The 72089-nt window shown below is 31.8% G+C and overlaps 2 long non-coding RNA genes across 2 annotated transcripts; one reads left to right on the top strand and one right to left on the bottom strand.

Annotated features, from left to right (window-relative positions):
• Window positions 1-7619: 7619 nt before the first annotated feature.
• Window positions 7620-11985, bottom strand: LOC143044510 (uncharacterized). The gene is made up of 3 exons (XR_012968697.1): window positions 11942-11985; window positions 9361-9453; window positions 7620-8313 (listed from the first exon to the last, which is right to left on the bottom strand). It is a non-coding gene; the product is annotated as an uncharacterized LOC143044510 (long non-coding RNA).
• A 6261-nt stretch (window positions 11986-18246) lies between these two features.
• Window positions 18247-23021, top strand: LOC143044503 (uncharacterized). Its single transcript, XR_012968695.1, has 3 exons — window positions 18247-18769; window positions 21457-21544; window positions 22244-23021. It is a non-coding gene; the product is annotated as an uncharacterized LOC143044503 (long non-coding RNA).
• The last annotated feature ends 49068 nt before the right edge of the window (window positions 23022-72089 follow it).

Raw genomic sequence — 72089 nt, forward strand, 5'->3', positions numbered from 1 at the left:
TAGATAATCATTTGTTATTTTAAATTTCACACGGTCCTTTCAAAATATTTGAACTTGGAATTATCCCCCATAATTCAGACCCATTTAGCAATACTTGTTTGAATGTTTGCTTGAATAAGTCTCGTAATGAAGAAAGTTTGGGTTTAAACGACTGAAAGATGTCCTTAACTTATAAAATGCGTTTGAGCCTTCATTATGAATATCAAGCTTGGAAATTTTAGGACAATTTTCAATGATTGGAGCAAAAACAACTTGGTTATAAATGGAGGTAAAAAATAAAACCAAAATCCACTCGCACACTGTTTTTGTAAGATGTATATCTATATGTATTCATTTAATGATTTAAGACTTTTTCAACTTATTTTCATATTTCGTTCTTCTGTCGTACTGCTGATAGCATTGTCTTAGGTTAGGAGGATTGTTGGAATCTCGTTAGCATGTTTAACCGCGCCACATTCCGTATATATGTTTCCGTTCCAAGTCAGGAGTCTGTTATTCAGTAGTTGTCATTTTTTTCTATATTTCATAATTGTTTTTCGTACAATCATATGTTTGGCCATAAGTTGTCTCGTTTGAATTGTTTAAAATTTGTCACCTTTTATAGCAGAATGGGCTTTTCTGATTGTTGAAGGTTGTTAGATGACCTATATTTGTTAATTTCTGTGCCATTTGGTCTCTTGTAAAGAGTTTTCTCATTTACAATCACACCACACCTTCGTTTTTGTATATCAGATAGCTAAGGTTCATCAGCGCAGGAAAAATAAGATATGGAATGCAAAAGCAATGGAGCCAGATATGGTAAATGACCTAGTCAGAAAAGCTAGACTAAAGTCGTACGCACATCTGAACTACTGTTGTTGATGGGGAATTATAGTATGACGTGTTTCTTTAGCTTTGTAAAGAAACCATACTTTATTATCCAATAAAATTAGTTTACACACGCGTATATTGACTACGGCAGAAAAATGAATTTTATCAAATTGGTATACGCATTTAATGTATTTCATTAACTTAAGACACTTTCAAACACTAAAATGATACACATTTTGTTACTAATACTTTTACAATGACAACAATGTGTTACAATTCGAAATTGACATATTTGACCTAGATACCGCAACGTTCATGTTGGCTGTTCTAACTTCAAAACCCCTCCCTCTGAAAAACACGTTTCATCTATCCTGTTAAAAGGCATGTATATAATAATTTCATTGAAATATATGATCTGACGATAAAATATAAAATAAAGTATAGGTTAATTATAACTGTTGTACTGAAATGACAAATTGTTTCATATTTATGATTAAATTGATTGACCCTAGCAGGGAATCGAACCCCATTCTATAAAAAATGGGCGTAATTACCACTATACCACCAAGGTTTCCAATCCATTATACAAATGCAACAAGATTGTCACTCAGTATTAATTTTAAACATCATGTAATACAGCATTTGAAATCGTCAGATGCACAAAGGCGTGCTATTTCATCAACTTTACAGGGTGTAGCTGCGGAACCGTAGCTCTTAGGTCCTTATGTTATTTTTTTGATTATTTGCGGACCATAAGGACCTAAGAGCTACGGTTCCGCAGCTATACAAGGTGTAGCTACCGCAAGTATAGTCCAAATAGTTATGACGTCCAGCAAGGCTATTTTTTTTTCTTTCTGGGACGCCGTTGTAGGAAGGCGTCCCAGAAAAAAAAATTAAAATAGCCTTGCCAGACGCCGTAATTAATTGGACTACTGCAAGTATAAATGAATCTCTGTCAAAGGGCCCCTCCTGCCAAGTCTCGAATGTCAGCACAACTTTATCAAGGAATCCTCTATCAGATATGAACATATTTACCAATGCTACAATAACCGGCGAAACATTTACAATTAATTTAGTAAATAAAGATTCTCCTTGTGCGTCCACCGCCATTGACAACTGACTTGAAAATGTGCGTGTCAGAAATTGACCTCAAATAATAACTTTTCTGTTTTAATGTAATACATTTGTTAATTTCTGTTTCAATTTTGAATTTTAGAAATATAACTTTGCGAAATTAAACTGGTTTGAACTAGTTGGATAAAAATCGACAGGGAGGTTGATGAAAGAGCCTACACAAATACTGTACACTTATACACAGCGAACATAGAAATTACTGTAATTGTCCTAATCAGAATCGAAATAATTGATGCCAGCTATACTTTATTTTAGTTTTAACATGGGTAGGCATTATATTCGTGTTATTTTAGCCCTCGCTATCGCTCTGGCAAAAATAATCACGAATAATAATGCCTACCCATGTAAAAACTACAATAAAGTATAGCTGGCATCAATTATTTCTTAATCAAGACTATAATTGCCAGAATAAAATCAATCGTATATATAAACACATTTTTATCAACTTAAATGATTAATTATGTCGTAAAATGCTTTAACTTCCTGGTGGCACAAGGAATAAGTCAACCAGAAAAAAAAATCAGAGCCTGCCAGTATTGACTTAGCATCCATTTGGATACCACAGTGACTGATATACTGATTGGTGTAAATTTATTGAAGAGACTGGACATTAGTATAGATCAATGCCTTATGATAAACCGGTGTCTAATAAGGCACTACAGGCATTATTGAAACAAATTTTCTTAAATTATGCTGAACATTCACATAAACTTGCCTACTTAGATGGTACTCAAGGAAATGAGAGTTTTAACGAAACTGTTGCTTCGAAGGCACCAGCGTCCAAAGATTATGGTGGCCATGGAAGCCTTCGTTACAGAATAGCAGCAAAGGTTAAAAATAGAAATATCAGTATTCATTGTAAAAACTCGGGTCTAAAAAGGTGGCGAAAGAGAGAGTACCGCCTGTCCAACCACTTCTAGGAAGACGTGACAATACATGTATCAGTTTCCTATTGTCACATTAAAGTTCACGTGTTTCTGAACTGCGCTAAATGTTTGTCGACGCAAAAAAAATAGAAATTAAAAAAAATTAGTAAAGATGCTTCAGGAGTAAATCTTGTGTTTTGATTAACATTGAATTCTGAAAATCCGTAACTTGCGCACTAGTTTTTTAATCATTATTTTTGAATCATTGTTACATATATCTATGTTGATTTCAATCAGGCTCGAGGTAAGTTGTTGGAGTTTAGAGTCAAAATACAGGCTACGACTTTTAAAGTCGTTAGATTTTTCCTCAATCTTTTTATTTTTTATTATATGGGAATTTTTTTGGGAGGCACATTAAAAGCAAAAACTACAAAATAAGCAGCAGACTGTAAAACAAATAAATTTTTGTAACAAAAAAAAAAAAGAAGTATGTGAATATTCATTTCCAAGAAATACAAAATTATCCAAACACTATTCCGTCAACATGTATTCAACAGAAAGTTGCTAGTGGAAGAGGTATATGTCAACTTTTAACTCTTTATTTGTAATTGTTGCCAAAGACATAGATATAGTACAAGTATTGAAGAAAACACTAACCCTAGTATTTTGAAAATCAACATTAACAAACAAATCGATACACGTTTTGATTTTAAACCTATATACGAGGGTCTGAAGGTTCCTGCTTTACTTATTCTTTACTTTTATTGCATATTTCTTTACAAATTTAGTTTATTCTGTAAAATTCCTTTGAACACGATTATACTTTTATTAATTTTTTTTATAAAAAGATGCTTACTAAGAAGCTACAGCAGAAGATCAAATATCATCTTAGCTATTGCGAACTGGTACACCAGTATACGTACTTAAGGGCATACGATACAGTTACAGGGGAGGTAATGACGTTGCTAACATAAAATGTTATTTTCGCGACGTCAAACTGTGACATATCGGAAAAAGATGCATTTTTAGACTGATTTTTATCATTCAAACTGATTTAATTTGAAAACGAGTGCATGGACCCCCATTTTTAAAAACGACATTTTGTTTCATTTTGCAGGGAGATTATATGGACCAAATTTTATAAAACTGTAAATAGTGCAATTTTTTTAGTTTTGATAAATATACAGTAAAAAATGACATTTTTGTCTCAATTCATGATCATTTGCTAATATATGAGTTATTTCTGAACAAAAAATGCACAAATTTTTAGAATTCTTATAAAATACAGAAATTACAAATTATTTAACAAAAAACAATTTGTGTTTATCTTTTAAAACAAAAAAAAGTTATGGTTTTCTTTCGAAAGGGAAAATACGGCCACAAATCCGAATTTTAGCTCAAATAGTAGCACATGAAGGTATATTTTTTATTACATATTTGATTAAATCAGGTAAAAAATAGCCTATATGCAAATTGTCATCAACTTGTAAATTCGGGATCAAAACTGTATCGTATGCCCTTAACATACAAATAACATCACAACTTTTAAAATATAAAATATAATCAAGTGATTTTAAAACAAATTCAAAGAAGCTGAATTCGCACAACTAAATAAAAAGAAGGATCCTTTTGATAAAGAGAACTATAGACCTTTCCCCTTAAATTCCGCCGGGATTCAACTCATGCTACTGAGATATCGTGACACCGAATCGCCTGCACTGTATCCGACGCGCTAGACCACTCGACCACCTTGGCTTCACAAAATAAAGCTTTCGGTGGCCGTGTGTTACCTTTTCTCGTCAGTTTTAATCTAGCGTGGTAATACAGTACATGATATATAAAGCATGGAGATGGTATTGTCACAGATCAGCTAAATAATGCAATATGATTTAACAATCTATTTTTCGGGATTAAGAGCCAAGCAGAAACGTGTCTCACAGTTATTTCTAAGACATTTCTAAAACTTAGTCTCTTTATTATAAAACTGCTTATGTTGTTCTTTATTGGTCTAGGTTTTTTTTACATTGATAATGTCAGCGACATAATTTTAAGTCTGTTGTCGAGAATAAGAAATATTTTGAATACACAGGCATCCGCTTTTTTTTTATAAAATATTAGAAAAAATGGTTTCAAACGCATTCAGAAATGGCAAGAGATGAGAACTTGTCCATGGGTGGTAATATGCAGAAATTTATAGTTTTATAGTTATCGTTATAGGGCAATAATATGTAGATTTATTACTGGATATTATTGAGAAAACTGCATGTACCAGGTGACACTATTTCAGATAATATTCCCTATCCAGGTAAAGCCATCTCCTAGCATGAACACAGAGTACATTCAAGTACAATTGTTGCTGCCAGTACATGTACTTAAGATTTATCCAATTCCCTTTTCCCATTTGATATGAGAGTATAAGATACATCAGGCAGTATCAAATACGTTATGTATCCACGTATGAGTGAGAACACTTTCGCAATTAACAGGGAAATTCGTTTTTCTTCTTATCCGGATGAAATTGAATTACCTTATGGCCTTAAAGAGGTGTACTAGGGAAGTCAATGTATTATGTACGTTATACACACGAAATTATGAAAGATAATCATTGAAGATACTAAAATCCATGATAAATTTTTACCAAAAACATCATCATGACAGACCGTAGTTTAACAGAACGCAAAGCTAATCTATTGATTTCTAATGATGAAAATCAAAATACTATATTTCATCATTTAATACAATTATGCTGTACATTCCTTATTTCAATACAGTGGTGTTGTTACCAAACAAATAGTTCAACTGACAAATAATTTTCATATTAAGGTTGACGGAGGTAGCAATATGTTCTCACCATAATTGATATAGAACTAGGTTTCCATTTTTGTTTTTGGTATTTTGGCACTGGAAAACTAGAACTGACAACAACATATATAAAAAAAAGTTTGAATATTAATCGAATACCTATTATGAAATTACGCAGAAATCGATTAAACAATTTCTTCTTCAATGCAGCTGGCATTTATTTTTTACATTAATATTTCACTTTATATTTGAAAACATCAAAATTATCTTTAATTTTTATTAAACATTAATTGTTAATGCATTGTGCAATAAAAAAATATCTTGCACATTGAGAGCTTTTGGTTTAATATGTAAAAAAATTACGGAACCATACCAAAATAAAAGCAGGCGATGAAGTTAAAACAACATTAGGATTGGGTTGAATTTTTATCTTTTTATATTGACGATCCACAACTTAGTATTGAAAATGGCATTACTTTGTTAATTGGACCGTATTTACCAAATGATGGCATGTTTCCTAGATATTAAAATAATCTAAGTCCGATTCTTTTACTACGGACATCATTGTTTAAAATTGCATAGAAACCTAAATAAAATTATCAACAACCCAACCATAGAGCAGACAACATGTATATAATTATATATAGTTGAAACTCTTGCAACGTCTGACATTTTAACAACTCGACTTAGGAAGTTTTGCGAACTTGTCAATCGTCTCCAAGTCATATCATTTCCGCATCATTGCTATTGAGAACAATCTCAACAGATAACACAATTTCTGTGGACTGTAATTACCCATTAAAATAATAAAACTGAACAATAACTTTCAAATTAAACTGAATCTAAATCATCTGTTATATAATGTTTTCAAGTCACAAAGTCAATACTTTAATAAATCTCGAAAGACCGATCTCTTTAACAAGAATCTAAAAAACAATTGGACAAAGTCAAGTCGATGTGTCAAACGGTCAAGCTTAACAGAACGGAGAAGAAAAAAAACTATTTTCATTTTCGCAACTAATGGAATTTGTAATACTCATTATATTGAGTGAAGAATTAGAAACAAGTGATAAAAAGGGACAAACAACATTGTGTAGATCAATATTTCCATTGGATTCCGATCTGAAACATCTCTTACAATTGAGTTGTAAGGGAAAACAATTTGATGTCACTCAATTAAGCCAAAATTTACTCAAATTCACTAAACAAGAATTAAAACTCAACACTATCAGCTCAGCTTAAGAAAAAGCAAAAGAAGAGATAAAGAGTAACAAATTCAACAGTTGGAAAACATTTCAAACATATTTGGACAAAAAATGGAAAAGGATGGCTGGAATGGAACAATTAACAGTCTCCGGGACAAGTTTGCAATTCCGCTGAGTGCAAAAGTTGTCACCTTAATTTTTGGAGTTAAGTCAAAACAAAGTTGATAACTTGGTTGGTATTGGTTCCCTGATATTTGTCCTAAAATTTTTTGGATCTAGCACCACTGTTGAAAAAGTTATGCCCCTTTTTTCAACAATTTCCTCAGAGGAAAAGTACTTTTCCTCAAGGGAAATCAAATTTCCCTGAAGGAAAAAGATTTTTCCTCAAGGGAAAAAGATTTCCCTTAGGGAATTTGCTGCATAATTATTTCCTTTGAGGAAATTCTATTTCCTTTGAGGAAATTCTATTTCCTTAGAGGAAATTCTTTTTCCTTTGAGGAAATTTGCAGCTTCAAATTTTCCTTGGAGGAAATACTTTTTCCTGTGAGGAAATTTGTAGCTTCAAATTTTCCTTGGAGGAAATACTTTTTCCTGTGAGGAAATTTTTGACAAACACTTTTCCTTGGAGGAAAATTCAAGACAACAAATTTCCTCTAAGGAAATCATTGATCTTCAAATTTCCTCTAGGGAAATTTCTGAACATCAAATTTCCCTTAAGGAAATGTTTTTCCTCTATGGAAATTTCATAACAGTACAAACAGTATTAATATATTTTCTCCTAGACTGAATTATTGATACAAAAGATAATTAAAACTTTAATACTGTAATACAAATTTTCATGGTGAGTATTAAACATACAAAAACAAAAGGCTGACTGTTTAGCATGTTTAAGACAATACAATAATAAGCAAAATGCTATGAATATCATACCATTTGTGATGTTATTAATATTGTGCTCATATTTGCATATTAAATAAAATAAACACTTTTCATGTCAAATTAACTTGTCTTCTGTTTCAGCTGCTGTGTATTCGACCCCCTACATAACAGTTCAGTGCATAAATAATTCAATCCACAAGACATCTTCCTTCAATTGGTTGAATAAATTTTGGCAACGTATGTTCTTCAAACATCTTCTTTGTATATTTGATATGATGGAGCCATGTACATGAATTGATAAAGCAGGTGTTTATTTCGACAACAAACATGACAAAGATACTATTTTTTTTCTTAATTTCTCCATAATCCATCAGTTAATATGAATGTAGGTTGTTACATTTTACACAATTGTGTTCTTTGATAGTACTCCATTTTGTTTATAGCAATTTTGTAGGATTTTTTCTATTTCTTTTTTCCAGAAAAACACACAGTTGAGTTCATTTCACATTAATAATCCAATTAGCACATTATGTAGAAAAGTATTAACAATTAAGTTTCCTCTTCAGTATAGACCTGCAGGACCTGTTGATGATCATAAAAACCAAGATATATCTGACCTATAAATACACAAAATAAAAAAAAAATGTTATAAATGGAGAAAAAAACAGCAATATAAATAAGCTTATTTTATCATGTTTTAATGAACATTTTGAGAAACTTTCATTTGATATTCTTACTTGTCATGCTTATGAGTTCTCTTATTTCAGTGCTTTGTGTCCAAGATTTAATATTCGTTGTTTAGTGCCTTGCAGTGATATTTAAAGTTGAGCCACTTGCAATAGTTGTTATAGAATGTTCATATGTTGTGTTAATATTTGAACCACTGTCCTATATTATGGTCAGGTTGAGTGCTCACAGACATGAGGCCTAAATTAATATATTGTTTGTTTCCCTAATCCCTATTCTGACAAGCCAGGTGTGGGTAGGTAGGTAGGTAAATAATTTTATTTTTCCCAAAAGCCTGAATATTATCGGATGATCCGGCAAGCCCGAAAATCAGAAATGAATAAAATAATATTTGGCTTAGTTTTGACAATAAAATTTTATGAGTAGGGCCATTTTTGCAGGGTCGGTCAGGATTGAAGAAACAAACAATATTTTATATTAGGCATGATTTTTTTTTATTAATTGTTATTGACTTTGAACATGTTGAACTAAATTGGATTGTTTAAATCTTTATATGTTGAGATCTTTAATGGATGACCTATAAAGAAAGTGTTTTCTCATTATTGAAGGCAGGCCCATGATTGGCCTTTAATTTCTTGCATCCGCTTCATTGAACTCTGGTGGATAAGTCACTCATTAACCATACCACATTTTCTTATTTTTATATGAGTCATCATTCAAAGGCAATTTCTTTTATTACTGTAATTCAGAAATTATCGAAACTTTTTAGTAATGCGAATAATGTGACTGGGTGAGTATCGCAAAAATAAGAAATCATATTTTGATAACAGAAACATATATATATATATATATATATATATATATATATATATATATCATGTAACTATATAGATCTTTATGCAGATTTTTTTTGTAATCACAATAAGTTGTCCCTTCCCTGAAAAATCTGAATTTACAGTATATAGAAGTGGTCTTACCATTTAGGCCTTGTTGTATTCTGTTTATCTTGTTTTGCGCTCATTTCTATTGTAACTGTTTATATTTTTCATCATTTTTCTATATTTCTTGTCCTATAAAACATAAAAAGGGTAAAAACTATTATAAAACATCAGTTTGTGTTTTTCTTTATATTCAGTTATATTTAAAAAAAAAATGTGCTATTTGTGCTATTTCATTTCACAATATTTTTGCCAGTCATGACTTTCAAAGACTTTCACCCTGGTCAATAGTTTAAAAAACAAACATTCCCATACTTTTTCTTTGTGTTCGTACTAATTTTTCATTTGACAACAAAGACATGATTCAACTATTCTTCTAAAATTTGTTTCGCTTGACTACGTTAAACTCTGAAATATTGTTAACTGTATAATCTGTATGTGTCTCACTTGTCAAAATTTCAAATTAATATATAAATCAGATAAAAATGCTATGCATGGCTCAGCTTGATACAAACGTACAGGTTGAACTCAGAACAGTTGGGGCAAGTATGGACACAACATTTAAGCTCAATACAACTCTGAATTTTTCAAGCTCAATACAACTCTGAATTTTAAATTTGGATTGTGATTCAATAGTTGATGCAGCATAGGTTTCTGACACAGAATGAATGCGGTCCAAGTACTTAAAACTTTTAAATTGACAATTAACCTCTAAAATGGTCCAATATTCAAAATCTCAATACATGGTTAGATGCAGCATATCAACATGATCAAAGAACCCCAATAATTCATTTTTTGGTGAAATCAAATAAAGTTAAATTTTGGACCTTTTAGAACTCAATGTGGACCAATTTGATAATGGGTCAAAATATCAAAAATCTTAATGAATGGTTAGATTCAGCATATCAAAGAGCCCCATATAATCAATTTTTGTTGAAATCAAACAAAGTAAAATTTTGGACCCCGATTTGGATCAACTTGAATTTGGGCCCATAATAAAAAAATCTAATTCAGCATATTAATCTGAACACCAAGGATTTAAATATTGTTAAAATCAAAATAAGTTTAATTTTGGACCCTTTGGACCTTAAGGTAGACCAATTTAAACAGGACCAAAAAACTAGGAATCTAAATACACAGTTAGATTTGGCATATCAAAGAACTCCAATAATTCAATTTTCTATAAAATCAAACAAAGTTTAATATTGGCCCCTATTGGCCCCTAATTCATGTAATTCCTAAACTCTGAACAAAACTCTGGTCACAAACCTTGTGTTTGAATTTCATAGATTTCTATTACTTGTACTAAAGTTATTAAGCGAAAACTAAATGTCCTGGGACAACGACGACTACATGATAAAATTGAGAATGGAAAAAGGGAATGTGTCAAAGAGACAACAACCTGACCATAGATTTGAGGGTTGGAATCCTTTTCTTTTACCGAGCAATGCATTTGAATGGGAGATATAGTTGGAACCCCTCTTTGCTCTTGGTTGGGACCCCCCTTTTAAAATGGCTGGATCCGCCCCTGAGAAGCATTATAGAAAAATCTATAAGCTTTAACTCAAAATAAGGATAATTTTATTTTTAAAGGGCAGGCACAGATCCAGAGGGGGGTTCAAGGGATTGGAACCCCCTTTTTTTGGATAATCAATGCATTTGAATAGGGACATGTAATTGGACCCCCCCCCCCCTTTCCCCTTTTGTCCTGGGTTAGAATCCCACCCCCACCCCTTTTTAAAATGACTGGATCCGCCCCTTAAGGGTCTATAATTAAGTTTGACAACATCAGACGACATACTACTTTATAAAAAAAAAATGCCACATTTCATCCAATTTAATTTCATCCCTTACTTGCTACATGTATTTCATCCATAATATTTAAAGAAATAAATTTGGGAGGAGTATGATTTTAATTCATTTGTAATTTGCAAGTTATTAACTATCCAAACTAGAGACCTAATAGAGTAGATATACTTGACTAATTTAAATAAAACTTGGGGTGACTGGGAACAAAGATTTAAGGGAATAGATGACAGTTTACCTACAATGACCTAGTTTCATAGCAATAGCATACATTAATAAAGACTACATGCATTCTTATGTTTAAACGTGGTTTAAACTTTGGGTGTTCATTTTTTAATGTTTAACATGTTTAAAGCTAATAATTTCAACTACATACATGTATCAAGATTTGATCCTACATTATTTAAATATTGAAAAAAATAGCTTTTTAAATTTGGATCTATATATAATTGTGAATGTCACATGGATGTATTTTAATGTAAAGCATCTGAAAAATCATTAGCCGTCTCATATTTATTTCAGTTCTTCAAAAGGCAAATTTATATGAGCTTATGCTGAACATAGAGATTTCTTATTAAGGAGAAATCCCTGCCCCTCTTTTTGTGTGAAAAATTTTGTTGATTATATAGGGAATCACAGAAACATGACTGAGGCAAGCATCCCCCATCTGACCCCCCCCCCCCCCCCCCCCCATGAATATGTTTTTTAGCTTGTGTAGGTGTAATTCAGTAAGGAGGCAACCATTTGATTTGTAGGCCGGGTGAAAAATGTGATTAATCTTGCTTTGTAAACTTGTGCTATAAATAAAAATTACCAATCCATTAAAAAATCCGTGAGCCCAAGCTCATCCAGTGAAATAGATTATAGTCTGTTTTCGAAGTTATATGGAAGTAAGTTAGTAGTCCAGATAATTATGACGCATTGCAAGGCATTTTTTCTCAGGAGAAGTGTAGAATGGGGGAATGGAACCAATAAATTGATCGGATCCGAAATGTTCTTCCCAGTAAAGGAGCACCTATTATTTTGTAGGTAATTATTATTAGTGTCGGTGGTCTCACAAGTAAATCAGAGTGAATATTGCATGCACATTAAAATTAGCAGAGAAGAGACAATTATCAACTTGTGTATTATTCATTTTCTTGCAGTTATTTACGGTAAATCAGCTATATAGACATAGGAAGATGTGGTGTATGTATATATATATATCCGAAAACAGGTGTTCGGTTCTAGTACTATAGTGGCTATTGTATATGACTTTTAAATAACAATTATCAATTATATCTGTATTCTGTGGCGGGTCGAAGGGGATGGAATCCGGGGTTGGCCTCCCCTAGCATTTTGTGAGAAATCATTGCATAAATGATAATCTCGGGAATCCTCTCAAGTTCCTATATACAAGGTGATAGGACGTTCCGTTGGAATAGGTTACCTGTGCATCAGGAAAAGTTTTAAGGCATAGCGTGAAAAGGTAACCTATTACAACGGAACCGAACGTCCTATCACCTTGTATATAGGAACCTTAAAAATATGTGAATAGGTCGGGGAAAACTCTCTTTTGACACTTAGGTATTGCACTGTTGCATTACACACCAATCAAAACGCAAACAATATGGGAAAAGATAACATTTTAACCTACACAATATATGAATAAGGTATACACTTTTGAAATCTAAATTATATGAAAAGGGTGGGGTAACCGTAGAAAACCAGCGGCAACGACACCCCTTATTTAATGGAGACATGTAGTTGGAACCCCCTTTATCATGGCTGGATCCGCCCATGATTTTACATGTAAATCAAGCCCCGGGTATTTGTTGGCATAACGGTAACCACGAAAGAGGGGGGGGGGGCTAATTAAAAGCACGAGGAATTATAAATATACAATTCAACAGGGGTAGAGTGCATCGAGGAATGGGAATTAAAATTGTCTCTTCACGATGATCGAAAAAAGTATCTTGCACGTTATTTTCATCATCTTGTCTGAAACACTCTGAATAATGAGCTTCAAGGCGAAAACAAGGCATGTGAAATACTAATAACATACACTTCTTTTTTTATACGTTATATGGACAAACCAATAAATCCCTCAACAAAAATTGCTTGATTCATGTCATATCAAATAAATTACAGCGCGGAAAGGTAACTTTAATTTAATATCAAAACTAAATTTTTGTTATATTTTTCAATAAATTTATAAATCTTAATTAGGCATGCGTTGCGTGAGTTCCATTTCATGAGACCTACACAGATTTCTATAAAACAAATAAAAAATTATAAATACAGTTTTTCAATTCTTTCCGGCATAGATAAAAAAAAATATGTATATAATCTATATACGATTTGGTTGAATTATTTCACTTCATTTTAATGATAAATCCTTTAGTTCTTAAATTTTTAATTAAAATGAATTTATCATTTTGATATCTAACGATAAACTTTTTAAATTGAAGTGACATGGTCAGTAACCTAATTAGTTGCATGGCTGATTACCATCTTACAGGTGACCCAGTAATTTTCCATATGACAGTAGCGTGTACCCTCGGGGTTATATCGGGGTGTGTATAACTTATTTTCTGGGGAACATCCTGTCCACGTGTAGTACTTAGCATATATTGCAACAGATGACATTAAACAAATTTTCTTTGTAGCATCGGAGGCAATTTCATGTTCGACCACACAAAATATTTCACAAAAAAGATATGATAAAATCAAAAGAAAAGATAAAGAAATATTAACAAATAAAGGTGGAATTGAGTAAACGGGGATTCGTGTTTTTATGAGCTTATTTTCAGTGGACAACAACAAATGGAAGTTTTTAACGACCTTGTGTGACCTATAGTTGTTAATGTTTGTGTCATTTTGGTCTTTTGTGGATAGTTGTCTCATTGGCAATCATACCACATCTTTTTGACTGGCTATATACATGATATAATATATATAGCACTTACGCGGTCGGTCCAGTGGACATATTTCATACTAGATAACTTATACAGTAATTCTTTTTATATATATGAAAATTATTGTCCGATCTGATACACGTACCTATAATGTACAGAATTTTGAACAGCTTCAAATATATGGGGTCCGTAGAAACACCGCAAAGGACCTCCTTAGTGCACTAAGAACAAAAATGTGCACTAAGGACCTACTCCTTTCATAATTTTAAATTATATTTTTTCTAATGTTTTCTCGACACGTGCCTCAAAAAGTTGATTGTCACCTTTAGTATAATCGATAGCAATTCATGTTCGCTCAACCTTGGCCCGTGAATAATCTACTAGTATACTGATTAAACATGTATATGGTATTTCAAATTGTTCTCTATTTTTTTTTCATTTGTTTGTTTTTGCCGTATTTATTCTGTCTGCTATATTTTTTACTTCTAAATTAATAGCGTATTTTCAACTCTTTTCAGTTTGGGATTTTTCATCCTTTTAATTTTAAAAAGACAAATAATTGTGAACACTTCACGGAAAAGTGAGGATTGATATTTGGTTGCTTAACGTCCAGTTGCCAATACTTCATTCATTTTTCTAATGTTAAGAACTATGCCATTTATCAATATTTCGATTTGAGCGTTACTGATGGGTCTTGTGTAGACGAAACGCGCGTCTGGCGTACTAAATTATAATCCTGGTACTTTTGATAACTATCACAGCAATGTTTTTAAACATGTTTAGGAAAGGAACATATTTCTGATTCGATGTTTATATACAAATGCATTACAAGTATAAATATGTATAGGTTGATGTTTAGTCCCTTCGATGTTTTAGACTGTAAATAAATTATGACCAATTTATTTCTGACATCTTCTTCATTTTTAACTTTTGTGGATAGGTGTTTCATTGACAGCCGTACCACATCTCCATTCGCTTATTTTTGTTGTATATATTTTTTAATTCACTTTCCTTGTCTTTTAAAATATAAAGTAAGTAAGTAAGTAAGTAAATTGTTTATTATAGTGACATGTGTAAATCAGCATAAATTTGTACAAAATATAATTACATATATAATACACCCGGCCCAATGGACCAATAAGTCACCTTTTACTGTTAGTTCAATATAAATGTTCTAATATCACGTGTCAATTGCCAATTTAAATTTAAATACAGATAATTATAGATTAAGAATTAACGATTGTAAAAGTTCATATATTATTCAACTAATGTTTGTGAAAAAGTTTAAGAATGTTAACTAGAGTAAACTGTTTGTTTTCTACGGAAAAGTGACGCTGCTAAGTATTTAGCTATTTGCCTTGGATGGTTCACCATTAGAAATGTTAATTTTCCCTGCTCATCTAGTTGCGTAAAGTCAGGCACCATTAATATCTCGCTAAAAACAGTTTGTCTGATATCATTATAAAATGTGCAGTTTATAAGAAAATGTAGCTCACTTTCAACATTTTGAGAATTACAAAATCGGCATAGTCTGTTTTCTACTGGTTCCCCAATATATCTACCAGTCTCAATTCTGATCGGTAATAATCCGCATCTAAACTGGGCTAGCACAGATCGCTCGTGTTTCGTAAGATTTAGTTTTACATAGTGCTCTAGTTCGAAGTTTGTTTTAAAGTTTAAGTAAGATCGTAGCTTTGGTTTATTTATCAAGGACTCTCTCCATATATCACTGTAATAAGTTCGTACAATTTGTTCAAAAGATTTTAAATCCACCATTGTTCTACTTTCGTAATAATGTAACATATTAAGTTTAGTGAAAATATCTTTAGTGTCACTACACCAATTGTTTGTGCAACGATCATAATCCATATTGAACACCACTTTCGTTAATCGGTCGTCTTCAAACGATAAAAGCCTATTCCAGTATCGAATAATGTTCACCCAATGCCGAAACTGACTTGGTATCCATCCAGTATCCCCATACAGTGCTAGAATTGGTGCAAATCTGTGAACGCCTAAGTAATATCGAATTGCTCTGTTCTGTACGTTGTCTATTGATTGGAACTTCCTATATATTTATTCCATTATTTTTATTTGATGCCGAAAATAAGAATACGAAGTTAAATGCTATAAATAAGCGAAGTAAAACAACCGTTAATAATTATGTATATGAGCATTATATCTATTTATAAAATATTTTAAATACAAGCAGACATACCATTTGTGACACCAATTTCATTTATTTCCAAATCTTAAAATCATACATTTCCGTTCTTTAGCGTTTCTTAATAATGGCAGAACGGGCTTAAGAGTCATATGATCAAGTTAACTAAATAATTTAGTTTTCCCACATCATTAGCGGATTTAGGGGGTTAAAGCGAGCCCCCCCACCCCCACCCCCGGTTGAAAATCTTAAAATATTTTTTGTATTAACCATTTCTTGTTTTAATGTTATCTTTACTATAATTTGAATATCTAGCACTGAATAGGGTGACACGTTGTCGCTACACTTCTTTAAATATACACAAGTCATAATAACATTGGCCAGAGGGTAACTTGATAATTAGAGGACCAAAGGATTTAATTAAGACAATCCAAGGCTGCTATCTCTATATTTTATTATATATATCTTTATTAGCCTCCCTTAGAGTGATACAACAATTGCAAAACGGGTAGATACGATCTGTAATCAAATAATTAACCTTATAAAATTAATACTTAAAATTTTATTTAGAGTAACCATATGCCGGATGAACAAAAAGTGTGCCATTTATTGAAAAACATATGGTTTGGTATAACATGAAAACTTCTCTAGTGTTTTAAACATTTCTCACATAACCCCTCCCCCAAACCCCCACTTCAAGCTCTGGATCCGCGCCTGCCCATAGTGCTTATTACATTATAAAATAAAATGGTATTCATCTTCAATTGTTGAAATAAAGATGAATTGTTAAAAAAAAAGCATTGACACCAGTTTAAAGTTATCGTTCATAGAAGACAGTTATGATTTATTCTATAATTCTCTTTTTAAAACGTAATATAATTTTACCTCTTGGAGTTTTTCTATATGTTACTACTGTAATCGGATTTTGAAGAACCCCATGGACAACACATACTCTCAAATGTCTTTCAAGGAATAATGATAGTATGTAAACTCTTGTGTTGTTAGTAAGGAAATGAAATATCAAAAGCATTTGTTTCTCAATTTTTATCTCAAAATAGGGTTCTTTAAATAAAAAAAAAGCTTGCATAGCAATTTCCTTAAAAACTAAATATATATAACAAAGGCAAAGTTTTAAAACACAAAATTTATTTTTTATTTTTCTTTCATAAACTTGAATTTATACCACGCTAAACCGTTAGGTTAACAACCATTGATTAATCAATAAGTAACGATCAAAAGACAATTGTTTATTGGATTAGGTTGATTGAACATGATGATTCGGGAATCTGCAATAAACCGTTGGTCACGTGGCGAGTGGCAGGCGTTGATTAAAGAGTCATTTAACTTCAAAATTACAAAATCTATAGATACCTAACTTTATAGATTTGAGGTATTTAATCATATCCTCTTATATTCATGTTCGCTGTGATCTTAAAACATCGTTTTAGTGTCCTTAATGCAAAAACTTTCTTCTTAGTGCACTAAGAAGTCTTTTGCGGTATTTCTACACACCGAAATATATGGCCTTATTATTGGTAATATACCATATTAAGTGTCACTAATGGCTTAACGTGTTACCAAATTAAAAAGAAGAAATAGGCTCAAAACCGCATTTTTAACTTTAGATTTTTTTTCAATCCCAAAATAGAGAAGAGGTCCGGTATACAGACTTATTAAAAAGTCCAGATGAGAAGTTTAACTTGCTTTTCTATTCCCGGCACTTTTAACTTAACGCATGCAAAAAAAATTCAGTACCTGGTTACAGTTGCGCATTGACAAATTATAATCTTTCGATTAAATGATCTTAAATCTATATGGTCTTTATTTTAAAAGTTATAAAATCTAAATGTAAAGTGATCTAAAATGTTCAATATAAATGAGTATTTTCGCTGTGAAATGAATCTAAGGTCGCCTAAAAGTGTATACATGTGTATTTGACCCGACTACTGACTACATAGTAAACTATTCATTATCTACCTATAAGGGGGGTCTGAGCGGGACTCGGGATTGTCGAGGCGTATTTGTTGTAAACGTGACACATGAAAGTCAAATTATGAGGGAGGGTAGGAGGGGTACTGATCCCGAAATCCCGAGCTTAAAAACACGAAATCCCGAAATCCCGGGCTTAAAAAACACGAAATCCAGAGGTCCCGAAATTCGAAAAAAAGAATTATCGTATCCCGAAAGGGTCAATCCCGAAATCCAGAGCTTAAAAACACCCGATCCCGCAGTCCCGATAAAGGTCCTATCCTCCCTCAAATTATTGTGCCGTGAAAACGCGAAATGAAGTTTAGCGGGACATGGGAAATTACAAAAATAGCAGAATTGTTCACTTACATAGTGTACGCGGGATGGCATCATGCGAGAATCTAAAAAAATAAGTAGTAACTAAGCGGGATCCGTGAACAGAACCCCCAATGAGACCCCCATTAGTTGTGGCTTATTTTGGTCTTTTTAGTTAGTTTCTTTCCCCTACATTACTTGACCGTTTTTGTAAAACAACAGCACTCGAGGTCTGACAGTATTTTACCAAGAAATGCACAAAATATTCAAAAAGAAGGCCTAGAAAATTTAAATATTGGTATGCACACATACTCCCCTATCAACACAGACAATTATATTTTTGTAAAGGCGCCAAACTCGTTTCTAATATTTATAATAGAACCGAAAAGAAAATGGAAATGGAAATGGGGAATGTATCAAAGAGATAACAACATGACCAAAGAGCAGATAACAGCCATAGGTCACCGATGGGTCTTCATTGCAACGAGAAAATCCCGCAACCTGAGACTGGGGTGGATCTAGTCATATAAAGGAGGGGTTCCTAACCCAGGACAATTTTTTTTTTTTGGGGGGGGGGGGGGGGGGGGGGGTGTCCAACTACATGTCCCCATTCAAATGCATTGATCGTCCAATAAAGAAAGGGGGTTCCAATATGTCCAACCTTCAGCCCCCCCCCCCTGGATCCGTGCCTGTGAGGCATGCTTTAGCATGCCATTAAACAAAAATGTATACTAGTTGAGTGATAATGGACGTCATACTTAACTCTTCAATATAAAAAAAAGAAACTAAAATAAAAATCATACAAAGGTCACAAAGGCCATAACTTCTGGCTCCTGAATTAGGAAAAGTGCAAAATGCAGTGAGGATAAAAGCCTTTACTGTAAATTCCTGAAATTACAATTATATAAATCATCTCACATCTTTGTGCATTTCTTGAAATTGGTCATATTAATAAATGCATGCAATATTTTCAGAAAATTTCAATATATAGGCTTTTAAAAGTCAATCTTGTGCATGATTATCAATGATTATACTCGCACAATTAACACATGTGGTTCTCAAAACTCAGAGGTGTCTATGCTATTTATGACAACATTTTAATCAAGTATAAATTTACAAAATATGTTTAGAACTATATGATTTTTAGGTTTTTAAGCATAGATATAGTAGGTCAAGATCTGCGAACTCTCACTGACTGACTGAGCACATGAATTCAACACTAGTTTTTTGGTGATGTTGGTGTTGCTTAGTGTTTTGTTTTGTTTTTCTTTTCTGCATCTTATGTTTTGCCTTGGCATTGTCAGTTTCTCTTTCATTGCCTTTGGTTTTTTTTTGTTATGTTAAATAACAAGTCACAAGAGAGAAAAAACAAAAAAAATATGTGAAAAAATGGCTAAGTTCAGTATATATTAAGGACAGAGATAACAAATAGCTAAATAAGAAAAAAGAAAAAAGAAAATTCCTTTTCTATGTACAGTCAATTGTCTGATAATCTAGAAGATAGCCTGATTTGGTCTAATTCTCCTGAATTCTAGCAGGTACTTTATTCCAACTTTTTTAATTCAAACAAACCATGTCTTAGATAGTCTTGGAATTAGAATACATTAATCATAAAATTTTCATAATACTTTGGTGAATTATCTATTGATATAATCATGATAATTAAGCTCCTTTTTAATTTTTAGGGATTTTAAATTTTTAATTTAAAGTTAGGGATTTTATTCATAAAAGCGGGGATTTTTCCAGTCCGTATACTATTAATAATGCTTTGAGCAATTTTCATGAAACTTGGTGAATTATTTTTGTATAACATAAACATGATAATTTTCCTTTTAATTTAAAAAAAAATCTGATTTATGTCATTGTACTATCATGACTTGGGATTAGGATAGTCTCAAGAATGCTTTCACAAATTTTTATGAAACTTTGGTGAATTGTTTTTATATCTTGACAAACTCCCTTTTTATTGTTATGACCCAAAGTGGAGGGGGCATAATGTTTAACACTTGTCAGATCGTTTGTCCGTCTGTCCCAAAGTTGTTTTTTGTTCTCTTACAGTACTTTAGTTTGCCTCAACCAAATTCAATTAAACTTTTACAAAAGCTTGTTATCACAATTCTCATATCAAGTTTGAATTTTGGTGATGTCAGTGTTACTGTACTAGAGTATCAGAGTTTAAATGGGGAAAATATGCTGAATTTTTGGTTTCCTGTTCTCTAAAATTTAGTTTGTCTCAACCAAATGTTATGAAATCAATACACAATGCTTATCATCACAAAATACAGATTAAGTTTGAATTTTGGTAGTGTCTCTTTTACTAAATTCTATAGTTATGTTCTTTAAAAATGGAAAAAAATGTTTCGGCCTTCTAACTTAAGTTTCCCTCAACCAAATTTTATTAAACTTTAAAAAAATACTTTTTATCACAATTTTAATCAGATCAATTTCAAATTTTGGTAGTAAAACTTTTACCGTTCTTCAGTTATGTTCCTTTAAAACTTTGAATAATATGCAAGCTGGAGTATCATTCCCTATTTATCATGTATATTTTTTTATAAGATGCAGAGTTAAGGAACTTTAGTTGTTGCAAAGTTATTTTAAAATTGTCCATTTTCAAAAACTTTGAAAGGTTTTAGAAATTTATGGATTTGTTAAAAAAATCACAGCCTTAAACTTATAGTCACTTGAGATATATATCTATAAATGGAGCCAAATTATATACATGTTTTATGTCAATAAATACCACTGTTTGTGCATGTTTTGTTTTTTTTGGAGGGCAGGGGTCTTATTTGCACAGTGCTCATAGTTTTTTAGTCGATCATTAAAATTCATTTAAAGCTTAAAGACCAGCTATAAGGGCAAGAAGCTTATCAAGCACTCATGGTTTAGATTTTTATTAAACACACATTAATATACATAATGTACATTAAACAGAAAAAAATATTGATGCAAGATGTCATTCAACTTTTACTCTTTTATGTATAGGACAAGAACTATAGAAGATACAGAGAAATTATATACAGCAGAAATGATAGGCAATGTAAAATTTGCAGAAGCCAACTAAACCTAAATGGTAAGGCACCTTTTAATTTTAAAAAAGTTATTGAACTTGAAAGATGATTACTAGTATCATGATTACTATAAAAATTAAAAGATGTGGTATATTAAATATGAAAACTATCATGGCTTTGAGAATGCAATTGTAGGCCTGTTACGACCTTCAATAATGAGAAAATCCATACCCTATACTATAGTCAAAGTAGGCAGCTATAAAAGACCTAAAGATGAAACATTGAAACAATCCAAACTGTAAAACTAATCATGGTAATTGCCTTGTTTATAACAAAATGAATTACAAAAAATAAATATGACCGGTATGAAACAACAACAACAACAACCACTAAATTTTAGTGTCAGACTAAACTGACAAAAGCTACAGGCTCTGAACTTTGGACAGGCACAATAGGAATATGGCAAGGTTATATAAAAATAAGATGTGGTATGATTGCCAATAAGACAACTCTCCACCAGACAACCAATGATGTAAATTTCCTGCAAACAGGGACTTGACTTCTGTAAATCAACTAATTTTTCGTGAATACTTTATTTGGCATTTTATACTTTCTAGTCTACATCGCAGTTATTTATTTTTCTCGAGTTCAAGTTTACTTAATTAATGTATTTTAATAAGGAAAGATACACATGAAAAACATTTATTGCTGTTTCTCTCTCCATTTATAACATTTTATTTGTTTATTTTGTGTATTTATAGGTGATCAGACATCTTGGTTTTCATGATCAATAGGTCATTACTGAAGAGGAAACTTATAGTTGAAATTTATTTACATAGTGCATAATTGGATTAATTTGAAATGGAATGTGTGCTTTCCTGCAAAAAAGAAATAGGAAATTTCAACATTATCACATGATAATGACCATAAACAAAATGGAGTTCTATCATAGATACACAAAAACACTATTGCATAAAAGCAACAACATATCTTAATCAAAAGAAAGGAGAATGCTGAACAAATACTATTTTGTTGTTGAAAAAAGGAACACCAGTTTTATCCACTCATTTACATCGCTCCCTCATATCAAATATACAGAAGAAGATCATTGAAGAACAATTTGCAAAAATGATTTCTCTTAGAATTGAAGGGAATTGTTTAGTGAATGGAATAATGTATTCACTGAATTCTTACGTAGTGGATTGAATAACTGTACACAAGCTGAAACAGAAGAAATTCTAATTTAAAATAACACGAAAAGTGTTTATTTTATTATTTAATCTGCAAATATATAAACAAATGCTTTAGAACACCACAAATGGTATGACATTCAAATTGGTTGCTTATTAATGTATCGCATTGAAACAATTACAAAGAAAATAAAAGCATTTGCTCCAAAAAAAATTATAAATCAAAGTTAAATTTATAAAAAAAGTATAAACAATACCTAGATCTAAACAGTCAGACTGTATTATTTTCAATGTCATTAAAATGTTGAGTCAAACATTTATTAAAGTTTTAAATATCATTTGCATCAATTATACAGTCTTGTTATTATTATATTCATACTGTTTGTATACATGGTGTAGTGAAGAAATGTTCAACAAGTAAAAATAAGGGAAAACATTTCCTTAAGGGAAATTTGATCTTCAGAAATTTCCTTAGAGGAAATTTGAAGAACAATGATTTCCCTAGAGGAAATTTGTTGTCTTGAATTTTCCTCCAAGGAAAAGTGTTTGTCAAAAATTTCCTCACAGGAAAAAGTATTTCCTCCAAGGAAAATTTGAAGCTACAAATTTCCTCACAGGAAAAAGTATTTCCTCCAAGGAAAATTTGAAGCTGCAAATTTCCTCAAAGGAAAAAGAATTTCCTCTAAGGAAAAAGAATTTCCTCTAAGGAAATAGAATTTCCTCAAAGGAAATAATTATGCAGCAAATTCCCTAAGGGAAATCTTTTTCCCTTGAGGAAAAAACAATTTCCCTTGAGGAAAAATCTTTTTCCTTCAGGGAAATTTGATTTCCCTTGAGGAAAAGTACTTTTCCTCTGAGGAAATTGTTGAAAAAAGGGGCATAACTTTTTCAACAGTGGTGCTAGATCCAAAAAATTTTAGGACAAATATCAGGGAACCAATACCAACCAAGTTATCAACTTTGTTTTGACTTAACTCCAAAAATTAAGGTGACAACTTTTGCACTCAGCGGAATTGCAAACTTGTCCCGGAGACTGTTAATTCATTTTTTAATTAAGGAAATTCAGAGGTTATATAATTATATAAATAATACTGTTAAAACTGAACATATTTTATTACATTTTTACCGGTAAATTTTTCATTCGAAAACGTTTCTGCCCCAACTCTTACATATTCAACTAAATTAAATGTACCATTTTTTTTTGTCCATATCTAAACACTCAACTATAACTCTGTTAAATGAATTACGAAGTTACACTTTTCACACATTGAACTCAACCTGGGACACATTTCAAGGACTGAGTACTCTTTCTGAAAAAATATAATCTAAACAATCCGTGTTAAAACAAGTTTAACAAAACTGCATGCTAAGTATAAAAAGTCTATTACTGGTCATAATTTGTTAGTTTCCTATATTTTTATGTAGGTCATAAAGAGATTATTAATTTATAAACATGTTTGTATGTGTACTGGAATAACAGGAATTTTATTGATTAAATGAATTTGGTCTTCTTTTTTTTTAAACAAGAATGGAAAGGGGAATATATCAGAGACAACATCCTGATTAAAACCATCGAGAAATCCAAGACAAAAAAAGAGGGGGGACTAGCTTTATCCCTTAACAATAATATATACTTGTTCGGCAAAATATACGTCACTGTATTCTCCGAAACAGAGATGAACCAAAATTAAAATTGACTTATAAAAATTTCAACCTAAAGAAGTCGGAGTGTCAAAAATAAAACCACATGACTATACTATTTATAGATTATCGTTGATCATCTCGACGAGATTGATTTTCTCGCTTGAGCCGGGACGGCGAATAAAATATTACTGTTAGTTTTCAGCATCCTTATATATGTATATGTTGACTAATATGAATATTTTAGAAATACAACTATTTTACATTTCAACAGCATTTTGCTGAAATTATTATTTTTTATTTTGCTGCAGGTACAATATAATAACAAAGACGGCAAACCACAAATACTTGTATGAATTAACAAGAAAAGAATTTCAAACTGATTATAATGCTGTGTTTTTTAAGCTAGATTATTTGATTAAATCGTCAATACAATATAAAATTGCTATTTGATGATTTGGCTTTGATTCAAGGCGTTAAAAGCGACGAATTAGTGTATGTTAGAAAGTTTAGTTTCACATACTTCCTCCATAGTTTTGCTGTTTTTAAACTGCAAACGATTGTGATACTTGGTACCTGCCGTAGTTTATTTTGTTATATTTTATGTATTTGTATACTGTATTTCACAACTCAGAAAATATTATTATTTACAAATAAAATGATAACCTTTCTGTAACGAGTTTTAGTCCGACGGTAATCATTTGCCGTTAAACCTAATCCTTCAGAGACATTTTTACTCTCAACATCTTCTTATATGAATCTAGTAATCCGAACGTAATATTCATTAAATTTTTTTAGTCTATTGCGTACAGTTTCAACTGTACGCAACAGTCGAAAAGTACACAAACGTGAAGGAAAATGTAGTAGAAGTTCCCCTTTTGTTGTTTCGGTAAAAAGCCACAGAAATATACCGCTGTTCAAAGTCCTAATTCTTTAAAAAAAAAAAAAAAAAAAAAAAAATACGGGTAACAAACTAAAACCGAGAAACAAACATCAACTATCAGAGGTAAACAACGGAACAACAAAAATACTGAACTATAACAAAAGCAAACCCTTACATACATACAATATAGAAACAGACTAGATAAAACTGCAATATTCCTGGAACGGTTTAACAAGATATTTTGAGAAAGACAAAAATGGATGGTTGAACCTAGTTCTTTTGCTTATGTCTTAACCATTACACTATTTGTACTCTTTGGATTGCCGAAACAGAAAGTTTGAATGAATTATTGAACTTAAAATGTAAGTGTATTTCTCTATAGCAAACACGTAGAATAGTACGGCAAATAAGCATTTCCTACGGGATATACTAAATTTTAGGACTCAGATTAGAAAAAAGTACAAATTACTTTAAATAGTTGCATTTAGTTGCTTGTCTTTCATTTATTGCTTTGGGCGTTTTTATTTATCTTGGTTTCATATATAACGTAGCTCTGTACTTATACATCCCGTCATTGTATTATTGTACTTTGGCAAATTTATGCATTTGTGCTTCTTTGTTACACATTTGTTTTGTTTTTAGTAATTAAGATTATGAAAAAATGTTGACTGCTGTATATTTGACCATCTAGGAGTGATATGACAAATGAATGTTCCTACTACAATGTTTGGGATTCAGTATTTATTATATTGGAATTATACAAATAATGGAGTGAAAACTGGAATGATTCGTTTGATGTGTTTTAGCTTTTTACTTTGCCATTTGATTAGGGATTGTCGGTTTTGAATTTTTCTCGCAGTTCAGTATTTTAGTGATTTTACCTTTTACGGATTATTGGTATATGTGTTATATTCATTTAATGCAAACTATTATACCTCTTATACGTGAAATAGAAATCAATACCTGCCATTAAACATAATATACATATATGTAGGACTCAAATCTATGGCCGATTCCAAATTTATGGCAGATTTTTAATCTATGGCAAATATGACGTTACAAATGTCAAATCTACGGTAGATTTTTGTTTTCTCCTAATCTATGGCAGATTTATGAATTACGTAATTTTCCAGGGAAAAGAGTAAAATATAACGTCACAATAAAATAACGCCATATGTAAGTTGTCGCCGACTTCAGCAAACTTTTCTGAAGTCCTGTGTTTAAAAATTTCCCTCTAGAACAATTTGCCGATAATTTAAAGAAAGATGTGATCTTTTATCTATAGAACGGATAATAATTATTTGATATACCGTACGAATCCCGCGATGAAGAAAGGCACAGCTGTTTTAGTAGTGGATATTTGGGGAATGGATTTATAGTAAATATTTTAGTGTCTACGCCTAGCAAAGTATTTAATGTGAGAAAATGAAATTACAGGATACCACCAAGTTGACTCAAATCGTCACCAGTTAATAAAGATTGATTAACGCTAAAATAAATATGTGAAAAGTCAAACTGTTTAACTTTTCTTTTATAAAAACTGCTTTCTTGTTTGTTAATGGACTTTTTTCTAGTTGTTTTAATAAATGGATTAATCTGGTACAATGCACAGATTTAGAAATGTTTTATTTTTAGGAAAGATAATTTTATCCTAATTTCAGTATTATGGTACATCATTTTTACACTTTTTTTTTATGTTTGACATCACGATTTGGTTGACCATTATGGAATTTTTATTTCACAAATGATTTAGACATGCTCCTGTTGTTGTACATGTCAACTTATTCAAGGCAAGTTAGTGATCGTAGTATAGATTTGGAAACAACAAAAATCCGCCATAGATTAGGATTGTAAAAATCTGCCATAGATTCGGGTGGCATTACGTCATATTTACCATTGATTATGAATCTGCCATAGATTTGGAACCTACCATAGATTTGAGTCCTACATATAAAAAAAAGACTTGTTATGTATGCTTCATTCATAACTGATAAGGAAATAAACTCATCATAGATACCAGGACTGATTTTTTTATATACGCCAGACGCGCATTTCGTCTACAGAATACTCATCAGTGACGCTTGAATCCAATAAAGTTAAAACATACAAGGAAATTCGTTGCATTCCTTTCACTAAACATGGAAACACTTGCATGGAAATCAATTTAACTTTCAACTGTACACGCTTTCTTCGATTATGATTCAAAGTTTCACAAAAAAGAAGATATAACGGGTAATTGGTAATGTTTCCAAGGTTATATTTTAGAATGATTAAACAAGTTGTTTTCGAAAACTAATTGCAAGGACTTGTGTGTTGCTTTAATTCTGTATAGTCTGTAGGCGTAAATATTGAATTTTTAGTGACGTAAACCGAATTACTTTAGATAATATGGAAATTATTAAATTTTAAAATGCATCTTTTTGATTTCTTATCATGGTTTGACTATACCTTAACGTTCTTTTTTGCCTGATCAGCACTTCGATGTTCGTATCATAATGGATTTTAACAAAAAGTTTGTCTTTCAGCCTCGCTGAAGGCACATAAATTGTCGAAAAGCACAGCTGGTACACTAAAAATTTAGTATCTTTAATGTTATAAGTAAATTCAAGGCAAAGACCTATAAACACGAATGGCGAGAGTAAAATCAATGCTTATGCCAACAATCGTGCTTAACAATATATTAATTAAACTCTATTTTTTTCTTCTTATGGATATATTCTGAATAGGTTAGCTACGGGCTCCTCAAATAACAGTTGGATTCGCTTGCAACATCGCCTCAAATAAATAAAGGCAACAGTAGTATACCGCTGTTCAAAACTCATAAATCCATGGACAAAAATCAAAATCGGGGTAACAAACTAAAACTGATGGAAACGCATGAATATAAGAGAACAACGACACGACATTAAAATGTAACACACACACACACAGAAACGGACTAAGCATTAGACAAAATCCTATGAGAATAACAAATATAACATCAAAACCAAATACATGAATTTGGGATAGATAAGTACCGTGACACGTCTTATAGCAAACAAACTTTAATATAACAATGGCCATATTCGATATAATTGTTGGATGCGCTTGCAACGTGCTTGAAACATTACTTTTTTTAATACACGAGGCATCGGATTTAACGTTCCCAATCGGACCGGATGTGGCTTCAAACTTTTAATTAAACATTGAAAATGCAGGCACGGCCTATACTTCAATCATTGGTATGACTGGAAGATTGTTGGAAAAGCTAACGCAATAGCTTCAATAAATACTATGTTCAAAACATACGTTAAAAAAAACAGAGAGTAGTCAAATATCCATGAAATGGCGTCATAAATGTTGGATTTCAAATCTTGTTCACCAGACAAATTGAACCCCGACCATAGTAAAATACAAACACATATTGTACAATAAATTAAACAACAATATTTAAATGAGTCTCAAAAATTACTTTGTCAACAGTACTATCTTTGGATCATAAATAGAAAACACGGTATGTAAATTGGTGGAAAATTAAATAACTTAAACACCGAACTCCGACGAAAATACACTCAAGTCCTTAATCACTATAATAACAAACTCTGAAGTCAACAAAGAAAAAAGAAAAAGCGCATGTACAAAGAACAAATTAAAAAAACGAAATACAAATATTTACCATAGCCTAATAACGAGATGTACAAGTACCGAGCCTCGTCAAATTGATATAATCAACAATAGACTAAACAGTAAAAGTCATAATTTACAAAGACAAATATGAGAGTATTAACATGTTATAAGGATGATAAAGAAAACTTTAGTACCTACAATATATATGTCGTGTACAAGTTGCAATTTTGTACAGGTTATAACATGCACAAAAATAATGTACACGTTATAATTTGTACAATGTCAAAATACAAGTTATAACATGTACAAAAGTACCTCGTACATGTTATAAGAGCTGCTTACCCTTCCGGAGCACCTGAGATCGCCCCTAGTTTTTTTGGTGGGGTTCGTGTTTATTCTTTAGTTTTCTATGTGTCATGTGTACTGTTGTTTCTTTGTCTTTTTCATTTTTAGCCATGGCGTTGTCAGCTTGTTTTAGATTTATGAGTTTGACTGTCCCTTTGGTATCTTTCGTCCCTCTTTTATAACATGTACAAAATATTGCTTGAAAATGTTTTTAACCTGTACAAAATTAAAAAATAATAATAAAGCAGAATATACATTCACGATTGAAATTTATTAAATAATACAAAACAGTAATCAAATGCAAGAGAAGGGGCATTATTGACAGCATGCATAAAATACTACCTTTATATACTTTTTAGAAACAATTTTTTTTTACTTGTTGCTACAAGACAGAGACGTGATACATTTGAGTTGCACAAAACTTTCATTCTCCCACATTTACACCTACCAGACTTACAACTGCTTTTCTTACACTGACAATACACAAAACTTTGCCCTCCACTTAATGATATCTTAAGTACCATCTCTCCAACACTCATATCACTCATTTGGACTTTATTTAAAATTGCATTTGAAAGAAAATGAACCTGGTTTCTACTCAAGTATCCCTTCATTTGTCCAACTAAGTCTTTTGTTCCAAATTTGTAGCCACCATGTTCATTCACATTCAACACCACGCCCGTTATGTTTTCTCATCGACAGCGCCCATATTAATGGGGGGAATAGGAAAGATAACGTTATCACCTAGGGAGAGAACAGTTTATCTAGTTTTTGAGTTTTTTTGTCAAGGCATCAGCTTGTACCTGCTGGCTCTCTTTCGTGCACGCTTGATGTAAATATTTGAAATTTCAAACAAAACCCACTGGCATTGACAGCAGGAATATCACCACCAGAAAGCACCCTCTTTCGAGGAGGTACACCAATAGATGTCATGCATGTTGATACTTCCTCACCAACCATGTTAGCATCACTTTATTCAATTACCATTGTTTCTGTTTCTAATTAAATGGTTTGTTCATTGTTGTCTGCTGAATCGTGACCATTCAATTCGTAATCAGTTTTAATTTCTGACATTGTTTTGTCAAGTTTCAATTTCAGTGCCTGTTTGTTCTGTCTCTGTAAAAGGTTCATCACTGTCAGGGGGAGGGGGTATCTTTTGATAGATATAGGAAGATGTGGTATGAGTGCCAATGAGACAACTCTCCATCCAAATAACAATTTATAAAAGTAAACCATTATGGGTCAATGTAATTGTACGGCCCTCAACACGGAGCCTTATACATCAAGTTCATCGTGTATTATATGTGAAGTTGACGATGAATATTTTATCAACAACGTCTTGGTTTTCTTCAATTCAAAACAACAATTTAGCCTCTATTACGTATTAACAAGATTAAAACATAAATAAAAGCTTTTCTGCCCTATCCATAGGAATTATGGTAAATCGCCTCGTGTAGAATGATCATCTTAAATGCAGTAAAATAATATATATCCCTGTTTTTCAATCATCCCCTTAAAGGGGTACTAGCTGTCAAATTCATGTTCACCGATTTATTTCAAAATCTCATATTTTATTCATAACAATATAAAACATTTATCTAAACTATTAAAAGTCTAAAATAAATAATAAACAGAACACGAGCAGGAGAATACGTAGCTTCGTTTCGTGTGTAATTTAGTCCAGATGCCATCTATTTAATTATCGAGTTGACCTCTAAAGTCATGCGATGACCATATAAGCGATGTAAACATAAATATAGATATAAATAGATTAAGCAAACTCGTGCTGTTGGATTATTCTCACGAGTTGGAATATTCTATATCTATATTATTTCATTTTATAGATGAAAAATAAATGTTTAACATCGTTTTTACCTGTAAAAGAAAGATTGTTTTGTAGATCGAATCAGTCAAACTTTTCCTTTTAATAACTTTACACATAAAATTCACTTGCAAGTGAATAATTCAAAATCGATGATTTTTCGCTTATTTTGACAAACTTGAACCATACTGGCTTCTCAAAGCTAATTATTATTTCACTATTTGCATTTCGTTATTGATTTAGCAAATACAAGAAGATATTAGTTGTTTTATACATCTCGTAGCTAGTGTCCCTTTAACTAAGAGATATTTCTTATTTCGATATATATCTTAAACTAGTTGTTATATTTCGCAGCAATGATGATATTTCGTTTAATAATATTTTGGGAGGCGTCAATTATTTTGAATCGAGCAACAACATATCTGAAAAAAATTTAACGTCCCCAATCTGACCGGACGTGACTGCGAACTTATACATCCCGCACAGCCAAACGGACGCCCCACTTCAGCAAGCGTTTTACTGCCGGTCGGAAGAAGACCAAGTGACCATATTTCTATTCCCCAGTCACCCTTGGGGGTGTCAGGGATATGATAGTTGTCAATTCGTTTGAGTTTTTGATTTTGCCAATGGATTGAGGATAATTTTTAAAAGAACTTTCCGTTTTGAAACCTTGGTTTTCAGTATTTTTGTGATAATGCATTTTGCTTAAAGTTTCATTTGAATATTAAATATTCGTGTCATGATTGATTTATTGTTGGTGGTAAAATGTAAAGTGAAAAAGAATTTAAACATGTTTAAAACGTACTTTCTTGTTTATTTAACCTGATGATACTATTTGCAATGGTATATGTTATTATATGTTTCCTTATCCCAGGCATAGATAAATTAAGCCGTATTTGCACAACTTTTGGGAATAATTGTTTTAGTATTACTACAAATTTTCACTTCTTCGTACTATGAACATCAAAACTATTTATTTTGTAAAAATAATTCTTTTCTCAGTTTGAAATGTACATGTATACCTAACAACAATTTTTTTTTCATTTACCTTTGTATGATATATTAAAATGCAAATGGCGGATTTTCATGTCAAGCTTACTGCAATTGTTTCACTTTCCACGGGGGTATTATACTTTAACTTCAATTATTCATCCCTTGTTTTAATGATTTTGTATTAACTTTGTATCAAATTGATTCGTTCAGTGTATGTTCAAGTGTGTTTAGATGTCTTTTGATGTGATAAAGACTTTTCAATTGATATCTCCCTCAGGCAAAGTTGGCTTTAGATGAATTAGGAAGAGAACAATTTTAGAACACCTACATAATAATTAGTAAAAACTAGTAGATATGCAAGGGCTTAAAATATTAATTTTTCTGAATTTAAAGAATAGAGTTACCTCCCATAGACCATACACAAGGTAATATCATTTGAACTTTATATTGTGAATATTGAGGTTTTCAGGTTTACAACAAAATAAGAAAAATTTATATGCTCAAATGTCAAATTGTTATAAAAATTTATCTATATCCTCATGGAATGTTCACGGCCTTGTAGAGAAACTTAAAGATGAATTGTTTATTGAGAATTTAAAAGGTGACATAAACATACTTTTAGAAACCTGGAAGGGAGAATCTAAAGAATTTAAATTGGAAGGCCATTGTATTATCTCTAAGTCCCGTAAAAAAAGAAAAAAAGCAAGAAGGTATAGTGGGGGCATTATTGTTACTATTAAAAAGCCATACTTTAAAGGCATTACATATTTAAAAGAAGCAACAACCTCGCCAAATAGACTATGGCTTAAGTTGAATAAGAACGTTTTTGGATTTGTACATGATATTTATCTATGTGCTCTTTATATACCCCCCTTTTCATCATCTCACTATGATAATGACTTAGATTTTTTAGAAAATGAGATATCTACTTTCTCCATGAATGGACAGATTGTATTAAGGGCATACGATACAGTTACAGGGGAGGTTATGACGTTGCTAACGTAAAATGTTATTTTCGCGACGTCAAACTGTGACATATCGGGAAAAGATGCATTTTTCGACTGATTTTTATCATTCAAACTGATTTAATTTGAAAACGAGTTCATGGACCCCTATTTTTCAAAACAGCAATTTGATTCATTTTGCAGGGAGATTATGTGACCCAAATTTTATAAAACTGTAAATAGAGGATTTTTTTTTAATTTTGATAAACATGCAGCAAAAAATGACGTATTTTCCTCAATTCATGAACATTTAATAAATATGAGTTATTTTTGAATAAAAAATGCATAATTTTTTAGGATACTTATAAAATACAGAAATTACCGGTTATTTAACCCCAAACAAAATTGTGTTTATCTTTTATAACAAAAAAGTTATGTCTTTCTTTCGAAAAAGAAATTACGGCCACAAATCTGAATTTTGAGCAAATATACAAAATTTCGACCTCATTTTACTCAAAAAGTAGCACATGAAGGTATATTTTTTATTACATATTTGATTTAATCAGGTAAAAAATAGCCTATATGCAAATTTTCACGAACTTGTAAATACAGGATCAAAACTGTATCGTATGCCCTTAATTGGAGATCTGAATGCTCAAACTGGCCAAAGAGCTGACTTTATTGTAAATGATTCTGATCACATCAATAATTTTGATGGTTTTGATTTACTCCCTGAAAATTATATTACTGATTCAGAAATAAATAGAAACAATCAAGATACTTCTGTCAATACATTTGGTACAAAGTCATTAGACTTGTGTTTGTCTTCAAGGCTGCGCTTACTCAATGGTCGATTTTTAGGTGACTCATTGGGATATTATACATATATGTCAAGCAGTGGATTTAGTACTGTTGATTATGCTGTTGTTAGCGAGAGTCTCCTGTCCTCAGTCAATTATTTTAAAACAAACGATTTTACTTACCTATCAGATCATGTTCCAATTACTTTATATATGAAGTGCTTTATAAATATAGATAAAGAAATGATGAGGCTACAGAAAAATTGACAAAAATTTTAGATAATATTTCAAGCTTTTCTTGTAAAGCAACTCCAAAAACTAAGAGGAGGAAAAAGAAAAGGAAATTTAAACAAGTTTGATCAGACAATGTTATATATGAAACCAAGCGCCAAATAAATAAAATAGGAAACAAAATAAGGAATAATCCAAATAATAATAGTTTAAAGCAAAAGTTTTTTGAGTTAAAAAAAAACTTAAAGAAAATGGTTAAACAGAAAAAGTATGAATATAAACAAAAACTTTATAATTGTTTAAGTGATTACATCAATCAAAATCCAAAGGAATATTGGAAAATTTTAAAATCTCTTGAGAATAAAACAGAAAAAGATGAAATACCAGAGGTATTAAAAGATGAAGAAGTTTTAATAAAACATTTTCAAGATCAAGGTAAACCTTCATCTATAAATAATGCTTTTATGATAGACATTGAATCACAATTAAAGCTATTAGAAAATAATATAGATTTCAAAGCTGAAACAGATGCTCCAATATCTTATTCAGAAGTAAATAAGGTAATCAGAGGACTAAAACTTCAAAAGTCTGCTGGACCAGATAGAATTATAAATGAAATAATTAAAACCTCAAATCAAGTAATAATTAAGTCAATTGTTAAAATATTTAATTTAATTCTAAAAACGGGTATATACCCAAAATCATGGAAGGACTCATAATAGCACTTCATAAGAAGGGAGACAAATCTGATCCCAATAATTACAGAGGTATATCTTTAATCAGTAATCTTCCTAAAATATTCAATGCTGTACTCAATAATAGACTAATCACAGTTGTAGATAAACAGCTGAATAACTGTCAGTTTGGCTTCAGAGAAAACCACAGAACTGCTGACAGTAATTTCATATTAAAATCTTTAATTAATAAATATATACACAAAAATAACAAAAAAATATATGAATGCTTCATTGACTTAAGAAAGGCATTTGACTCTGTATGGAGGACAGCCCTTCTATATAAATTATGCAAAATGGGAGTAGGAAAGTCTTTTTACAGGGTAATAAAACAATAATATTTAAATACAAAATCCTCTTTAAAATATAAAGATCACATTTCTGACTATTTTGACATTACTAGAGGTGTGAAACAAGGGGACTCATTAAGTCCTACTTTGTTCAATATTTTTATAAATGATATCACTAAAGGTTTGGAAGATGACAACTCAAGTCCATTGGAGCTCATAAATAGTAAACTAGGCTCCCTCCTGTTTGCTGATGATCTGCTTTTACTATCAGAATTTAAGGAGGGTCTCTAAAATAGTCTAAATAAAGTTTCCATGTTTTGTGAAAACTGGCAGCTTTCTCTATACATAAATAAAACAAAAAGTATGGTCTTTTCAACAACAAAGCAAAAGTCGAACATCTATACTTGTATATAAAAACAAAAAAATAGAGAATGTTATGGAATATCCTTACTTGGGTCTACTGATTAAATCAAATGGTAATCTCAGTCATAGTACAGCTGAATTAACAAAAAAGGTTTTGTTTTCTATTAAAACATATACTAATTCTCTTGGCAGCCTTCCTATCAAGTTATTTGACACCTTAGTGAGACCTATATTAACTTATAATTCTGAGATAACATATTTGGACTCATATATAACATATTTCAAAGCTAAAAAAATAGCTTTGGTTTCTGGAAAAATTGTGGACCCATTTAATTTTATTGACAAGACTCCAATAGAAAACTTGCATCTTGGTTATTGCAAGTTTACGCTTGGCACTAACAAGAGTGCCTCAAATTTTGGTACAAGGAACGAATTGGGAAGACTATTGAATGTCATATAAAAACCCAAACTATTATGTATTTAGCAAGGCTTTTCACCTCAAATTTGTATCCCTTATTACATGAATCTTTTCAGTTAACTAAAACTTTGGATTCTAGTGGCTCCTATTCATGGTTCACTTTTGCAAAAGATATTCTTTCTGAATCTAACATTGATATAGACTAAAAACCTGTAATAATTTAGAACAATTAAAAAATATTAAAAGCTATATTAAACCCCAAATAAACTCATATTACAACAACCTGCTGATGGATAAGTTGAAATCTATTGATGATAAAAGTAAATTAAATTTTTATAAAGGACTTGAGCCAAATCTATTGATCAAACCTTACCTCTCTAACCCAAACTTTGAATTTAGAAAATTAATTACAAAACTTAGAATCAGTGACCATTCATTATTAATTGAAAAAGGAAGGCATTTTAAAATTCCTCGCGAAGAGAGACTTTGTAAAGTACTAGATGATGAGAAACATTTCTTAATAAATTGTTCTCATAATTCAAATATTAGATTAACATATTTTAATTGCATTAACCGAGAAAGCAATTCATTTGCTAATCTCACTGACAATGACAAAGTTATATATATACTTAACCCATCAACACCAACACAAGTGAATAAACTAGGATCCTTTATAAAAAAGTCAATGGAACTGAGGACAGGCGACCCTTTAATATTTACCTGAATTTGTGAATATATATTGAGTTACTTAGTTATTGTCTTTATTTGTTTTTGTTGTTGTTATATGTCCCAAACTGTATAGTTTATATGGCAATAAAACTTTGAATTGAATTGAATTGATTAAGTATTAGGCACTATAATAGGGATCAACCGAGACGAAGGGCTGGAAATTTGAACTACCACAGGAAAATAGGACAGATATATTAAGTCTTGCTACAGACAAATGAAGGAATTGCTGCAAAGGTCTTAGACGTCTGAGGGCTTGTTTCACATACACTCTACTCTCTGAAATTCTTCTATTAAATTTATTGCATTTTCTTTTTTCGCTTCGCGGCTTTTGTCTTAATTGGTGTTTCCTGTTCTTATAAATTTTATCACCCAAAATAACATGATTAGGAGGGTAATCTTTATTCCAGGTTAGTGCCAATTCTTGGAAGCAGGTTGTATTGCTTTGCATCATTTTTTTGTCCAAGAAACCCACTTTTAAATAGCCGTATATGATATGTATTGTCTTCAACTATCTGGTTATGAATGCATTGTATATAGTGATGTCCGTAATAAAGTTGAACTTGTGGTTCAACCTGTGGTCTGTATATGACATGAGAAGTACCATCTATGAATGCATGAAAGCTTCGGCCAGTTTCCACGTAATTGAACCCATTCTTTGCGACTAGGCCAGATTATATTTGGAGAATACATTTCCCATAAAATCGGTGTAAGGACTATTGGTTAAAACGGTATGGGAAGACACGTCAAATAGAAAACTCAAAAGATAAAACGGGTAACTACGAAGCGACAAAACTACTAACAGCATTTTAACCCCGCCACATTCTATATGTATGTGCATGTCCCAAATTAGGAGCCTGTAATACAGTGGTTGTCGTTTGTTTATGTTTTGCATATTTGTTTTTCGTTCATTTTTTATACATAATTAGGACGTTAATTTTCTCGTTTAAATTGTTTTACATTGTCATTTAAAAAAAATCTGTTTTGCAATTTCAAACACTCCCATTCAGGGCGCTTTGCTGTATGTCCCACTTTAAGTTTTCTATGCATTCTCTGTGCTCATCACTCAGTTTGGCTTGGTCCAGAAGACACTTGCTCCGTCCTTATTAAACTAGTAGGGATTAAGCCCGTAATCGCGGGTTTGTACACATTTTCAAATTTAATGTTCTTCTCTCTAAGCTGCACGGGTTGGTATTGAAAACTAGTCAGTTTTAGGCACCAAGGGCTCTCTTTTTTTAAATTATTGTCTGCTGTTCACTCTGTTGTGTGTCCTCCTCCTCCTCGTCGAATTCATCTTGAACCTCATCAGAAAAAAGAGCACACGTAACATCAAAATCCTCTAAATTATCCTGTATAATCTATCAACTCATGAACTATATCCATACGGATACGAGGTATCGTCACTAAATTTCCAGGTGTTATATAATCTTGTTTTTTGTAATCCCATAAACGGTCTGCGGTTGTCTGACCCACAGACGGTATTGACAAAAAGTCAATTGTACCAACAAAGATTAATGCACAATTTTTCCATATTAACTTGTTCTCTATCTAAATAAGATATTGCGAACTGCATTTATTAGCCCCAAAACACACGAAAAATTCAACACTTGTTTAGTTATGGGATCTTTAATAAAATTCACACAAGTCCTTCACCTGTTCTTGGGTTTTTGAAAATCTTAAGAATTTCACTCGCTGAAATTTTCAAAGTAAACTAATGGGTTTTTTTTTTACTTCAAATTAATAAATTATTTACAATTTACTTGGTTTTTTTTCCCCAAAAAAGTATGCAATTTTTAACTGAATTGTTCTCAGAACACTTGTTTCATTTTTTAAATTATGCCTACATACATGTATCATCAAAATCGTCCAAATTGTCCTCTAAATTGATGGCAAGCTCCAATTATGACATCGTAGGACATCAATGGGATCTTTTCGTTTCGTCCTGGAACATAAAGTGCATTTAGAATGTTGTTGATTGTTGTCACCAACATCTGTTTTATTTTGACCCCTTTTGCCATCTCTCTATTGGCAATGACATCTAAGTATGCATCCATTACCTTATCAGTGACCCAGCTGTTTTTTTAAGGGCGGCAATATCTACATATGTGATATCAGTCCCATATACTTTTGCTATAAAGAAATGGGACCAGGATGCTATTTGGTCTTCCATAATTTTATCAATCTTATTAGTATCTTTTTAACTATCAATGTCATTGATAAATAATGATTTATTTTTTGTTGATGTTGAAACATCTGAATTGAAACCGGATGTGGATTGCTCTGTACACATTTTCTTTGCATTTGGTTCTTCTGGTTCACTCCCTTTATTTGTGTCTGTGAGGTTATTGCGTCTGTAAATATCTTTTCAGTTTTACTGGAACAAATTCCCTTTCAATCTTGTCGTCATTTGGAGACATTAAGGGTACCTCCTCAGGGTACCATTCTGGAGCTAACTTGCTGATACCCTAAACTCCTCTCTGTATACTTATGCGATTAAACACATCTGTATTAACAGTATCTGCCATTCCGATTATTGTGGCCATTGGCATTGTTTATGACTATTGCTGCTTTCTTTTAAAGAAATTTTTTTTGACAAATTATCAATATATTATTTAAATTTTATTATACCCCCAATCCACCTTAAACATACACTTGGTAGGTATTTCTGACTGTTGGTTTACTTGGTTCAGTTAGTTCTTTATCTTCTATGTATTTGAATACATCCTGCAAAGGTAAATGAAGAACTTTAAAGATATAAAATCTAAAAAAATACGTCCTTAATGGAAGCAACATTTTATAAAGCTAGTGTTGTGAAGAGGTAATTATGCTTTTTTTTTTCTTTTCAAACGATGAAAGGACTCAAAACAGCCAAATAGAATAGGTCATAAATTATAACAGCTTTGACAAGTATGGATTAACCAAAAAAAATTAATAGGCCATTAATCGAGCAGGCTAGATTATTTTCAACAACCAGGAATCTCTTATGTGATATGGATTAGTATTTCTGTACTCAAATTTCATAGATATTAAAAAAATAAAATAAATGGGGAAAGTGTCTATTGGACTCTGATGATGACCCCGCTTGCATATCATATAGAGTTATAAAGAGACATTACTGAAGAACGGTAAAAGTGACGCTACCCAAATTCAAACCTGATCTGTATTTAGTGGTAATAACCATTTGTATAAGATGATATATTAATCAAAGTGTACAAAGAGATTCCAGCTGGTCTATTTAGGTCAACAAAATATCGATCAAGTTTGAAGTTTGGTGATGTCACTTTTACTGTCCTAGTATATAATTGGAAAAATTACTGAAGTATCCAATTGGTATCAGCAAGTTAGCTCCAGAATGGTACCCTGAGGAGGTACCCTTAATGTCTCCAAATGACGACAAGATTGAAAGGGAATTTGTTCCAGTAAAACTGAAAAGATATTTACAGACGCAATAACCTCACAGACACAAATAAAGGGAGTGAACCAGAAGAACCAAATGCAAAGAAAATGTGTACATTTTAGTGTTATGTCGTTGTTCTCCTCTTATATTTAATGCGTTTCCCTCGGTTTTAGTTTGTTATCCCGATTTTGTTTTTTGTCCATGGATTTATGAGTTTTGAACAGCGGTATACTACTGTTGCCTTTATATATAACATTTGATTGATGCTATCTAAAGTTAAAGAACGGATACTTCAGTAATTTTTCCAATTATATACTAGGACAGTAAAAGTGACATCACCAAACTTCAAACTTGATCGATATTTTGTGGTATTAAGTATTGTGTTTCAGTTTCATAACATTTAGTCTATGCAAACTAAAGTTAGAGAATTGAATCCAACTTCGGTTCATACGTAGACGCACAAACAAGTATACATCTTAATACCCCCTCCGCTAAGACGGGGGCATATAAATACTACAAAAAATAAGATTCCAACCGACTGCTTGAAAGTTGACCTCATATTTGCCTTTTCTTTTCAGTTCCCTTTTGCTTCATGCTCATGTTCATATTCTTTAATATTGTTTTAATTCCAAAATATTATTATAAGTATTATGTTTAATATTATATTATAAGTATTATGTTTAAGTACTTGATGTCTTTTCTGCCTTTGAAGTCTAGCTATTTCTTTTTTCAGTTGGTTATTTCAGCTCTTAGTCTTTTGCTTTCTGTCTGTTAAAAGTTAACTGATTGTTTATTAGTATTTTTGAGTGTTTGGGTTTATATCAATCTCCAGAAACCAATAAATGTATATTCATAGAGAAGTATGCATCATCATCCTTCTGTGGATTTTCCTAAAACAAAAAGATTCATTATTAGTCCAGTCAATCTAGCATTACTTTGACCCCAACATTGAGGTAATTGCAACAGAAGATTTTTAATTTTTAATCTTTAGCATTATACCCCAAATATACACAGGAAAAAGTCCTGTAAAATATTACTTAAGGAAGACTTAAAAAAATCACAATTTAAAATGTCAATGGAGATTTGCATTGAAAAGGGAGATAACTCCGCAAAAAAGCAACAATATCAATAAAAATTGATACTAAATTATAACTTTACCGCTTCTATTCAACAGAATGTATTGATTCTTGATATTTCTGCCGTCTTTAGGGTATAACAAACAACTTGAAAGGTGTTTTCATATCTTTTATCAAGCTACAATCTAGATTTCGTAATTCATTAGTTTACCATTTATTGAATTTTTTCAACATGTCAAGGTAAAGAATCTCAAACTTAAAAAAATATTAAGCATATATTCGTCTTTTTGTTTAAATTTTCTGTTAACAAGGTAGGTGCTGAACAAATATAGTATACAGATATAAACAATAGCAAATTACCACCTGGTAAATATTTTTGTACTTTTGACAACGAAAAAGGGGACAAAAGTAAGAACACAAATTACCTTAATTTCTTTTGAAACCAATCTAAATTGCTCTGTAATTATCACACCTGTCGATAACCTTTCAGAATGTAAAAAACAATAAATTTTTCCATTGCCGACAATAGTAATGTTTCTTGCTGTACTGATTTTATTGAGTTGATATTTAATATAAAACCTTTTTTTTTAAATAAAGAATATTTATTGTGTTAACATATTTTATAAAAAAAAATATATGGTCGCGTTGCTTTTCTAGATGTAATTTACAGTTGTCAAGGTGGCCGTTAATCTCGCACAAAAGTAACAGTAAAATTTATGCATTCAACAACAGGAAGAAAAGAAAATCTCGAACTATTTCTGAAGGAGAAATCCAATTTTATGTTGTCATTGCTACAACCAAGAATCAATAAGGTTTCAGGGTTTCTGAATACTATGTTATGCTCATTTTCGACTGGTCCCAAAAGAGCTAATTGTAGATTATAACCTTCAAGGATTGGATGGACTCCTGCTTTATCTTTGCAACCAACAAAGAACCTAAATAGACCAGCTGGAATCTCTTTGTACACTTTGATTAACTATCAATCCGTCTCCGAAATTCTAAAAGATGTTGATGGGCTTCTCATAGCAACAATCTGGTAAACATGCACTGTATATTTGCTCTCTGTATCTTCCACCAAATATTGCCTGTAAAAAAATGAAGATGACTTAAAGACACAGGTTCTAATACCTAGTGCTAATGCGGCGTAAAGCAACCAACAATCAATCAATCTAATACATAACAACCTATGTGTATTGAATGAATCTTTATTGCAAAAGCATAGACATGCTATGGCAAAATTCACAACATATATTACATAAGATAAAACATGAATAGACAGCAGAGAACAATAGTATAATACAATGACATATAAAGTTATGAGACTATATTAGATCGTATATTGAATGCAGATATTACAAAATAACATTAGTTTTTTTTTTTTTGTGAAAGAACAATTCTGGCCACCGTTTATGTTTATGGAACTTAAAGAGGATAGTGAAAGAAACAACAAAAACAAAAAAGTTTGGAAATGGTTGTTCCAAGCAGGTCGTACAACCTCGTGAGTTAAAAAATGCCCAATTCTAAAAAATGCAACGCCTTAGGGACATTTACTGGGTCGAACTTTTGGTTTGTTAGTTAGGGAGTAGTCTTATTGAAAATCATGCCACATCATCTTTTTTTCATATCGTCTTATTTGCATTTAAGCTTTATTTTAAATATTTTCTTTTTTTAATCACATTTTTGAAAAGCTTTCCCCGCATGTATGAAATGATCAATCATAACATCAATGATATTTATACATACCTTGTCAATACATCCAAATAAAGTCACACATGCTTGGCGCCATACTCTGTTTGGTGAATCTAAGAATTCATCCAACTTGACAGGGTCGTTATTATCACGATGGAGATTTCACATTATCTACAAAGAGTAAAAATTGCACATTATCTACAAAGAGTAAAAATCAGTTTTGTGCCTATCAGTAATCAGTATAAATATGTTTAAGTACAATGCGGATCATGCCACTTATATTTTAATTGATGTTAATGAGCTACTTCATTTTATTTTTATTTCAAGTCAAATTACTAGTGTTGTATTTCATTTTTTCCACAGTTAAGATAAATGGTTATTGACTATTGCACACATCTTTTTATCGTGTTGAGGCATTTCAACTGATATTTTATAGTGGGTCTTTTTATGGTGTAATGTTACACTACTTCCTCAGGTCAGGGTGGTAATTGGCTCTATAGGGTTGTTATCGGAACTGTTTGATTTTTCATTGCTTTTTGTATTATCGGAATTTAATTGTTCCGTTTTCTTAAAATTTTCAACCGAATTATTATTACAATCTTCTTTACCTTGTTTTTTCCATTAAAATTACCTCTTCTGGAATTTTGTTTAGCTCATTTATTGACAGCTTACCAGTTGATTTGACATTCTTTCATATTGACCACAACTACTGGTTTTGATATGGTTTCTAAAAAATCTGCTTAAGGGCATAGGATACAGTTACAGGGAATGTAATGACGTTGCTAACGTAAAATGTTATTTTCGCGACGTCAAACTCTGACATATCGGGAAAAGATGCATTTTTCGACTGATTTTTATCATTCAAACTGATTTAATTTGAAAACGAGTGCATGGACCCCTATTTTTTAAAACAGCAATTTGTTTCATTTTGCAAGGAGATTATGTGACCCAAATTTTATAAAATTGTAAATAGCGCAATTTTTTTAATTTTGATAAACATGCAGCAAAAAATGACGTTTTTTCCTCTATTCATGAACATTTGATAAATATAGAGTTATTTCGGAATAAAAATTGCATAATTTTTAGTGATACTTATAAAATACAGACATTACCGATTATTTAACAAAAACCATTTTGTGTTTATCTTTTAAAACAAAAAAGTTATGTCTTTCTTTCGAAACGGAAAATACGGACACAAATCTAAATTTTGAGCAAATATACAAAATTTCGACCTCATTTTACTCAAAAAGTAGCACATGAAGGTATATTTTTTATTACATATTTGATTTAATGAGGTAAAAAATAGCCTACATGCAAATTTTCATCAACTTGTAAATACAGGTTCAAAACTGTATCGTATGCCCTTAAACTTATTACAAGAACATTTACAATGATATCGATAACTTTTCACCACTAACTTTATGATACTGCATCAGCTTTTGTTAGTTAAGTCAACGAAGTTCACAGTACCAATTTAAAACTGAATACGATATTAAAGTCTTAAACAAAATAGAAATTATAGGGGGGTTCAAGATACTTTTGAGTTTGTCGTACACAATGCCGCACGAGGTGTGACAAAAGATACTCATAGGATCACTTAGTTCCATTCAAAGCTTCAGATGGTATTTAAAAAAAAAAAAAACCGAGCAAATTTCATTTTAAGATTTTATCTGAAAGGAAATTATATCTCAATCGGGGTATAATCATTAATAGTTAATCCTGACCTGTTTTTATGTGCCTGAAGTCATAAAAAGCTGGTTATTTGCAATACAACTTAGTTTCCCATCATCTGTTCTTAAACACATCTATCTCAGTTGTTCCAGATTAACTGGTAAGTAGATTCATCTCCACATTTGTCACGCGGCGGAATACCAACATTAAGATTCATCTTTCTTTGTTAAAAAACGACAATTAATTGTTTGCTTTTGTCATGATTTGCAAATTTTCAGAAAGGATTGAAATCATAATTTAAGAGTTTTCCGCAAAAAAGTAAAATAAGAGTAACAAATATCAAAATTCACTTTCTTTATCTCCTTCGTATAAGGAGAGATAACTCCGATATATTTGGTTTATAAAGTAAAGCAATTAGCTAGATCTAGAGAACGGTTACTAATTTTATTGGTGTTTTTTTTTAATCTGGCGCAACAACAAAACAACGTTCTATATTGGCAGTAAAGTATCTCTATCATTTCGGGGTAGAAAATTTGAGTTTTTCATATTTTTAATTGTTTATTATACAAGAGGTTTTAGCATCCTCCATGTAAGAGATGCGTCCTATCGTGTAATGTAAAGGTGTTGTTTTGACAGTCAAACATAATATGTATAGTTTAGAGGTAAGGCCTTATATGAATACTTTACCTTTGAAGGGTGTAAGATCAGACCCCTTATACATAAATGACAAAAACTATGGCGAACTAGACATATATTAACTAGGATTTAAAAAATATATGAAATTTAGAGTGATAATAAAAATAAGTTTGAATATAGATAGCAGACATGACCCTGGAAATTTACTCGAGGGTAAAATTGATGTGATCTTTTAATGGCATGCAAGAACATATATTTTTTGGGGTAGACATTCTAAAAGTCTTTTTTTTAAGTGAGGGTTAATGTCAGATGTCATCTCTTATGGTATACCTCTTGTCATCTTCTATGGTATGCCATATGTCATCATTAAATGTTGCATCCAAATACCCATGATAATGCATAAAAGTTATAATGCCTGTGAAAATTTTGAAACTTCAATTTGTACACCACATTTACTAAATTCCCAGTTCTTTCATGATGACAGTCTGTCTTTAAACTATTATAATACAGCAGAATTTAAAAGTTATCCAGAGTGTTCAATATATATTTTTTCTTTTATCTAAATAATTTGTAATGGAATTAGAAATTGACAATTTCTGCTACTCGGATAATATTTTTTTTTTCAATTTTTAACATATGTCCTTCAAATTTGGATATCAAATAATTATTATCTATTTCAAGAACATTATTATTAGCTCACCTGGCCCGGAGGGCCAAGTGAGCTTTTTCCATCACTTGGCATCCGGCGTCGTTAACTTTTACAAAAATCTTCTCCTCTAAAACTACTGGGCCAAATTTAACCAAACTTTGCCACAATCATCATTGGGGTATCTAGTTTAAAAAATGTGTGGTGTGACCCGGCCAACCAACCAAGATGGCCATCATGGCTAAAAATAGAACATAGGGGTAAAATGCAGTTTTTGGCTTATAACTCAAAAACCGAAGCATTGAGAGCATTGACATAGGGTAAAATTGTTTATCAGGTCAAGATCTATCTGCCCTGAAATTTTCAGAGGATTGGGACAACCTGTTTTTGGGTTGCTGCCCCTAAATTGGTAATTTTAAGGAAATTTTACTGTTTTTGGTTATTATCTTGAATATTATTATAGATAGAGATAAACTGTAAACAGCAATAATGTTCAGCAAAGTAAGATTTACAAATAAGTCAACATGACCGAAATGGTCTGTTGACCCCTTTAGGAGTTATTGCCCTTTATAGTCAATTTTTAACCATTTTTCGTAAATCTTAGTAATCTTTTACAAAAATCTTCTCCTCTGAAACTATTTGGCCAAATTAATCCAAACTTGGCCACAATCATCATTGGGGTAGGTAGTTTAAAAAACGTATGGCGTGACCCTTCCAACCAACCAAGATGGCCACCATGGCTAAAAATAGAACAAAGAGGTAAAATGTAGATTTTGGCTTATAACTCTAAAACCAAGGCATTTAGAGCAAAACTGACATGGGGTATAATAATCTATTAGGTCAAGATCTATCTGTCCTGAAATATTCAGACGAATCGGACAACCGGTTGTTGTGTTGCTGCCCCTGAATTGGTAATTTTAAGGAAATTTTGCAGTTTTTGCTTATTATCTTGAATATTATTATAGATAGAGATAAACTGTAAACAGCAATAATGTTCAGCAAAGTAAGATCTACAAATAAGTCAACAATGACCAAAATGGTCAGTTGACCCATTAAGGAGTTATTGCCCTTTGTAGTCATTTTTTAACAATTGTCGTAAATTTTTGTAAATTTTTAGAATATATTTTCCACTGTAATTACTGGGCCAAGTTCATTATAGATAGAGATAATTGTAGCAAGAAGAATGTCCAGTAAAGTAAGATCTCCAAACACATCATGATCACCAAAACACAATTTTGTCATGAATTTATCTGTGTCCATTGTTTAATATGCACAAGACCAAGGTGAGCGACACAGGCTCTTGAGAGCCTCTAGTTTGCCAGCTGAAGAGATGAATCTAAAATTTTCTTCTGGAACAGCTGGTTGTTGAGCTTCCAAAGTTTTGCTTCAGCAAATGTCATGGTCTGTTCTTCTGTAAAAAGTAAAATCACAAAAATACTGAACTTAGAGGAAAATCAATTCGGAAAGTCCATAATTGTTCCCAAATAAACGGTCAACTTAGAATGAAATTCAAAACAGTGTAGCTGTGGCCATTGATTGACACATTAAAATCATCCATTGACTGGGACAATTTACGTGAACGTTTGTCTGTAACGACCACTGTTCACGACGTACCTACGATAGACATTTTAACTGTAGGGTCACCAAAGGTTTCTTAACGCCTTTAATTATAAAATAATTCGAAAAATTAATCAGGAATAACCTTCGTGTTTTGATTTATATAATTGAAATAAATCAAAATATCGTGTTATTTCTGATTAATTTTTCGAATTACTTTATTTAGGTGTTGAGAACCTTTGGTGACCCCATAGTTTAAGTGTTTTTATAAAGTACATAGTGAGCATTGGTCGTTACATACAAACGTTCACCTAAATTGTCCCAGTCAATGGATTATTTTAATGTGTCAATCAATGGCCACAGCTACACTGTTTTGAATTTCATTCTATTGTATTCTACAACTGCCACTGTCACCTGGAAAAGTGACAATATATACATCATTCTATATATACATAATTTATTATTTATTATTTTCATATCAAATAATAATATACTTCATATATTGCTGAACCAAAAAAAATGAATTTACATCCGATAGTAAAAGACATTAATATTTCCTTTTTAGAAGTATATAATACATCTTTATCTCTATAAACAAAGGTCTCAAAGTAAATATATCAGTAAATAGTATTTGAATATTCTTCAAAGCTGAAATTCGAAACTAATAAGGTAATGTTTTTTCAATATATTCATACATGTTACCACACAGAATCTATCTAGCAGATTTGGTCTAAGGTTTCCTATAAGGCACTGTCTGCGCGTACCCGCATGCGGGTACGAAAAGTCGAAATGTAATTCATTTTTTTTTTATTTTTAAATAATCTAATAAATGTTTTTTTAACATTAACTAAAAATTTAACTTCTTTGGATAATACATTCGTTTTGTAAATTCTCTAATGAATAGAAAAAAAAACATCAAGTCTTTTCATTTTCTGATCAGATACATAGTAGGATTTATAAATTGAAAACCCAATAATAGTAATAAGAAAGTTAAAGCCAAAGTAATATTTATCAGATATTTTATAGCCAAAAACAATATCTTTCAATTTGAAATCCTTTTCTATATTTACTTTTTGCAATAATTTATGAATTTTTCTCCAAAAATCATGTAAAAATGAACATGACATAAAGTAATGTTGATAATCTTCTTCAGTAAAGCAAATCATTGTCTGTTGCCTTCCATCTAAATAATAACTTCTAAGTAGGTTATAAAATGCTTTGTAAAAGTTTCCATCGAAACATCTTCAATTTATTTTCTTCTAAATAGTAAAAAATAAAGTTGTACAATGGTTTCAAATGAAATTCTGTCTGTAATGGTATACATTTAACCGTACATTAATACCAATAGGTTTCCCATTGTTTTCTTTACTAATCTGTTATATAATAACTTATTTGACAAAAAAGAAATGTCAATATATTTACCATTTATTGACAAACATTGTCCTTTTACATTGACTATACTTCTTGTTGAATTCTCTGATCTAAGACATTGTAATCAATCTTTTGGAAGTGCATTTTTTAGGGATGTCAACTCAGCTATCCAATTGGTTTTAATTTAATTTTTTTGCAAAATTAAATCTTGTGAAATTTCACCATTTTCATTTAAAATATCATTTATATAAATCAAGTTACCTTTTATCCAATTTTTGAAAAAAAGACATTTGTTATTAAATTTAATGTATGTATTCACCCAAATAATTTGTTTTCTGGTTTCGTAAAAGGTTTTTGGTATATCTGTCTGTCCTAATTTCATCCAGCTTTTAATATATTTTTATAAAATTTTGGAATATTAGGTAGATATTAATCAACTTTATTATAATCCATATTCATATAAACTGCTAGGCAATTTTTTCCTGAGCATTGTAAATAATTTAAAGGTATAAGTTGCCATCTGGCCATATCTGTATTTAAGATTCTACATATCCATGATGCTTTTAGTGATTCAAAGTGACTTTCAATGTCAATCATATTCACACCCCCGTTTTCATAACTTCCAATAATCGTATTTCTTTTAACTTTATCTGGTTTGTCATTTCAGATAAATTTGAATCATTTTCTTTCTATTTCTTTTTTTTTCATTTTTCTGGAAATACGCATGAGCTAGCTAAAAAGGTATAATCAAAGATTTGATGATCAAGATTTTCCCTAAAATAGTAAGATTTCGCTTTTTCCAAAGAATCAATAATTTATTCATTTTATCTATTTTATTTTCAAATTTAATTTCTCACATTCTTCATTATTATGTCCAAAATAAATCCCTAAAGCTTTTACAGATTTATCTGTCCAGGTAATATTTGCTATTTTGTCTTTACTTTTTGTGAGTTTTACTGTCCCTTCTGTTTTATTTTTATTTATAATTAATCCGGAATAAGATCCGAAGATTTCAATTTCATTCAATGCTAGTTCGATATCATTTTTATCATTAAAAAATAAAGTTGTGTCATCAGCTAATTGGCTTATTTTAATACAATGTGTTTGTCTATCAAATTTTATCTGAAATCCTTTTATATTTTCGTTATTTCGAAGTCTCAGTGCCAATATTTCGACAGATATGACAAAAAGTAGAGCAGATACAGGACACCCTTGTCTAATCTCTCTTGAATTCTAAAACATTTCTGAAATCCACCCATTATTAATAATACATGTTTGAATATCAGTATACAAAGTTTTAACCCACTTTATAAATGATTCATTGCATCCAAAGTATCTAATATAAAATTCCTTTCAAGAGTGTCAAAGGCTTTTTAAAAATCGACAAAAACAATAGCCCCTTCTATATTATATATATCTGCATAATCTACATAATCTATAATGTCCTGTATTTGCCTTAAATTAAATCCAATGAATCTATTTTTAACGTATCCAGACTGATCTGTGTTTATGAGTTTTGGTAAAACTTTTTTAGTCGTTGCTAGTACATGGGACAAGATTTTAAGATCGACGTTTAATAATGAAATTGGTCTATAATTTTCTAATTTTAATGGGTCCCCCTTCAATATTAACGACAAAACACTAGACCGTCAATTCCAGGAGACTTGTTTAATTTCATATTTTATTTATCGCTTCAGAACACTCCTCAAGCGTAACTGAACCATCACAAAATAGTTTCTCTTCATCATTTAATTTATTTTCTAATTTTGTATTTTTAATGTATTCTTGAGATAATGTATCATTAGGATTTTGTGATGAAAAGTTTTTAATTTCAAGTAAAATCTTGCTTTGATCTTTTAAAACATTGTTTTTTTTTTTTGTTTTTTTTTTCATCTAATTACTTATTTATCGATTTCTTAATTTGCCTTTGCTTTTCAAGTCCCAAAAAGCACGCATTATTTTTCTCTGGCTCTGATTTGTGCACCAATTGCTTTCTCATCATAAATCTTATTCAGTTCTGATTCCAAATTTTTCATACGATCATCCAAGTTAGAGTTTAACAAATTTAATTGGTCTCTTTCAACCATCTTTTCTTGTAATTCTTTTTCTAAGGTGTGTGCGACTTCTCTTTTGGTTTTAGCTTTTGATTTAAAATATGTTACAGAAGCTTCTTTAATTTCAAGTTTTTAAAAATGCACTGCTTGAAAATGAAATTTTACAGTCCCTGTAAACTAGTCCTATAATATATGCACTCGGGGGCAATATTTTTTATTTCTGATTTCTTTTTACTTATTTTGCAATTTTCCTTTTTATTATTATTATCAATGTGTCACCCGCATTAAAATAAATATGAAAATATCAGCGTGAAAACGTTAAATAGTGAATATATATATAGTTCTACAAAACAGTTTTCTATTTCAATTACAGAGGCTTCAAATATTTCTGTGGATATGTTCTCTCATAACCATCCAATGTGTACTTTACAGCATAATCTGAAATGCAATAAAAAGTAGAAATTAATTCATATTTAGATATAGATCATGTTCAAACAAGAGTATCAGTTCAGAGCACATATAGCACATGTTCCCCCTTGCAGAACAGTGTTCAGTGATCAATTAAAACCCTTATATTGGTGAGGGAAGAAAAATACAACATTGACCTGGAACTACATTAGATAACAAATGAGGAACGAACAGAGGGGATGACGACCCTCTGCTTTTTAACATATAGGCAGTTCTTTATCAAATGGAAAAAGATATGCTTATCATAATATTAATGCAATATATAACTAAGGCCGTTAGTTTTCTCGTTTGAACTGTTTTACATTGTCGTTTCGGATCCTTTTATAGCTGACTATGCGGTATAGACTTTGCTCATTGTTGAAGGTCGTATGGTATCCTATAGTTAGTAATTTCTTTGTCATTTTTGGTCTTTTGTGGAGAGTTGTCTCATTGGCAATCATACTGCGTCTTCTTTCTTATATTAAATAACAAATGCTTTATCAAAATTGCTTGGCATCTGGCATGTATATATGATGATTCTTGGAAAAAAAATGTTTGTAAAAGTTACAATTATATTTTATTTTCCAAAAAAAATGTACATTGAAAAAAAAAGACTGTTCAGATATAACGCATTATTTTTTATATAAAAACTATATTCTATGAACGCTAGATTGATATTTTTTTAGCACTTTTTGTTTACTGAGAGAAATAGTATAGTATGCAGTTATTACCTCGCTGTGTTATTGAAAGGACATTTGCCTAATAATAGACTTTGTCTGGTGACCATCTTGCTATACCAAGAGCACATACACTAGGTCCACTGACTTCTGCTACATTTTCACTGACTTCAGGCTCAACAATCTGAAAACAAAATTTGCATGAATAAGTAACAATCAAATATACAAACTTGAACTTAAGCTTTAAGGATGTTTGCTAAAATTACTAACTTTTGAAACAACAATAATTAGATAAGTTGTTAGTATGTAAATACCTGAACTTAAATAGCAGTTTTTGAGGGAAATTTTGGGGGTAATGATTCTCTCTAGATTTTTCTTACATTTAACATTGACACCTTTTTTCTTTCAAACACTATGAAAAAATACAAGAATTTATAAGATTTTCATTATTGGCTAGTTAAATTTTTCATTAGTATACAGAGATACATAAGATAAGACTAGAGGATTTTGAATATCCAACAAGTAAAAAAAGTCCTTAAACAATTTTAAATAAAAAATAGTGAAATATACCTTTTATGATCATATTTTACATACATTAATTGCACAGCAATGGATTTTTGCATTAAGTTTTATTACTTAACACTGTTGATAATAGTATATTATCATGATTATATATAAAGTACATACAAAAGAAAAGAAAAATGTTAAGTTCAAAGTGAATGGTATGGCCTTGAATGTGGAGCCTTGAATAAAAGAAACTTGGTTGAGTGTAATTTTAGTCTTCAACAAAGGATCATAAGACAGTAATGCAAAGAAGCAGTATAAAGATATATGGAGACTATGGTAAACATATTTTCTCTATTTTATCTGAGTCTGGTATACAAAGACTAACAGAATAGGAAGTGAAATTTCTTCAAAACGTTTTGTGCCATTTGGGATGTAATTGCCTATATTGAAAGCTTAAAAGAAACTTACAATTACTAAGATACATGTAACACTCCCAAACGTGTCCTTCCCCCCAAACGTGTCCGATTCCCCCAAACGTGTCTATTCTCCCCAAACGTGTCCGTAATATTCAACATTGCCCAAACGTGTCCGATTTCATAACCCCCAAACGTGTCCGATAATTGATATTCGCCCAAACGTGTCCAATTTAAACGCCATAATGTTTCGCGTCTTTTCGAGCTAATACATGTATATCCCAAATGACATCAATAACGTTCACGGCATTTCTGTGATGGGGACACAGTTGATGAAGTGGTCATTTATTAGCATCAGTTTGTTCAATGCCGTTGTAACTGATTACCATAACTGAAAATTGAATCTGTGACAAATGAATTAACTTTTGACTGAAATCGCTTGTTGTCCAGTTGCAAGTATTTCATGTACATTTAGAACAAACATACACATAATTCTAGAACAGATTAATAAATCGTTTACTATGTAAATTATGTGTTACCAATAAACTGCGATCATGCTTTTTATTTCGCAAAATTGACTTCATTTTTTTCAACACTTCTGATATTTTAAAAGCTCTCCAAATCAACTTCTGCGTAGTTATCAGGTTTTAATCCCAACTAGTATTTATCCCGTGTAACCGTAAACAATAAGGCACAATCCCAAATTCCAGGCATGCCTGATAATATGACCTATCTTCAGTATTTACTAATTTCGTTCAAATAATGCATGAAATATTTGGCACTGGACGTTATGTCTCTTGTGTGTGTGTCTTTAGTGATGCCGGAAACCTAAAATTTAGGATAAAATTGGAATTTGCATTTAAAAACTTGAAGAGCGAGTAAAAAGACCGATGTTTAATGACTTCAGTAAGAAACTATTTTAATCTTCGTATGTAAAAGAGGCCGATTTAAATGAAAGTAACGGAAATTTTAAACTAGCCAAACGGACGCTACCACTTTACCAAGGTTATTCTGCCGGATTAAAAAATATATTTCTATTTTTTAATGAAATAGTAAAATGAGTATACGTTAATAAAAAAGTAATACCTAAATAACCAACGTATTTATAATATGGACAAAAATGATAATTCCAGTAAAAGAAAAAAAATAAGCTAGATATGGACACGTTTGGGGAAGTGTACAAGTTTGGGAGTTTATACAAATGACACGCTTTGGCGCCCTTTTACAACTAGACATGTTTGCAGTTCAGTGACGTCGATGTGGACACGTTTGGGAGAATCAGACACGTTTGGGGGGAAGGACACGTTTCTGAGTGTTACATACATATTCTGCATTATTTTTAAACATGAACAGGGGGAAAACCTGTATAAAAATGAATTTATTGTAAAAATTAAATCTTTATCCTGTTAAAGATGAAAAATTAGTCAAAAATTTCAATTAAAAGACACTAGAACACACCCGCGAAATCGCGAGCATTTATACTTGGTTGAAAGTATGTAAACTGTTGTAGGGAGAAATTTTGTAAAAGATTTTATGTCTGGAGAATTTCAGAAAAGGTATCGAAATTCATAGCCTGGTAGACCGTACTTGGAGACAGGACAATATTTTTTAGCCCTTCCCAATTTGTCCATAGCCCGTTTTTTATTCTGTAAATTTTCCATTATCTTTTCGTTTCTATATACTATGAACATATGTATACTATAAATAAAGTGTATTTGCTGAGGGTGGTGAAGGGTTATTTTCGTGAAACGTTTTCGGCCTTTTTATTTTCCGTATTTTCGTGTTTTGACGTTTTATTTCTCGTTTTCTCATGTTTGGGTCGATTTGCGTGCTTCGTTGGGTGTTCCCCTTATTTATTTTCCGTGTTTCGTGTCTGTGCTCTTAATTTCTCGTGCATCTCCCGCATTTGATTAAAAAGTCAGTGTGTTTTGATACCTTCTGAAATTTGTGTAATCTAATGGTAATTTATGTATGTTGTTACCACTCGACTTTTGCAATATGTATTGAATCAATGAAGTTTCGATCAAATAAATGTGAATAATATTTTTTTTTCAAATAAGACACACTAAGTTGACCACACGGTCTCCATGTCCTTTAATAAAGGTTGCATGATCTCCAGGAACGACTGAGTAATAACTTCTGGTACTTTTTCCTCAATATTTACGATTTTATATCTCGTGCTTCGTTTTGCCCGAGTTTTATTTTTCGTGCAACGTTTTTGCGATTTTTATTTCACGTGTTTCTGTGTTCAGTACCCCCTTTACCACCCTCTTTGCTATTAACTATCAATTTCAAGTTTCTTTATATTCTCATTTCTCTAAACTATGAACATACGTATACTATAAATGAAGTGTATTTGCTATTAACTATCAATTTCAAGTTTCTTCTCCAAGGCGATCACTGCTATATTATATAAAGACAGAGTCTCTATATATAGTTCAACGCGAAATTTATTGTCCTGTCCCCGAGAACTACATGTATTATGAAAATTATTTAAACCGGAAGTCTTGTATGACTTAAAATTTGGTCTATTGACGGAACCAATATGCGGACGCCTTTATTTTTGTTTTTTCTCACAAAATAACCCAAACTGAATAGTCATAATAATAGATGACAAATGCGACTATGCATGGTACGTATAGAACACAGAGACATGATGATTAATTTATTGTGGAAGGAGGAGAAGCGACATACAAAATGATGTCATCTCGTTTAATAGTATAGATAACTAGACCTATTCATTCAATCATCTGATTTATCTGTGACATTATGTTAAAAAATATGATTACCTCCTCCTTTTCCTTTTCTTGATTGTTTTGCATCAGTATTACTATAGTCTACAGTTTTCTGCTTTAAGTCTTTGTACTTCTCTACGAAGTGTGACCAACTCAATCTATAAAGAAAAAATACAAATGACCTTTAACAATATAATTTACAAACTGTCTTCCCTTGCTGATGCTTTTCTAACAGATGTTTATCCCTGCGAAACTTGACCCTGGTTGACCATGATTAATCATGAATAAAACATGGACAATTATGGTTGACCATGGTTCGACCAGGGTCATTCATGATCATTATAATGACCATGATTTCCAAACATCAACCATGGTCAAAAGCATGGTTAACCATGGTTATCTAGTATGATTTTGACCATGGTCTGTATTAAGTTTTTTATAATGACCATGGTTTGACAAACAACAGACATCAGATTTAAAAACAGACCCTGGTTGAATCAAGACCATGAGTGTGTTTGGATATCTACCTATAGGTGACCTATAGACAGAAAATAAGTAAACCTTGGTTAAAACGTAGACAACCCATGGGCTACCACTAGGTTTAGCCTTAAAACAGGTTGCAAAGCAATTCCAAACGAGTTTTTATCAACTGTGGCTATCAAAATGGCGCCCAATCAACGACAACGAAGGCTATTGAAATTAATTTTGATGATGAATGTGACTCAAATGGAACTTAATGTCAAGGCATTACTCTTCACCATTCATATGAAAAATGCACAGCAGATATTGCTTTTCATGGACAAAAAACATAGTAGAGTTATCCCAAAGTATCAAATTACTATTCAAAGACGATAATTAGATTCAATGACAGGGATTTTAAATCTCATTTTCGATTAAGCAAGACAACTTGTGAGGTATTACTGATGAAAATACACGAGACCACTACGAGTTTACCGCAGCATGGTCGTCAGATTGACATAGAAAAGAGGTTGCTGATGTTTTTATGGTACATTGGTATGTAAATATAATTTTTTTTGAATGTACATGGGTTTTAAATATTAGAATGAATAAACTTTGGAACAGTATACCTGTCAATATATGATGACATATGTATGTGCCTGATATGACTAAGTGAATGATTATTATGGATAAGCAAACAAAATGTGTAATGTATATCCAACTAGCATCTGCATATCAATATCTACAATCTTCAACAATAGATAGCTGTCAGTGTCTATATAATATGTCAACATGTTAATCGCCAAAAGACTTAATCAAAGTACTGAAGTACTGCATGAACATTGGATGACCGCAAGGTCTTGTGGATGGTCACACGCACTTGTCTCAGAAAAAATGCACACCTCTATACCTGAAATTGAATTGAATGTACAGATTTAAGAAAAACCTGATATTAGTTCGTGCTTGGGTGATAAATAAATGACAGGAAATTCAACCTCACCGATATAACTATTATATTGTAGTAATACAAATCAGTATATACTCTGTTTTGTTGTTATGCATTTAATATTTCTATAAAACAGTTACATGTATATATAATTTTCATCCATTTGTATATCATTCTTTTCCACTACATTAATAATCGTGTAGTGCAAGTTTATGGTTGACACTAATAATACGATTTTTCTAATAGAATACCAATTCATATTTTCCCGCAAAACACTCAATCTCCAATGCAGAAATGTTAACAATAATCCGATATACTGTTGACACTGATATTTGTGTCAAATGAAGCAAAACAATGTTCTTCCCTGGGCGCGTTTCGAGTCATGACTTCTGTGACATCATGTCAACACCGCCTGCACCATTTGCATCCTGTACAACAACTCACTTATAAATTAAGTAGTCTCAGTTTTTATATGACCGTAAACATTTTTTTGGGATCATATACTGGTATGATGTAGTCTGCGTCGTCGTCATATGTGTCGTCGTTTCAAGACACATTGGTCTCCGGACAATAACTTTAGTTAAAAAGAATGGATCTTTATGATTTTTTGAAGAAGGTTCAATACTATAAAAGAAAGGTTGGGATTAATTTTGCAGCCGATAGTCCCAACCGTTCAGGAATTGGCCAAAAAGGGCAAAAATCTAGCATTGTTCTAGTTTCAGGATAATAACTTGTGTATAAGCATTTCAATTGCTCCATTGCTCTAAAATTGTACCACAATGTTATTACCACTAGCAGAAGGTTGAGATTCATTTTCGGGGTTATGGGGCCAACAGTTTAAACAGTAAGGGCCAAAAGGGGTCCAAAACAAGCATTTTTCTAGTTTCTAGACATTGACTTGTGTGTAAGTTTATGGATTTCTCTCATATTGTACCTCAATGTTCCATATCACAAAGCTGGGATTGAGTTCGGGTTCAATTACCCAAAACATGCAGGAATTATAGCGGCTAAAAAAAGCCAAAAGTAAGCATTTTTCTAGTTTTCAGACAATAACTTGTGTTTAAGTGTATGGATCTCTCTGAAATTTTACCAAGGATCACAATCAAAATTCAGACAGTATCAAGCTTGAATATTGTATCAAAGTTTGCCCCAATTGTCGGGGTTCGACCACTGAGGTCGTATCAGGCTGCGCACAGCGAATCATTTTATTAATGATATGTCAATGATTAACACCACATTCTAAAATAATTACATATATTGTAAAGTTGAGAATATAAATGATTATTTAGATTTTCAAGTAGACGTGGTTAGTAAATGATTTATATTCGTGCTCCCTTACAGCGATCGATTGTATCTTTTTCTGTAAAGACGAGTAATAACAACGCGATATAAAATAAAAGTCGAACGCAGCTGAAAACAGAAATACTCACAAAAGACTTCATACACATTTTTTAAATTCAATACAGCTATAGCATTACAATACACTTAGTCTATTAACTAAATATGTATTCATTTTAAAGGCAATATGGAGAGCTTTAGATCAATGGCTGATAGATTTGATGTTTCAAAGGGAACGCTTCACGTATCTGTGAAATATATTTCAAATGTATTGGTCACTAAAATCATGCCACTGGTGATAAGCTGGCCGACAGGAGATAGACTACAGAAAATTGCAGACGGCTTTTCTGAAACGTCCAGACTTGAAGGAACTATTGGTGCAATCGATGGAACACATATTGAGATAAAATGTCCGTCGAAGCACAAACAAGCTTATTTCAACAGAAAGAAATATCCATCACTTGTGCTTCTTGCAGTCTGTGATTCAAGCTTTAACTTCACATATGTTTTTACAGGATGTCCAGGAAGCACTCACGATGCAGGAGTTCTCCGACAAACCCCTCTGTATCGAGATGCCCCTGTAATTATTCCTCCCGGAAAGCACACCATTGGTGATTTTGCTTTCCCTCTTACTGCTTGGCTAATGAAGCCATTTAGAGACAACGATAACCTATCCAGGTACCAAACAAAGTTCAATCAAGTGCTGAGTCGTTCTAGACAAGTCATCGAGAGACGTTTTGGATTCCTAAAAAATAGATTTAGGAGACTTATAAAGCTGGATGCCGTTGACATGCAGGTAATCGTTGAAACCATCTTGTCCGGATGTACGTATCACAATATTTGCCTGGCAAATGATGATGAAAAGTTTGACATCGAACATGCTATAGAAGATGATGTTCAAAACGGTCCAGAACAGGTACAGGGTAATCAGAAAGGCACTGATATCGACAAACACCGATAGAAAGACTGTAAATTAAAGTTGATTGGTAAATTATTTATAACGCTGACTTTGTAGAATTGATTATATATGTGGTTACATGTTTTATTTTATTTCGTACAGCCAAGTTATAAAGCTGCATTCTTTTAATGTTTAAAAAATGAAAGTGTTCTGAAAGGATTTTTATTATGTTCTTTTACACCACCCGCTATCTTATTTATAATGCAATATAAGATACTGTATCATGAATTATCAAAAGTATTGGATCACGCAACAGGATACACAAACATCCGATATCTCAAATAATAAACACACACAACAATAAACAACAAATAGAAGGTCAGTAGACACATTGTGGGTGTGATTAAACTAAGTATACGTGCTCACACAATGTACCCTCCATTTGCCTAGTAAAGCCATATAGCGCAAAAGTAAAACGCAATACTGAATCTTTATTGTAAAATCACAACCATAAGGGTCAACCATTAGTTTACATTCAAACAATCAAACAATGAAACAACTAAATACAATAAAAAACATACATATTGCTGATGCCAATTTCTATTTACTTTGATACTAGAATAAAATTGCAATAAAAGGGCATTGCGTGGTTTGGAAAGCCATGTACACATTTGTATTAAGAAACAGCTGAAGCCCGTTTCCAGGTGCGCGTTTTGTCGAAGACTTATATATTTGCAGCCTTCGGTCGTTTGGTACCATAAGGTTGTTGTCTCTTTGACACATTCCCTATTTCCATCTCCAATATTTTACATGTATTAGTTTGTGATTAGGTCAGTTTTTCGGGAACCATAAGTAGTAGGTCAATGATATTTGGTATTCAGTTGTTTAAGCATTGGCATATCTCATTTCCATAGAGATAATTTGGCGCCGCCCTCTTAGTCATGGTCTATTGACTTTGAACATTTTTGATAGTTATCATTTATTAGTTTGTGATTAGGTCAGTGCAAGGGGGACAATTAGTGGTTGGCCAATGATAATTGGTATTCAGTTGTATAAGCATTGGCACATCTCATTTCTATTGAGACTATTTGGCCATTTGCAAGTATTGTTTCCCCAGAGATTATATAGCCCCACCCCTCTTCAGGCTTCATTGACTTTGAAACTTTACATAGTTTACAAGTTAATTTTTGTATTTAGATTTGGGAGCGACTTTTAATAAGTCAATGGTATTTGGTATGCATTTGTATTAGCATTGGCACATCTCATTCACATGGAGATTGTTTAGCCATGTAACTCAGTCATGGTTCATTGACTGTGAATATTTGCACAACTTGTGTACGATGTTAAAGAATTGCTATTTTTATTTCAATATTTGCATAATCAAAAATTACGAAAAGGTGAAACATATCTCTGTAATAACAGTTTATAACTCATAAGTAAGAAATTTACCTCAAAGATTACCAAACCTTTGAACAGACTTATTAATAGTTAATAGATATAAAAAGGTGTGGTATTAGTGCCAATTAGACAACTCTTCGTCCAAGTCAGAAAGTGTATTAAGAAAACCCCAATTAGATCAAAGTACGCTCTTCAACACGGAGCATTGGCTCACAACGAACAAAAATCTATAAAGGGACTAGTATGAAACCATTCAAACAGGAAAACCAACGGTTAAATCTATATACAAGAGTGCACACGCTGAAATGTCTCGCCTTCTGTAATTATTATTGATATTATGTTGATAGTCCCAAATCTAAAGCTTTAATACAACTATCACAAAAACTTAACATGAATCAAGAAAAAGAGACCAAGGTCATATAAACCAAACAAAAAATAAATGTTCACCTTGCAATCATTCAATACACTAAATTTTATTGACCTATTGTTTTTAGTTTCTAAGAAACAAACTTAACAAAGAGCACCAAACATTGACCAATTAACAATGAAAATGGGGTGACGGTCAATTGAACCATGCAAGGCAGAAATGTACAGCTTACAATCCTTCAATACACCAATTATAGTCGATCTATTGGGAATAGTTGACGAAAAACAGAACAAAACAAAAACTTTACACTGAGCCATGAACCGTGAAAAGGAGTTCACGGTCGAATAAAACATTCAAAACTGACACGTGCATCATAAAATATTTCCATATACCAAAAATAGTTGACCAATTGCATATAGTATTATACATGTTATAAAAGAACCAAAAAAAGTCAAAATATTAGCTTTGAACTCTAAAGCATGAAAAAGAGATCAAGGTCAGATGACACCTGTTAGCTAGACATGCACATCTTAAGTCGATCTACCATTACAATTGATATTTTATAGTGCGTCTCTCTATGTTGCAATGTTACACTATTGTTTCAAATAAGGGAGAAGGTTTGGTACTATTTAAACTTTTAAACCCACTGCAAATGTCTGCAACTGTCCCAAATCAGGAATCTTCTCTTCAGTAGTTGTCGTTTGTTTAATAATATTTGGTTCATAAGGGTTTCTCGGTTTTCGTTTTTATAAAGATTAGACCGTTGTTTTTTCCGTTTGAATGGTTTTACACTATTAATTTTTTGGGGGCTCTTTAGAGCTTGCTGTTCGGTGTGAGCCATGGCTACGTGTTTGAGACCGTACCTTGACCTATATAGGTTTATGGTGACTTGGATGGAGTGTCGTCTCATTTGCACTCGTACAATAGCTTCCTATATCTACATACACCAAATATAGTAGACCTATTGCATACCAAAACACAAAACCTACCTATAACCACTGAACCATGAAAATGAGGTCAAGGTCAGAAGACTGCTGCCAGTTGGACATGTACACCTTAGTCCTTCCATACATCGAATATACTAGATATTTTGCTTAGATGATCTGAGATATGGACTTGACTATTAACACTTAAGCGTGTTCAATTATCCATCAAATGAAGTGGAGGTCAAGTGAAAACTGTCTGGCGGGCACGAGGACCTTGCATGATACGCACATACCACATATAGTTATCCTATTACTCACAATAAGAGATAAACTAACATTACGAACCATCTTATGTTTTTCTTAAGTAGTCACTGAACCACGAGATTAAGGTCAAGGACAATGGACATTTGACAGACGGAAACGCCATAACAAAAGGCATCTATATTCAAAGTATGAAGCATCTTGGTCTTCAACCTTCTAAAATATAAAGCTTTAAAGAAGTTAACTAACAATACCTCCGCCGGATCACTATCCCTATGTCTAGCTTTCGACGACAATAGTCGCACGTTCGACAAAAAAACGAGAAATGAGAAACATTTAAGAAGTTACTGTACATCAACAAACGACAACTACCGAGCCTCATTTTCCTCAATTAGGACAGAGAAAATACAGCAGCGGTTTTAAACATTTTTAATGTTTTTACATGGTGAACGATTATTCGAACTCCTATTTTGTAAATATTTTTATTGCTATGCAATCTTATGTCATTACATGTACAATAAAAAAAAACAGGGTTTTCTTCGGTTACGCTTTTTACCTTGTTCACTAAACTCGATCCTGATTAAGAACAGGTTTTACCAATCTGATTTCTTTTCGGTATCGCAAAATCTGGAACCATTTTTTTAAACAACAAAATCCTAACATAATATTCAAACTTACATTTTTTTTCAGATACCCCATTCTTGATGCAGGTGTTTAAAATTTTTATATGCTTTTTATGCTGTTGTTATATATCTTACGATGTGGTCTCTTTACTTGTAACTTTTTTTTTAAAAAAACATGTGGTACCGTATATATTTTATCAAGGTCTGCTTAAAAAACGATTCTAATTATAAACGTAATGTATAACCACCAATACATAGAATATGATCCACAACCTAATTTTCAAAATGAAAGAAACAGAGGGAATATGTTGACCTAAAATGTCCGACCAAAGATGATTTTGAACACTAAAAAAAGGAGAAAAATAAACTTGGTCATTATTGAACCTCTGTGAGCACGCTCACATACCCCAAGCTCCAACATTTTCTCTAGACAAATAAAATCTCAACAGATTCCTAAGTTCAAAGACTCATATCTCGTTTGTCAACTGATGAAAAATATCTTGTGCACATTTACATACTATGTCCTCATTAACAACAAAGTTTCATGAAATTCTTGTGTGCGGTTTCAGATGAGTTGCAATGACAAACTGTTGCAGCAGTATATTAGGGACCATAATTTCAATGGGGCATAACGCCTATAAATAAATTTGAATCATAATTTCCTGTCAATATGCACATCTACATAGTTTCCTTATTATTTTTAAAGTTTCATGAAGTTCTGTTGTGTGGTTTCAGAGAAACTGCGATGACAAACTGTTGCAGTAGTATATTAGGGCCAATAAGTTCAAATGGGCAAAACTCATTGAAAAAAATAAGCTTACGGGTTCCGCGAAAGACAGTGTCTGGTCAACTTTTTCTGTTTATCGCAGGCTCAACAAAATGAGAAAAAAATCGTTAAAATTATTCCTCTTGATACTATCGTTTGATTACAAAAAGCTTCTGTCCAATTTTGGTAAAAATTCAGGATAGTTTATGAATCTAATAAATGTTTTAAAAACTTTAACTGCATACTGTATGCAATGTAAAATGGGAGAACAACCATTGGTAAGGAAAATACAGATACGCAGGTAGCATTTTTAATAAATTTCCTTCTAGATACTAGTATTTGATCATAAACAAGCTTCTGTTCAAGTTTAGTACAAATCTAAAATAGTATAAGAAAGTTATTAAGTTATTAATTATTTTAAAAACATTAACAATAGAGTGTATGAGTTGTTTCCTGGCAGAAAATCTAAGTCCATTTATAAGTAAAATACGAAAAAAAAGGAAATTTATTAGTACAAAATCTACTTCTGGATACTATCTGATGATCATAAACAAGCTTCCGTCTGCGTTTGGTAGAAATCCAGTATAAATTAAGAAAGTTATTAAAATTTGAAAAACTTTAACCACAGAGTGAATATTTGTGGACGCCGATGCCGCCACCGACGACGACGCCGACGGAATGTAGGATCGCTATGTCTAGCTTTTTCAAGTAAAGTCGAAGGCTCGAAAAAAAGAATTATAATTTCCTTATGGTATGCACATCTACATGGTATATTATTATTTACAAAGTTTCATATTATCTTGTGTGTTTTCAGAAATATTTGCGATGACAAGAACAGGACTGACGGACGGACATACAGACGGACGGACCGGTCAATAACATTATACCCTCCGCAACTTTGTTGCGTGGGGTATATTAACAAAGTCGCAATCAGGATTTACCTATGTCAAAGCATAACCTCTGTGTTCTTTTCAAACATTTTTTCTAGTGTGTTCATGACTTTTTGTCTCTTTCTTCAAAGTATTCCTTCAAATCCTCCACATCAGATTTTTTTTACTTTTTTGTCGAGTTTTTCGCAGAGCTGGTCGACTCTCTTTCAGTTTGGTTGGTGGTGGTGATGTCTTCACTATCTATAGCACCAGTATTAGACCCCATTGTCAATACTGGTGTTATAGACGGGCCGTTCAACATCAAATCATCAAGATCTGATTCGAATAGGAACGGTCTAGTTTTTCTATTTCCGGTCAAACTACACTGTCTCTTGTAAGATTTATAGGTTTTCTTCAGTGTATTCCACGTTTCTCTGCACTGATCTTGCGTCAGTTTTGTGGCCATGGTTTGGTTCAACTTGACGGATATGTCCAACCAGATTGGTTTTTAGTTGTATGCCAGTTCTAATTTTTTCCAATTATCTGATATCAATTGAATTAGGTATCTAGTTTCCCGGTCTCCCCACTCATATCTGGAATTACCTTCAGCAGCCACTGTTGTAGTGATACCCTCGTCTGAACTTTCTGATAGGGAAACAATATTGGTTGCATTATGTAAATGTGTTGTGTTGATTTTCCCTGAGTCTTCTAATACAGGTCTTGTTACGGTAGCAGTCCTTGTGACTGGAATTTTTACAGGACAACGTGTTTCATTTTTTTTACTTTACTTGGTGGTTCCTTTTCTATCAAAGGTCTGCGTTCTAATATACTGGATTGAATGGCGGTTTGTTTGTCTGTTATTGAATGAGTTGATGGCCCTACCATACCGCGAGTCGAAATAAAAATTGGGTCTGTTGGAGCAGGAGCATCATCTGGTACATATTGTCTTATCAAATTTGTCACCATTGTCAAATCTAACACAAACAGTACAAAATGGAAAAATAAAAGAATAAAAAAGAATAAATAAACTAATAGAAAGAATAAATAAACAAATAAAAAGAATAAATAAACATAAATGAATGAGTAAAAAGAATAAATAAAGAAACACAAATAATGATTTAATTTAAAAGAATAAACAATCAAAAAGAAAAAATAAGATGTAATCAATACTTCTTTACAAATTGCTACACCCTAGCGAAATTTCCCCGCCGCATGCAAATGAGGTCAAGGTCATAGGAATCCTGCTATACATATATGTACACACACAGTTGACCTCTTACTCATAGTATCTTATAAAATGAAATAACCATGAAAACCTAGTATCATTGACGAGGTATATAATATACAAGGTTACTGATAGAGTAACCCGGACCGTAACCTTGTATTTGTGCACATGCGCAAAAAATTGGGCGGATCTGCTCATGCGCAAGAAACTATTCCGATTTTCTTTTTTTTTATTTTTGAAAAATCTTCTATTTGGAGATAATTTTATACGCATATACTTGTATCTCGTCTGATGTATCAGAAAGAAAATACCATACCTAGAAGAGCATCCAATTTGTGAATGGTATTACAAATGTAAATGTAGCATTGAAATGATCACATTCATCATCTTTGAATGCACAATAACAATATTACAATTAAAGGAAGAGAGACATTCCTTCCCTACACAAAATTATATACACTGTTTCTGCAGACTGGTTGAACAAACCCAAAAAATCCTCTCTGTGTGGTGATAGATAAACAGACTGTGGTGTATGATTCATGTCGACCAGTCAAGGATTTGTATATTGTCACTTGACAAATTCTTGGATTAGTCGAGCGTTCTTAGGGACTATCTGTTAAATGTCTTAGTGTCGTAATTGCATTACCTTCATGACCAATAAGTAACAAACCTAGCTGTGGATCCAGAACTTTTCATAAGGTTTTGCCAACTGACTGATGTAATGGGGGCCCACTCTAGTCATGCTTCAGTGATTCCCTATATAATACATCTTATCGCTATTTGGCCGCCTTTTCTGGATATCACACAGGTTCCCGTAAAATTTTGACTTCATAAAACAAAATATCTGACGCAACAATGGAAAAGTGATTGTTATATAAGTCAAAAGTTCAAGTGGCTAGGTCAGCCGAGATTAGTGATAAGGTGTATCAACCAAATTTTTCACATGAAAGTTGATCTGTAAATTTGCTTTCCTAAATTTTTTGTTCTTCCCTTAGATATCATGGAACCATATTGCCTTTCACTGTAAACGACGCACTAGAGCATTCCAAGACCTAGGTTTTACAAAAAAAAAAAGTTTTCGGTGTCCGGGTGTTATCAACGTTAACAAAAGTTATTTTCACTTCGCTATAATCGTTTGAATAAAATAGTAAATACGAAACATTCCTTTGAATTATATTAACAGTTTTTGTAGTTGATTGCAGATTGTCAATTTCAAGGTGTACATTTTTTTCCTTGACACAAATTAATTGATGCACTATGCCTATTCAATGACACAGATATATTACTAACGTGTGATAAAGGTTACTAGTAATTCCTTATCTCAAATATTAAAGAATTATAAGGATTAAACGCCTTTTTAAAGGAACTCATTTGTGTATAAACTGAACCAAGTAACTCACAAACAAACTATAAAAGTCACCACAGTCTGTATATCTATCACCACAGTCTATATATCTATCACCACAGTCAACATAACTATTACAACAGTCTGTATATCTATTACCACAGTCTATATATCTGTCACCACAGTCTATGTATCTATCACCACAGTCTATATATCTATCACCACAGTCTGTATATATATCACCAAAGTCTATATATCTATCACCACAGTCTGTATATCTATCCCCACAGTCTGTATATCTGTTACCACAGCCTGCATATCTATTGACACAGTGTATGTATCCACCATCATAGTCTGTATATCTTTCACCACAGTCTATGATTCTATCACCACAGTATGTATATCTCTCACCACAGTCAACATAACTATTACAACAGTCTGTATATCTATTACCACAGTCTATATATCTGTCACCACAGTCTATGTATCTATCACCACAGTCTATATATCTATCACCAGTCTGTATATCTATCTTCACAGTCTGTATATCTGTTACCACAGCCTGCATATCTATTGACACAGTGTATGTATCTACCATCACAGTCTGTATATCTTTCACCACAGTCTGTTTATCTGTCACCACAGTGTATATATCTGTCACCACAGTCGGTATATCTGTCACCACAGCCTGTTTGTCTATCACCACAGTCTACATCTGTATATCTGGCTCCTTTGTCTATCTTTATCATCACAGTATTTATATCTATCACCTTACAATGTACTATGTATATCTATCACCACGTTCTGTATATTTATCAACAATGAACAACAATTTTTGTATATCTATCACCACAGTCTGTTTATCTTTCATGTTAGAGTATATTTCTATGTATCTATCACCACAGCATATTTCTATATAGCCACACTGGCATATCTTTCACACTATTTTCATATCTTAATACAAGCCTGTATATCTATCACCTCTGTTTCTATATTTATCACCTCTGTCTATATATCTATTACCACAGTTTTTATATGTGTTACCGTAACTTATTAATTAAAGGTCAAAGTACTACCTAATTTATATATATATATCACCAGGGCTTTTCATCATTCTGCACAATCTGCATATTTATGAACACATTCTGTATAACTTTCTGCACCACAATATATTCATTTCTATATCACAGGTTTTTTAATAGATTTTTAATGGGAATTGTCATTATCTTTTGTTTTTTTTTTCAGATGAGTGGAGAAAAACGAAAAAAAAATGAGAGCCAGGTAACTTAAAATGATTATATCTATCTTTTTTTTTTGTATTATTAATCAATGACTATTAATAAGTGTTTATAAATAATTTGTAGAACAGTTAGTAAAACAACTGTAATTGGTACTTTGTACTCCTAGATAATCTTAATTTTTTTAAGCGTTGTTCTTTTTTTAATTTTTTAATAGAAATTTACATTGTCTGACCTAAAACAGAAATGTTAGTCTAGCATTTAAGAAATATTTTTTGAACAATTGAAGTGAAAGCTTCATTTAACATGTAGAAAAAAAAGAAGGTAAACAAGAACAGATCATTGTTATTCAATGACAGTTATTGTTATAACACAAGATAAAAGAGGAAAGAAGAGTCGAATTGAATTAAAATTTCTTTAAGATGTATTGAATTTTTTTTCAGGTGGAGTAATGGGTTGCCGAAGAGGATCCCAACCTGTTAGTGTTGTACTTACCAAAGAAAGGGAAAAGAAATCCCAAACCCCAAGTCGTTGTCAAAGGTAAAGTTATGAAAATTAAATTACAAATGTAGTTTCCCAAATTTATGAAGAGTCAAGGATATAAGTTGATTGGGTTATAAGAGAGAAATAAAATGCATTTGTTAATGTGGAGTACAAAATCAAAGAACTGTCATAACATATGTTACATGTTATACAGGGACAATATACATCATTAGTTTTGTTAAAATGTATAAAAGAACTATTGCCTTCAGGTAGATTTAACTTTATCATACTTCATGTTAAAACAACATATTTTGATTGGCTAATACGAGGGTGTTAACTAACTCTATCACATGGCTGAGCGGGTGACACTTTTTAAAATGTTACGCGTAGCCTCTCTTCAACACCAATCAAAAGATCAAAACTTTAAAGACCAATGAATTGAATTTACATAAAACAAATTACATACAACGCTTCTGGTCTACGTTTTGGCTCAGATTTTATTATTTGACTGTGACAATAAGATAAAAAAAAACATCTTGCTTAACTTTTTTGTTTTACCTAACACCTGTAACATTGTTATGTATGTGACATCATAGAAAATACTTTTAAACTCTGTAGTAGACATTACTTAAGAAATAATTCATGGGTGCTTGAATATATAGTAATTTTACCACGGGTTGGCCCTTAATGACAAATATTTTAGATAACTCATAAAAGTGTCTGTAATAACAGATCCAAGTTATTTTCTGTAGAGTTATATCCCTGACTTAGATGAATCAGTTAATTTCTTTTAGAAGTGAACTGATTTAATACTTATATCTTTTAAGATGTTTTGCATCATAAATTATAATGTTTTCAATCATGGTTTCTTTTTCAGGATCCACAAGAACAGTAGGGGCTGTTACCCAGGAGATGGTAAACGCTTTTCCTATAGCACTGTCCCAAAGGTTCCTACTTTGATGGACAGTGAGTAATATCTTATGAATCTTGCAATTAAATATTTGAAAGAGTAGCTTTAGCAATACAAAATACCCACATATTTGTAAAATAGCTCCAGTTTCAAATTTATGTTTTAAGCAAGAAAGATGTCTCCTGCAAGTCATAACCTTATGATAGGTTAAAGTTGTTCCTTTAATTTCTTATTGTATGCCTTCCCATTTTAGAAAAAAGGTTTCTAGATTGGAACAACATCAAAAGACATTTGATTTCAAATTTGACGCAAAAATATAGTAAGTAGTGAATAGTGCATTAATAGTGATTGCTTAATATATGTTACTGGATTTGATGAATGGTTACAATATTTTCGACTGTAATTATTGTAAACCAACTAATTTTCGTGGAAAGCTTTTACTACACTTTTCAATCCGATTAAATTTCGCGATTTTCAAATTTGTTTCATGTATTTAAATAAGGAAATATCCATGTGTTACATATTCACGACGACTTATATTGGCGTTATTTTTCTACTCGCAAAAGTCTGGAAAATAAATCACTCGCAACAATTACTTGGTTTACAGTAGTTGTTTACTAAACCGATAAACTATCTAATGTATTATAATAATTACATTACATGACTGTATTCAGTCACACCTACTATAAAGGTGACAAAAGTGTTAACCACAAGCACATTTTATACTTTTACTGTAGTTACATATAATATTCTAAGCCCATTTGAGAGTTGCATAAAATATTATCATGCATGATAGATGTTACCATGGAATTTAAATTACAAGTATTAAAACAACTCAGCACTCAACTCTTTTCTCAACTGATTGTCCTTGATTTTTTTGGGCAGTAAAATTCTTCCCAAAGAGCTATATTCCCAATTGCATATAGAACTAAAGAAGTCTGTTAAAAATGAATGTCAAATAAAAAAAACCAATATCATATAAGTAGATAATATGAAACAAAAAATGATAAATACAACTGCAACAGTTCTATAAATTTTTACATATGAAAATACAAATGTATTATTTTTTCATTACCATTTCACAAAGAAGACTGTAACCGTCTTGACCTTGTAGGAAGAGAGCCGTGTTGTAGTGGTTAGTGCATCTGACTTCTAACCCCCAGGTTTTTGGTTCGATTCCCGTTCTGGGATGAAAATGTCAGGGACTGAATTTTCGGCTCTCCCTTGACACTATTTGCAAGTATAGTCTTGAGGAAACGGTGATAGTTTGTCGGAAGGGGAGGATAAATGGATGACCCTTCTTAATAGAGAGCCATATATCTTGCACGTAAAAAACACCCTTGTAGATTTCGAAAAAAAGCAGGCTACTGCTGTCTAAATGCAGCACTCACCCCTGCAAAGTGGAAAGAGATTAATATAAGTTGCAATACCTGTTTCCCAATCCACTATAAATAAATTTGTTAAGACTAAACATGGAATTGAATAAATTGTTCATTGTTGAATGCCCTCAACAGATTATGAAATACAAAAAAAAGGGTTATTCATTTATAATTTGTACTTTTCCTATTGTATTGTGTGCAATTTTGTCATGTGCATAATTACACTGTATCACTTCACTTTTTTTATTGTTGAGAATTGAGTCATCATTGAGCATAATAAAATTATTTGTCTGTAAAGTAATAAATGTTGTTGAAGAAATTACATTATATTTTGCATTTCAGTTTTCCATTCCACATCTAGGAATATGTAAGTTTTGGTGTTTGGGTAGTAGAAATGCTTATTTTACAGTATAATATACACAGGTTGATTTTTTAGTCTGTATATCTGTTAAGTACCTAAAAAATCAACCTAACGATGTTAGAGTAGATCTGATTCTTATATGCCTATACTCTGTATATTGTAATGCTTATCTTTATTTATGCGTGTGTGTGTGTGTGTCATTCATATAGTGTTGCGTTTGTGCTTTCTTTCAACTTACTTACATCTTACATTATGACATCAAATAAGCTTTCCTTAATTTTTATTAAAAGTCATAACTAAATCAATAATTGAAAATGATTTTAAATTCTATATGTGTGTGAAATGTTTGTATGTATTAGTAATATAATGAAAACATTTTACAGTATGGAGATGAAAAGAAATAAAAAATAACATAATGTGTTTATACATGTATTATCTATATGCAAATTATTGTGTACAAGTTTTTTTCTTATTATCATTTACAATCATTGCATAAAACTGAGTTTGCAACAACAGTAAGACACTTCTTAGCTTCTTACTGTTCTTTGTTACCTTTGTTTACAGTAAAAAAAAAACCGAAGGGGATGAGTAGGGGATATTGGGATGTTTCTTCAATGAAACCGGAGTTCTGGCCTGTGGATACAGACTTCAAAGTCCATCCGTAAATATTGGTAAGTTTTACCTAAAACATACTGTATGTTTCTGAAATTGCAGACTCAAAAATGTGGCGGGTTAAACTTGTTTTTCGATGTCTCAATGATATGCACAGTAAAACTCAGTTTAAAAGATGGTTGAGTGCAATGTGCAAGGTAACAAAAGACACTAAACCAAATGACATTGATACATAAACTAACAAGGACTACTAGCATGCAGTTACTGACATGCCAGCTCCAGACCTCACTTAAAAGTGATTGAAAGATTATGTCTTCATCTCCGGAATACCAAATTGGTTA

The sequence above is a fragment of the Mytilus galloprovincialis genome, chromosome 1 (assembly GCF_965363235.1).
Source record: "Mytilus galloprovincialis chromosome 1, xbMytGall1.hap1.1, whole genome shotgun sequence".
Classification (NCBI taxonomy): Eukaryota; Metazoa; Mollusca; class Bivalvia; order Mytilida; family Mytilidae; genus Mytilus; species Mytilus galloprovincialis.